General features: G+C 45.5%; 1 protein-coding gene across 1 annotated transcript; it reads left to right on the top strand.

Moving 5' to 3' along the window:
• Positions 1 to 18,455: 18,455 nt before the first annotated feature.
• Positions 18,456 to 59,274, top strand: ACER2 (alkaline ceramidase 2). Its single transcript, XM_004600175.2, has 6 exons — positions 18,456 to 18,610; positions 24,996 to 25,110; positions 26,414 to 26,555; positions 38,086 to 38,223; positions 49,474 to 49,611; positions 54,592 to 59,274. Exons 1-6 carry the CDS (start codon positions 18,503 to 18,505, stop codon positions 54,773 to 54,775), a joined length of 825 nt encoding a protein of 274 aa, XP_004600232.1. The 5' UTR covers positions 18,456 to 18,502; the 3' UTR covers positions 54,776 to 59,274.
• The last annotated feature ends 12,412 nt before the right edge of the window (positions 59,275 to 71,686 follow it).

Raw genomic sequence — 71,686 nt, 5'->3', positions numbered from 1 at the left:
ATCTCCTGCATCTGAGGGAGGGATCAAACCCAGACGCCCCACCCTACCCAAGCCAGATAAATACCTCACTGGCCAACCCTCACTACATCCACTACCCAGCCACCGCCATGCTCCAGGCCGCTCTCCGGACCACGCAGCCGTGAAGACACACCATAAGACACTTGATACCCATTATTCCCGTACCATATTTGATAGATTTAAATTTGGTGTGAACCATGGTGACAACTCTAAGGGCAATTGGAGGCCACCCTAGAAGCCTTTGTCCCTCTTGGAGAGCCCGGCAAGCAATTGAGAGTATCCTGCCCACACGGCAGAGCCTAGCAAGCTACCCGTGGTGTATCCGATATGCCAACAACAGTAACAACAATTGGCCTCATTCACCTGTCACCGAAAGAGCCTCCAATCTGGCAGCATTAAGAAAGATGAGCAAGGAGAGGCTGAAAAATTCTCGGGATGAACTAGACTGCCAAAACGAAGAAAGACTAAAATGACTGTACTTTCAACGCACGCATGCTGGCATCAGAGGCATCCATCGAGGACCTGATGGTGCAAGAGCAGAAGATCAAGTACAACATCATTGGTCTGACCGAAACAAGGAGACATCAATCACATCATGCCATTTTTGACACTGGAGAAGAATTGTTCCTCGAAACATGGGACAACAGAGGCATTGGTGGCGTTAACACAAACTTGGCCATGAGCATTGATTCATTCGAATGCCTAACAACCCGAATTGGATGATTACTTGAATAGATGTGGCTCACTGCCTGCAGTTTCTGTCTTCGTTGTCTACATGCCAACTTCCAACTATGGTGAAGAAGAAATTGAGAGGTTCTACATGGAACTGGAGACGTTCTATAAATAAGACCACACCTTCTACAAGAACGTTGTTGGTGATTTTAATGTCAAGATAGGTCTGAGAAGGTCTCCTGAAGAACTCTACATTGGGACACATGGCCTAGAATGGAACAATCAGGGTGAGAGACTGAATTCATCATGTCAACCAAGACCATCCATGGTAACTCACAGTATGTATGTATAACAAGCAATACAAAATAGATTATTTAGGACCTGTTTTGGGGGCAGGCTTGGTGGTGGTGGAAAAATTTGAAATAATGGTGGTATGATTGGTATTGGAATATCGAATGTAATAAATTCCGTGAACAACAACAAATAAAACATTGCAAAAAAAAGAAGAAGGAAGATAGGAACCAGAGGGACAGTACAGAGGGTAGGGCATTTGCCTTGCACATGGCTGACCCAGGTTCTATCCCTGGCATCTCAGATTGTCCCCTAAGCACAGCTAGAAGTAATTTCTGAGTGCAGAGCCAAGAGTAACCCTTGAGCATTGCTGAGTATGCACAAAAGGCAAAAAAAAAAAAGGGATGGAGGAAGAAAGAAATCTCAGCATACTTCAGTGTTCAAGAGTACATAGAAACTGAGACTTAAACCTGAAAGCTTTGTAACTTTCCACATGGTGAATCAATAAAAGAATTAAAAAAGAAAAAAAAGAGTACATAGAATCATTCTTTTCTTCATTTGCTTTGTCTACCCTAGTGATTTAATTCATTACACCCCCTGACATGAGATCATCTAATGTTTGACTTTCTCCTTCTGATTTGTTTCCCTTATTATGAACTCCTTTAGTTCATCATGTTACTTTCCACAGATGACAAGACTTCAACTTTTCTTATACCTGACTAGTATATTTCACTGTGTGAGTGTCTAAGTGTGTGTGTGTGTGTGTGTGTGTGTGTGTGTTTGTGTGTATACACACATTTTTGGACCTTCCAATTTTTATTAGTTTGTTGGGGTGGTACAGTTCTCAGCTAGCTGGACCTGTGGTTCAGTGAGAGGGCCCAAGGAGGCTGTGGTTCAGTGACCAGGGAGACACTGCTCGGCCATGTGGTGCCAGAGATTACAGCGTTGCCTGGGGGCTTCTGCGAAAAGCTTATCCTAAAATGCACTAGAGAGTTTTTCATGTGAAGAGAAATTTGAGTTCCTGTGATGGGAGTGTCTGTTCTTTTGGAGAACCATCAAATATTTGCAGAATTAAATCTCATCACATCTTCACACTTCAGAGGAGGAAGAAATGTACTGGAGTTCCTGTATTATTTGTTCCTCAGGCTGCACAGCTGATGGGAAAGATTAAAGATTTGTGGTTCCTCTTGGTGCCCACAGCCTGCTTGGTGATGACCATCTCCACTAATTTCAGGTTCTTTCCTCCAGCTGATGTGATTAGGAAATTTAGTAAAAACACAAAAACAACCTAATGATTTTCTTATAGATCTCTATCTTTTTTCATTTTTTTTCAAGGCCCTTGACTTCAGAACTGGATCTTTTTGTTTTCAGCTGATAATTTTGCCTTCTTCCAGAAGTATAAACTGTTTGAATTCTTCTTAATCCTGAAAATTCATCCAGGTATTCAAATATTCTCTTCAAATTCTCATAATATAGAGTTCTTACTGTAGAGTTCTTTCTTATTATAGAGTTCTGTTAGGACAGCTGGGGTTTGTTTGCTTGTTTTGGGCCCACATCCAGTGGTGCTCAGGGTTTATTGGTGCTAAAGGGTTACTTCTGGCTCTGCTCTCAGGAATTACTCCTGTCTCTGCTCGAGAGACCACATGGAGTGCCAAAGATCAAGCCTGGGTCAGCTGCATGCAAGACAAGATACTACCCTCTGTACTATCTCTTTGGCAGAGGACGTTTGGTTTTGAGGACAAAACCTTAATTCAGTCTAGCTGAAGCAAAAAAATATTTTACTAAAAGAACAGGGACTATGGTATCTCTTTAGCCCTCAGCCATTTAGACTTCCTTATCAATTTATCTTTCTTTGGACACTTTGTAATTCTCTTTCACTGTTGACAAGTTAATGTGCCTCTCCATCCTGGTAGAACACATCGCCAGCAATGCTATGTTTATATCTCTTCTCGCTCTGGCAGTCAGATGGAGTGATAGAGTTACAAGAGAAAAATTATATTTTTTTGTTTGTTTGGGATCCACACCTGGCTCACAGCTGATCCTAGCTGCACTTGCTGACCATATGCAGTGCTGGGATTGAACCTGGGTCAGCTGCTTGCAAGATACTTGCCTTACCCATTATACAATCTCTCTGGCCCAAGCTCAGTTCAGATTCCAAATTCCCAATGATATATTCAGATGGCCCCTCTCTAGTCATGACCCACTCCTCTACCATTGAACTCTAGCCATAGAGTTGAGTCACAGTGTAGTACTGTGGCTGTTGCTATGGTAATCATCTAACTGGAGTTAGGGGAAGGGCAAGATGGTATGTGGACAAGTCCCCATCATGGACACAGCAAAGGATTTCAGAAAAGAAAGGAATTCCAAGGCAGACAAAGTAATTGGTGTCTACTTCCTCCTATCCCTTCTCTCCAAGTAGATGGCTAGAGTTTTGGAGGGTTGTGGGTTGTTGTTTTTTTTTTAAGTCTTTTTGGGTCATCACCCAGTGATGCTCAGGAATTACTCCTGGTTCTGCACTCAGGAATTACTCCTGGTGGAGCTCAGGCATCATATGGGATGCCAGGGATCAAACACAGGTTGGCTGCTTGCAAGGCAAATGCCCTACCTGCTATACTATCACTCCGGCCCCAACATCTGTAGTTTTTTTTTTTTTCTGGTTGTTTATTTATTTATTTTTTATGTGGCTTTTTATTTATTTTTTTTTAAATATTTTTACTGAGTCACCATGTGGAAAGTTACAAAGTTTTCAGGTTTAAATCTCAGTTATACAATGTTCGAATACCCATCCCTTCACCAGTGCACATATTCCACCACCAAGAATCCCAGTATAGCTCCACCCTGCACCCCCACACCCCTAAACCCCCCACGGCCCAACATCTGTAGTTTTTAATCTCACATCTTTCCCTCCCCTTCAGCACCTTATTTCCTGTGTCCTATTTCTTTAACATTTAAGTCTGCCCTTCTCCATGCACCCCCTACTCGCTAGTCTCATCTTTGCTCCAGGCTCTTTTATATAAACTAAAGGAACATCCTGTATGTAAAACCATCTTTAAGCTCTTTCCTTGATTACCTTTTTTCTTCTTCTTTGCGTGGGTTGGGATGGACTTATACTTGGCTCTGCGCTCGGTTACTACTCCTGGTGGTTGGGGGACCATATGGGGAGCTGGGGGTTGAACCCAAGTCAGCTACATGCAAGACAAGCACCCTATCCACTGTACTGTCGCTCTGGCCCCTGAAACTTTTTTTCTCAAAAAAGAAAAAAGTCATTTGCATATTCAGAGTTTACCCCAAACTGCTCTCCTTCCTCCCAACTCTCACTCTTTCCATTTCCTTAGAGCATGGCTTGGTCTTTGAGAGGCTAAGAGAGGGCAGAGTGAAGGCAGCTTATGTGTCACTGTGATGCAGCCCTTCTGGTGGGTGTGACATCTCCACAGTGCCAGGAATGATTCCCTCAGACCACAGCTCTGCCCCACAGAGCCTTGGATTGCAGGCATGGCACTGACCAGTCTCTGCCCTTTCTAGCTTCCTGATTCCAGAGCGTCTGTGACCACCTGGACCCCACCCAGGTTGCTGAGAGTCAGCATGTTAATCAGTCACACTCTCTAGGCAAAAGGGCCTCACACCTGAACTGTGCTCTCTCGAATGAAAAACACAGGTCAAATACATGCAAGGCAAGCGCCATACCCACTATACTCTCTCTCAGGCTGGACCAGAACTTCTTTAAGTGCAAACACTGAGAAAAGTCAAGTTCTCCAGATTCATTCACCAGCTGTCTTTCTGGTGCTCTAAGCTATGCGGTTGTTTTTTGGGAATCAACTTATTTTATGATACTTTATAATTTTATTTTAGTAGATAAAACATTCACTAAAGTACAGAATATTTCATTTTATTTTTGGGATTTAGGCAACACACGGTGATGCTCAGAGGTTGCTGCTGGTTCTACCATCAGGAATTATTCCTGGTGGGGCCCGAGGTACCATATGGAATGCCCAGGATCAAACTGGGGTCAAAGACAGTATAGCAGGTAAGGCAAGGCAAGTCCCCAAATTATGGAATATTTAAGCATATGCAAATTAGAGAGGCGTATTGACTGTACCTGTCACCCAGTCCCAACAATGAGTCACTTTGGGCCAATGTTGTTCCAACTGTATTGAAACACAGTTGGAACTTATAAACCACAGTTATAAACTTATAAACCACCTCCAAGGCAAATTTCAGATTTTTTGGGGGGTGGGAGGTATGGGAGGAAGACACACCTGGCAGTACTCAGGGGTCACTCCTGGCTCTGCACTCAGGAATTATTCCTGAGTGTAAAGCCAGGCTTGGTGACCCATATGGGATACGGGTTATTGAATCTGGGTTGATCACATGCAAAACAAACAATCTTTATATTAAAAAGAAAAAATGGCATGAGACTAATATCCAAGGCCAAGGAAAATTGGGGCCAGGTGGATGGGTCAGTGGTTGGAATATACCTGGTGTGGGGGAGGGCAGAGGATAGGTAAGATAGAGAAGGGACCAGTATGACAATCACTTGTGTCACTTGTTATCCCGTTGATCTGATCTTCTATTTGCTCGAGCGGGTGCCAGTAAAGTCTCCATTTGTCCCTGTCACGTGCTAGTATAGCTCCATGGTAACTCCAGGAACATGAAGAGCCTCAAACCATTCCTTCAGGGTTTTGATGAAGAAGTCTGACCATCTCATAGGTGGGCGGCCATGCGGTCTTTTGACATTCCGTGGAATCTAGTCAGTAACAGCTCTAGGCCAGCGGTCGTCTCTAAATCGCATTACGTGTCCACCCATCTGATTTTTGACGCCTTGGCAAATGAGACAGTGTCCCTGATTCTTGATCGTTGACAGAGATCGGAACTCCAGATTCCTTCTCTCACTTGAGTAAAATGTGATATTCCAAGCATAGCTCTTTCGATTCCTCTTTGGGATACTCGAATAACGCTCTCGTCCTGTTTTTATAAGGCCCAGGTCTCTGAGGTGTATGTTAGTGCAGGAAGAACAGTGGAATCGAAAAGATGTGCCTGGAGTCGGAGGTTCTTCATTCTCTAGCCACTTCTTTGATGCTCTTGAAGGCATTCCACGCTGCTCTCTTCTTTCTGCACAGTTCTGGCGCCAAGTTGTTCCTCATGTTGAGTTCTCAACTCAGGGACACATAGCTGCTGCATTCAGAGATGTTCCTTCTGTTGAGAGCAAATGGAACATCAGGGACTAGTTTGTTTTTCATGAACATTGTCTTGGTGAGATTCAGCTGCAGTCCTACCTTTCCACACTCTCAGTCAAAGTCAGCCAGCATTCGTGCCACTTGGCTAATGTTTAATATTATTAGAACAATGTCATCAGTGAAGCAGAGGTAGTGTAGTTGCCAACCATCTATCTTCACTCCCATTCCCTCCCATTCCAGTTGTCACATTACGTTCTCGAGGGTGGCACTGAAGAGTTTTGGTGAAATGGTATCACCCTGCTGAACCCCTCTCTTTACGTCGATAATCACTTCCTTGTAGAATGGTGAGGTCCTGGTGATGAATCCATAATACAGCTCACAGAGGATCCTGATGTATTGCATTTGAACTCCCTGTTTGGTTAGGGCTTTGATGACAGCTTCAATTTCAACAGAATCAAAGGCCTTCTTTAAATCAATGAACATTAGACAGAGCGGCATCTTGAACTCTCGAGAAACTTCAATGAGCTTGGTCACCATGTAGATTATGGTCAGTAGTGCAGAATCCTTTTCGGAACCTGGCTTGCTCCCATGGTTGTCTTTCATCTAGTGTTCTGCCTCTTCTATTCAGGATGACTTGAGTGAACAACTTGTAGAAAACAGACAACAGGCAGATTGGGCAATAGTTGCCGATGTCGTGGATGTCTCCCTTCTTGTACAACAGAACGGTCCTGCTGGTTTTCCATTGGGATGGAACTTTGCATTCGGACAGGTAGAGTGTGAAGAGCCAAGCCAGTGTATTGACGAGTACTGGCGGCAGATTCTTCAGGTGTTCGGGTCTGACCTTGTCTGGACTGGGTGCTGTATGCATCTTTACCAAGGAAATGGTGTGTCGGATTTCTTGAGGGAGAATGTTGGGAATGACGTATCCATCCTGTGGAATTTGGTATGTGAGCAGGTGTTAACTTATGATTGCTTGAGGCTCGTGCAAGACCACATTGTTGAATGAGTTCAAGAGTTACCGAAGACACGCATCTGTTTGTGGCTTTCCCACTCTCGGCATTTCTCGCACAATCATGGAGATGCTGAACCAGTTGATCAAATTCCTCGTTCGATGTTGTCAATGACAGCATCTTCCCATGTTGCTGCAATAGTGCCAAAGAGCTCCCAGTTGGTGGTCATTCTGGGAGTTCTCTTCTTAAACTTAAACATTGCAGTCCTTTCTCCCTGATCTGTGAGGTAGAATTTTGCACAAAGGAGATGGTGGTCTGATCCTGTTTGGAATTTTGGGACGACAGTGATATCGATCAGGCAAAACCATCGATTGAATATGAAGTACTAAAATGACTATCTGTACTTTCAACACACGTATGCTGGCATTGGAAGTATCCATCGAGGACCTGATGATGCAAGCGCAGAAGATCAAGTACGTGACAATAGAGGCATCAGTGGTGTCAGTGTCCTTGTCAACAACACGAACTTGGCCATGAGCATTGATTCATTCGAATGCCTAACAACTCGAATTGGATGATTACGCTTGAATAGATGTGGCTCACTGCTGGCAGTTTCTATCTTTGTCGTCTACGCACTGACATCCAACTACGATGAAGAAGAAATTGAGAGGTTCTACATGAAGCTGGAGAAGTTCTATAAAGAAGACCACACCTTCTACAAGATCATTGTCAGTGATTTTAATGCCAAGATAGGACCGAGAAGGTCGCCTGAAGAACTCCACATCGGAACCCATGGCCTAGAATGGAACGAACAAGGTAAGAGACTGTCTGAGTTCAACATGTCAACCAAGACCATCCATGGTAACTCACAGTTCCAGAAGGCCGAATCTAAACATTGGACATGGGAGTCTCCCGGTGTACAGTTCCACAACAACATTGACCAGTGTGGCAATAATAGCTGGAAATAGTCATGCTGGATAAAAACTGAGTGTTGAGAAGAAAAGTGACTGGGGAGGGGATGGGAGGGAAACTGGGGACACTAGTGGTGGGAAATGTACACTGGTGGAGGGATGGGTGTTGGAATTGTATGACTGAAACCCAATCATGAGCAGCTTTGTAATGCTCTATCTCATGGTGATTCAATTAAAAATTTAAAATTTAAAAAAAAAGAAGAAGCACCCTACCTGTTGTATTAGCTCTCCAGCCCCAAATCGCAGATATTTCAAAGAAAATCTCTGCTATTCTTTCCTGTAAATATTTTAGACTCTCTTTAAACAAAAGTGCTCTCTTTTGTGGTTTTTTAAAAATTTATTCTTTTTATTGAATCACCATGTTGAAAGTTACAAAGCTTTCAGGCTTAAGTCTCAGTTACATAATGCTCGAACACCCATCCCTTCATCAGTGCATATATTCCACCACCAAGAACCACAGTAAACCTCCCACTCATCCACCCCCCGCCCCCCAGCCCCCCACCCCGCCTGTGTATTTGGTAAATTTCACTTTACTTTCTCTTTACTTTGATTACATACAGACAAAAAAACTCATTATTATTGTTTGGAGTTTCCCCCCCAGAGTTGGACCTGCTGGAAAAGAAGCATTTGATAATTTGTTTTCCATTGCTGCGAATGAGGAGATATGAGGTCGTGTGGCCACAGTAGTGGCTGTGAGGTTCTAGATATCTGTATTTTAGTATTATAGTGAATAAGTCCAGAGGGCTTTCTGCCAGAGGTTGCATTATTGCTAGCTCATACCTCTCTGCTACTTTATATATCACATATGAGTGCAGTCTTTCTGTGTCTGTCTCTTTCTTTCTGACTCATTTCACTCAACATGATACTTTCCATGTTGATCCACTTATATGCAAATTTCATGACTTCATCCTTTCTAACAGCTGCATAGTATTCCATTGTGTAGATGTACCAAAGTTTTTTTAGCCAGTCATCTGTTCTCGGGCATTCGGGTTTTTTCCAAATTCTGGCTATTGTAAACTGTGCTGTGATAAACATACAGGTGCAGATTTCATTTTGACTATATTTTTTTGCTTCTTCGGGGTATATTCCCAGGAGTGGTATTGCTGGGTCAAATGGAAGCTCAATTTCTAATTTTTTGAGAATCAACCATATTGTTTTTTACTTTCATTAGGTAACTTAAGGAATACTTACCTATAGTAGATTGGCACTTTTATTTTATTTTATTTTATTTATTTTTGCTTTTTAGGTCAGACCTGGCAATGCACAGGGGTCACTCCTGGCTCTACACTCAGGAATTATCCCTGGTGGTGCTCAGGGGACCATATGGGATGCTGGGAATCGAACCCGGGTTGGCTGCATGCAAGGCAAACGCCCTACCCACTGTGCTATCACTCCAGCCCCTATTTTATTTATTTTTAATTGAATCACCATGAGAAAAGTTACAAAGCTTTCAGGTTTAAGTCTCACTCATACAATGATTAAACACCCATCCCTTCACCAGTGCACATGTTCCACCACCAAGAACCCCAGAATACCTCCCATCCTACCTCCCACCCACCTGTGTGGCTGATGATTTTCACTTTACTTTCTCTTTACTTTGATTACATTCAATATTTCAACAGAAAACTCACTATTATTATTTGGAATTTATACCCAACAATCAGACCTGCCAAAAAGGCATCATTTGATAATTTGTTTTCCATTGCTGAGAATGAAGAGCATATGAAGTTACAGCCACTCGGTTTTGGATTTCTGGTATATTAGTAATTAAGTCCAGAGAAATTTCTGCCAGAAGTCACATCACTGCAAGCTTGTACCTCTGGTTGGTGGGCTCTATAAGATGGCGGTCGCCACACAGCCGGGGAAAGGAAAGGCCAAGAGAGAAAAACCTTTCCGCTCCCGGGGCAGCATGGGGCCATAGCTTAGTTCACAGTCTAGAGGCATTTCTGCAAGAAGTTACTGGGTGTTGAAAGTACTTAGTGGGCCTCCGGGATCATGGTCTTTTAGGAACGGAGGAGCCATTCATGTGCGGCCACTCGGGGTCTCAACTGGGTGGAGAGTGCATCGGAAACGCCCCCCTATCCCGAGATCTCCTACACGCCCTGTCACTGCAAGCTCGTACCTCCAGTTAGTGAGCTCCATAAGAGTTCCATAAGACCACCAGGCCACCGATATTGGCACTTTTAGAGTATGCAGTAATGAGGTTTCATAAGCTCATTCAGTCACATAATTATTGCAATCAGAATATAGAACAGCTTTTTTTTTCCTTTTGGGTCATACCTGGCAATGAACAGGGGTTACTCCTGGCTCTGCACTCAGGAATTACTCCTGGCAGTGCTTATGGGACCATATGGGATACTGGGAATCAAACCCAGGTCAGGTGCATGCAAGGCAAACACACTACCCGCTGTGCTATCATTCCAGCCCCTACAACAGCTTTTTAAGAAAAATTTATTTATTTTTTTTGAATAACCACGTGGAAAGTTACAAAGCTTTCAGGCTTATGTCTCAGTTATACAATGCTCGAACACCTATCCCTTCACCAGTGCACATATTCCACTACCAAAACCCCCAGTATACCTCCCACATCCCCACCCCCTCAACCCCCCACCTCCGCCTGCGTAGCTGATAAATTTCACTTTCTCTTTACCTTGATTACATTCCATATTTCAACACAAAACTCACTACTATTGTTGGAGTTTCCCCTGCTGACAAGGAAGCATTTGATAATTAGTTTTCCATTGCCGAGAATGAAGAGATATGAAGTTGTGCAGCCGTGATTGTGGCTGCGCAGTTTGGGAGATCTGTATTTTAGTAACTAAGTCCAGGGAGATCTATGTTAGAAATTGCATCATTTCCCTTCCTGGGGCAGCATGGAGCTATGGCTTAGTTCACAGTCTAGAGACATTTCTGCAAGCAGCTGCTGGTACCAAAAGTAGTCTAGCTGGTCTTCGGATCGTGGTTGATCAGCAGCAGAGCAGCCACACAACGTGTGGCCACCCGGGTCGCATCTCAGCAAACAGCGCGTGGGAATCGCCCCCGTCCCTAGATTGCCCATGACTTCCGCTGTTGCAAGTTCATACCTCTTTTTTTTTTTTCTTCCCGCGCCAGCAAGTTTGTACCTCCTTAATAGTCCTTATTAAACGGCGGACGCCACTCCATCTTTCCCTGAAAAGGGAAAAAAAGCCGAGAAAGAAAGACCTTTCCCCTCTTCAACCAGCGTGGGGCTATAGCTTAGTTCACAGTCTAGAGATATTTTTTGCAAGCGGCTGCTGTAGAACAGCTTCTTATTTACCATTTTTACTGAAGCATTGGGATTTATAATACCATTAATTTGTACTTTTTTGGGGGGGGTCACACCTGACGATGCACAAGGGTTACTCCTGCCGCATGCACTCAGGAATTACTCCTGGCAGTGCTAAGGGGATCATATGGGATGCTGGGAATCAAACCCGCGTCGACCACGTGCAAGGCAAATGCCCTACCCACTGTGCTATCGCTCCAGCCCCATAATTTATACTTTTATTTTTGGTAGTGGTGGGGAGGCACACTGAGGGATGTCAAGGCTTACTCCTGGCTCTGCATTCAGTAATCATTTCTGGCTGGGCTTCGGGGACCATATGAAATGTAGGGGACTGAACCTGTGTTGGCTGCATGCAAGGCAAGCACCCTACCTGCTGTGCTATTGTTTGGGCACTCCTGTTAGTCCCATTTTTGATGCAGACATCATTTACCACCACACCCACCAGCAGAGTGCCTGCTTCCTACCACCAATGTGCCAAGGACCCCTCCCAGCCACCTCTTCCACCCAGGTAAGCAGTTTTGTCTTTATTACCCCACCCTTAATACAGAACCTCACACAAAGCTGGTGTTGAAATCTCTGCTGGTTCTTTGCCAGCTAGTTATCAAACAAAGCCAAGCCTTCAGTATCCAGAAGCAGCACTCAGAACACATGTTAACAAGTTCCCAAGTTCCATGCACTTCAAGCCTCTACAAAGTGTCTGAGAACTTGCAGTCAAAATCCACTTCCTTCTATTGATCTCCTAGTCCTAATCCAGCCTGTTGTTTCCCTGTGTGGATGAGAGAAAGGAGAGGACACTCAAGTTGCCTGAGGACACTGCAGGCCTGCCTGTCTGTCAAGGAGAGAGACTCTCAATTGTGCAATTGGCAGTGCTCTTTTATTTTTTTTTTTATTTTTTTTTTCTTTTTGGGTCACACCTGGCGATGCACAGGGGTTACTCCTGGCTCTGCACTCAGGAATTACCCCTGGCCATGCTCAGGGGACCATATGGGATGCTGGGATTTGAACCCGGGTCGGCTGCATGCAAGGCAAACGCTCTACCCGCTGTGCTATCGCTCCAGCCCCGGCAGTGCTCTTTTAGTAGAGTTCCTCTGACTAGGCTGTGCCTCCTACTGTCATCTCCCACCCTTCTAAGCCTGGGGATTTTATTTTATGTACTTAAAAGTTTTATTTTATTTTTTATTTAATTCCCTTGAATTGCAAAGTTATTCATGATTGGGTTTCAGGTGTACAATGTTCCAACACCAGTACCTCTACTAATGTCCCCGGTTTCCCTCCTTCCCCTCAGCCTGCCTCTATGGCAAGCACTTTTTCCTTTTCCTTTTTTCCTTTTGTACATCTGGAGATTTTAATCACAGGTTTGAAGAGAAATTTTTTTTTTAAAGAAATATTTTATTGAACCACCGTGAAAACAAGAAAAAAATACAAAGCTTTCAGGTTTAAGTCACAGTCAAATACTGATTAAACCACCATCCCTTCACCAGTGCACCCGTTCCACCACCAAGAACCCCAATACACCCCCCTCCCACCCCACCCCCCATCTAAGTAGCTAATGATATTCCCATTATTCTCTATATATATTGAGTACATTTCATATTTCCATACAGAACTCACTATTATTGATTGGAAATTTTCCCCAACAATCAGGCCTGCCGAATAGGCATCATCTATGAAGAGAAATTTTTTTTGCTCACTTTTTTTGCTTGCCTCTCTGCTGCAGAGGGAGCCAAACCCCAGGCCCCAGGTTTCCTACAGGGAAAGGAGATCCTCTCTCAACTCTCCTCTTCCTCTTTTCCTTGATGGAAGCTGCATTCTTTGCTTGGATTTGGCTTTTCAGAGAAGAAAAGCATACAGCAATGTGTACAGAGCATCTGGACACATCTTCCACATTCAGGCTACAACAAAGGCTCTGGCTGCCTGGGCTGGACCCCCTCCTCAGGCTTCTAATTCCACAGTCTGAGGGATGGATGGAGAAGGTGTATTTCTAACACATTCCTAGGTGATGATGCTGCTACTGCCTCTCTGGGGACCTCCACTTTGAGAATCACCAGCTTACATAAGAAGTTTTAAACAAGTCTGCATGGAAAAATGCGACTGATTGAAAAATACGGAAAGTTTTTATTGTTGATCATGCACTTTATGCTTCATTTACACAGGTGCATGCCACCCCCTCCTCCCTTCTTTCCTCCATCTCCCACTCCCAATATTTTGTAACTTGATTTTCACTCGTGGAACCAGTTGAACTGGATATTGGTTATCAGATATTTACTTAGGTCAAACAAATATAGCCGTGAATTATGGAAAAAAAATATAGACATCCTGATTTCCCATGAGAATGGTCCCTCTAAACTTGCTCTTTCTTGGATCTGTAGGACTATTTAGACCAGAACAGCACGTGTCAACTCATCACTAGAATTCGACAGTGCGCTGCTGTCTGCTCTCACCATGTTCACTCATCCACTGGCCTCTTAGCTCTGTTCATACCAGATAACAAGGTTTTTGAGCCATCATGCTTCTGATATAGACCACTTTGGGGGTCAGAGAAATAGCCTAGTAGTTAAGACCCTTGCCTTGTATATGGCCAATCATAATTTGATTCCTAGCTCCACAGATGGTCCCTTAAGCATGGTCAGAGCCACTCCTGAGCACAGAGCCAGAAAGAGGCCCTGAGCACTGCTGGGTGAGGCCCCCAAACAAAAACAAACTAAAAGAAACCAGTTCTGCAATTAATTGCCTATGATAGATCCCAATGTTAAATAATTATATTAATTTAATATTGTTAACAATGGGGAGAATGGATGGAATATCAGAAATGACAAACACGTATAAGATTTCACTTACCTGTGTTAAGTAGAGAAACAAACAGATGGACCAAATGAAGCACACACACAGACACAGACACACACTAAAAAAACATTTGGCCCGTTAGAGCAATTAGTGGCTATCAGAAGGAAAGGAGAAAGGGTACACTGTGTGGTGAAGGTTGAAATTGGATTTCTAGCATCAATATAGTATACACATGTTGATGTTCAACGATGCATACCTGAAACAATGTTATAACACTGTAAATTAAATTAATATAAAGTTTAATGTAAATTAAACAAAATATAAAGGTTTAGTATTTTTAAAAACCAGGGATATTTGAACACAGTTATGCTTGTATTTTTTCAAATATAAGTTATATTCGAACACAAGAATACTACTACTATGTCTTTAGAGGGCTGGAGTTTGTGCTTTTTAAGCTACTCACCCAAGGCCTCAGCTTAAGCAGTGCCCCACCATTCCCTTCGTAGATAAGAAGAATGAATTAGATGCAGTGAGTTCCGTCTTTTACTGATGCTAAGACTCAACACTGTTTTGTTGCATTATAATATCTCTTAAGTCCAGTTTCATCTTACAATGGGTGATATTTTATCATTGCTATTGGTCTCATGCTGGAGAGTTGTTTTGTCATGCTCTGAACATGCACAAACTTGGTGGTTATTTCTGGAAGAATGACTTGGCAACTGTAATCTCCATTGGCTTCTGTCAACAAATCATATCCAAGACCAACTGGAAAAGAAAGGCGGGCTGCTTGTCTAAAAACCTTCCATTGACACTTTCAGATAACATCCGGAAAATACTTGCAATGGAACTGTGTGCAAGAGGAAGGAGACAGTGCCTTGGAAGCAAAAAGCAAATGGTAGTGGGATACTCTTAGGAAATGCTGCGTCACCAGTGTGTTGGGATCAGGGATAGGAGGATACCAATGACTAGGTGCCTGAAACATGATTCAGAAGAAGAGAAAAATCTGAGTGTGAAGAGATGATAGGCATTTCTTATGCATTTTTTATATTTTCCTTTTGAGATAGGGGTGAGGGGGTTGGGCCACACTCAGAAGTGTTCAGGCTTACTCCTGGTGGTGCTCTGGGGATCAGTGTCTGGATCAACCAAAGTTAGCCATTTGCAAAGCAGCACTTTAACCCCTATACTATCTCCCCATTTTCCCCTTTTCATTTGCAAGGATGATATAACAACGTGTTTTTATTTATTACATTTTATAAATTTAATTTAAAATTTTATATTTTGGCCTCCCAAACAGTGCTCAGAGGGTTCCAAGGACACTTTGATAATGATACTCAGTGAACTGGCTAAACAGTTTGGTGCTGGGGCCTTCCAATCTTACAACTGTCGATGATTGGGGCATCTGGCGGGGTTTGAACTCAGGTCTCTGCACATGCACAACATGTGTGCTCCTGATTGCTGACCTCTTGTGTCTAAGTCTAAAAGCACTCATTTGATAAGCTTGTAAAATTCTCAGTGGTTAAAAACAGAAAAGTTCAACTAGTTTTATTGAGAGCATTTTTCTTGTTTTTGGGCCACACCCAGTGGTGCTCAGGGCTTACTCCTGACTTTGTGCTGTGGGATCACTCCTGGCAGGATTCTAGGAACCATATGGAATGCTGGGGATCAAAACAGACAAAGGCAAGTGCTTTACCCACTGTACTATCACTCTGGACCCAAGACCATCTTTTCTGTTTTTTTGGTTTTTCTTTTTTTTTGGGGGGGGGCATACCCAGAAATGCTTAGAGCTTATTCCTGACTTATTCCTGCTCGGATCACTCCTGGTGGTGCTTGGGGGACCATATGTGGTGCTAGGGATTGAACCTGGGGGTGGGGGCATACCCAGAAATGCTTAGAGCTTATTCCTGACTTATTCCTGCTCGGGATCACTCCTGGTGGTGCTTGGGGGACCATATGTGGTGCTAGGGATTGAACCTGGGCCAGCCATGTGTTAAGCAAATACTCTTCACCCTGGCCCAACTGAGACTATTTTTTTAATAGCTATCAACTTTTCTAGTCTGATGATTCCTTCTATCCACTTAAACATCATTGAGGACCCTAAGTAATTTTTGTTTGTGTGGTAATATAAATTATTGGTCATATAAAAGATTTAAGTAGGGGCTGGAGTGATAGCACAATGGGTAGGGCATTTGCCTTGCACACGGTCAACCTGGGTTCGATTACTAGCATCCCATATGGTCTCCTGAGCACCGCCAGGAGTAATTCTTGAGTGCATGAGCCAGAAATAACCTTTGTGCATCACTGGGTGTGACCCAAGAAAGAAAAAAAAAGATTTAAGTAGAGAGTTTTTGCTTTTTTGGGACCACTCCTTGAGTACTCTGGGGGATTATGGGATGCTGGGGATTGTATCTGCATGCAAAACACGAGCTCTAACCCTTTGAGTCAGTTCTCTGGCCCTGAAGCAGAGACCTTCGATGCCAAAGAATGTAGAAACACAGGGGGGCAGTTCAAGTGGTAGAGCACATTTTGAGCTTGTACAAAGGCCTGAGTTCAATCCCCACTTTTTTTTATTTTCTGGAAAAAAATCCCCAGAGATCACATAACCTAAAGAATCCACTATACACTGGTGAAAGTATGAGAACAATGAGCAGTTAATATCATCCTTTTAAGAGACTTGTGGATTCCTTGGAAAGGGGTGATCACATATTAGGGTTGATGAATATGACTGTATTTCTGCTGAAAATACTGAAAGGAATAAAATTCTGACAATGTGGACAACCTTGTTGGACAGTTAGTGTAGTACTAGGATACCGTGACTGAGAAATACTGTTCCTCTTCCACTCATGCTAGGCACACTGCACTTCTGAGTAATTCTGCCCCTGACTACCAGGCAGAAGTAGACCTGGCTTTCCAAAATGTGGAGGACGGTTCCAAGTTGGGACAAAGTTGAAAGACAGAACAGGGTGTGGCCCCAGCTGAGCGGACTGGATTCCTGGGGTTTGTAGCTTCAGCTGATGGAGACCTGAGGAGACCTGGCAAGGAAACTCTTCAGATGGTACCCGGTACATAATGTTATGATCCTGAACTGTACGCCTTGACCTGTAGGACCCATCATAGGTGAATTTTCTTATAAACTGAACATTTTCTTATAAACTTTACAGTACAGTTCTGTAAGGGCATTTTATTAATATTTTTTTAACTTTAATGTAAATAAAGAATAAAATACATATGCAATTATGTGTTCACCTGTTTTGTTATCAGGAAGGCTGAAAAGTGCAGCGGTCAGTCAGCTGTGTGTCATTCTTTTTTACTCATTCAATGTCCTGGAGGCTGCCAGCCACATTCTCTGCCGGTTGGGATGTCTTAGGCTCGATCTTGTGTCTTTTTTGTTTTGCTTTGTGTTGGGGCCACACCCAGGTCGTTCTCAGGACTTGCCTGCGCTCAGCTATCATTCCTGGTGGGGGCTCAGCGGACCATACTCGGTGCTGGGTATTTAACACGGGTCAATTGCGAATAAACGAAGCACCTTTACCTTTTTACCTCTATGCTATCTCCCCTGCCCATAGAATCAAGTTCTTAAACATTAGATTTTAAAGCCTAACTCTGGAACCCAGGGGTGTCGGGAAACGTCTTCCAAATCGCAGTGCTTATCTCTGGATTATCTCTGGCGAGTGAGAGGTGGGGGCCGCGCGCGAGTCAGGTGTGCTGACCCACAAGTTCTTTGCAGTCCTACAACGGACAAAAATTGGGGAGAACAGAGTTTTTTTTTCCCTCTTTTTTTCTTTTTCCCTTCTGGGCGCACCTTATGTGGCCAAGGACATTCATGCACGTTCTCCACGATGCCTTAATAACGTGAGATCGGCGTTATTTGTAGTTTTCATCTTTGCGGCTGGGCTCGGGCATCTTTTTGCACCGGCGAGAGTGGGTGGTGGTGGTGGTGGTGATGGTGGTGAGCAGCCGAGGCTACTCGGGACTCTGGGCCAGGATTCGGGGTGGGGGGCACGCGCAGAGAGGATCCGAAAGGCTCGTGCCACCTGCAGGAAACCCAGGTGAGCGGAGCCGGCGGGAGCGAGGAGAGGCTCTGGGGATACCAGGGCTGGGCGTGGCCGGCTCGCGGCGGGGGCGGGGGCGAGGGGGCGGGCCCGGGCCCGGGGCGGAGCCGAGGGCGGGGTCCGCGGGCGAGTGGCGGCGTGCCACTGGCCGAGCGCAGCGCCGCGGGGCGGGCGGCGGGGGGGGAGGCGCCACATCCGGGAGGCTGCGGGGGGGCCTCCCAAGTTTAAAGCCGCCGCTCGGGCTTCTCCCCGGGCTTCGGAGCTGCAGCTCCAATGCCCCCGAGCGGCCATGAGCGCCCCGCACTGGTGGGACCAACTGCGCGCCGGCAGCTCGGAGGTGGACTGGTGCGAGGACAACTACACCATCGTGCCTGCCATCGCCGAGTTCTACAACACGGTGCGGGGAGGGGCGCGGGGCTGTCCCCGAGCCTGGAAGCCGGACAGCGTGGGGGGTGGGGGGTGTCGAGTTCCGCTCGGGTCCGGGAGCGGGGCGCGTTCTTTCCCGGGGTGGGGACGCACCCGGCGTGGATCTCCGCCGCCACCCCCTGTGCGCGGCGACCGGCCCTTCCATCTGTCTGTCCCTTGTGCCTACCTGTCCCTGACAGCTGGGCTCCTTCTCCCCCGCTTGGCATTGCCTTCGGATGACCCCTTTGTCTTGTTTGGTCCCCACCGGAACATGTGACCCCCGTCAGCCTGTTCTCTCCGGGTAGGGTTCGTCGAGGGTCAGTCGGGCTGGACAGCTTTCCTCCTTCGGCGTGACGCACTTGGGTCGCATTGTGCAGTTTGTTTGTCGTTTTTGTTGTTGTTTGTTTTGTTTTGTTCTTGTCCTGAATCACCTGCTCCTGGATTATTGGTAAATAGAGAGACGACCCTCACACCCACACCCACCTTACCAGGAACTGAACTCACTTGCCCCAAACGGATCTGGCCCACTTCCATGAATTAGTAAAATCTTTGGTGCAATTACTTATGCCAGAATCAAGTTAATAGACACCAATTATTCTCTTCCCCCCCACCCCTTTTAAGCAACCAATGTAATGCCCGCTGCAAATCCAGTCCCGCCAGAGGGGTGCTCCCTCTGGCTCCTGTCAGCGCGTACAGGAGGTGAAAAGGGAGCTGGGGAGTGATTATGAGAATGTTTTCTGCACTTGCCCGGATCCCAAGATTAGGGCCAGTGGAAACTTCCCGGCTTGCAGAATCCTGTAAGCCTTTGTAGAGGGAAAGTGGCTTCTGGGAAGGAAATGCTCCACGTTTTCTCCGTGCCCACGGTTGGGGATTCTGGTCCCGATTGTAAGACTTTTCGTGGTTATTTCTTTGACTTTTCACTGCCCTTAGGAAACCAGAAATCCCGGTTTAAGTGCCAGTGTGAATATGTGATTGTTATGTAGAATCTCTCTCTCTCTCTCTCTCTTTCTCTCCCCTTCCCCCCGCCCCCCCCCCCCCCAGATTTGCTAAGATAGTACCCTGGCCCTTGGCATGAATTGGGTGCTTGTCACTTTGAGGGATGTCCCTTGAGCTCATTCATCCTGGACCTTTTATTTCTGTAATGCCTCTGAGCTCTTGAGAGATGTGAGGCCCACGTTTCTGGCTCGGTTGAGGCCACAGTTCAGTCTGGACTGTCCCCTTGGTGCTGAACTCTGGCTGCACTCCACACACACTCGTGGTACATTTTTTTTTTTTAATGACCAAGATAGTTCTTGAGAGAAAACCCAGATCTCTGCTCACCACAGATGCACATAAAGGAGGTGTCATACCTCAGCTGTTGAACAAGATGTTGAGAACAGGCCCGCAGGTGTAGACAGTCATTTGAGGGTGAAGGGCCCTAGCAGATGTGTGGACCAGAAGCTGGGGGTGTGCTTCGTAGCGCTCTGCAGGGGTGAACATACTAACTAAAGTTTCAGCTTCACTTGCTGCCGGTGGTTAAGTTTATTTTCCGTTCCCCAGTAGGAGTGGGCTGGGGCAGGGTGGGGAGAATTTGCAAGAAGTCTTTTGAGGACGGTGACCAGCTCATCTTGGTTTGCCCAGAACATTCGTGATTTCAAAACAGAAAAATCCCTCAGTACCAGACAAGCCAAATCTCTGGTAGTCCCAGAGGCAGAGGGAAGCAATGGGTTGGATCACCAGGAATCCGCAGTGTAGAATTAGGGACACAATCTGCTTAGCAAGGGCAAATCCAGGAAAGGATAGCCCCCATTGCTGGGTCAGTGTTTACCCTGAGCCTGGGAAAGTGCATGTTCACATGCATCAGGATGAGATTGCATTGTGTTCGTGAGATGATTTTGGCACTGATGTACCCAAGAATTCATAGAATGAGGAACTTTCTAAGTAATTAATCAATATATTTACAATTGTGGTTTCCTTTTAATTAACAAAGAAGCTTGGCAAGCATTAAACAAACCAGTTCTCCGAAGGACAATCTAACAATAGACTTTATTTATTTATTCCCTCCACTCTCTCCAACAATGGATTAAAAAAAAAAGTCTGAACTATTTTTCAACTTTAGTGGCCTATACAATTTTGAAGGGAAGCTTCTTTATTTATATTTTTCTTCTTTTTTCTTCTTTTAGTAGAGATGAAGCCATTGGCTCTATCTTTAAATCACAACTCATTTGCTCTTCTTTGTTTCTTTGGAGTTCCTTCCTCTTTTTGTCTTGGAAATGTCTCCCTCTATTTTGATATTTTCTTTTCTAAGAATGATGTCTTTAAAAGACATGGTGGAGGTCAGCAGGCAGAGGAGGCAGATGGGCTGTGAGGACAATATTATGATTTTAGTGTTATTTGGGAGCTAAAGTTCTAATGGTGCTTCTAAATTGAATTCCCTGTTTTGTGCATTTGAAATGTTTGAAGTGTAGCTGGAGAGATAGTGCAGCCGGCAGGGCACTTGCCTTCCATGTGGCAAACCCATGTTCAGTCTAGAGCACTGAATGTGGTCCCCTGATCACTGCTAAGAGTCATCCCTGAGTACAGAGCTGAAATAAACCACCAAGGAGGTCCCCCGAAAAATACCCCAAAATGTTTAAAGCATCATAATTTTACTGAACGTATAATAAGCAGCTTCTTACCTTTGTGAGTAGTGTTTAAGTACAGTTATACGTGACTAAAATGTGTGTTGCTAGTTGTAACACACATCTGTAGAGCCATTTGGGGTCAAACTTGGCAATAGAGATTTAGGTGCACTTCACTGAGCAAGGAGATCAAGGGGACTTGAAGTGAGTACAAACCAGGGTAGCACTGTCATCCCATTGTTCATGGATTTGCTCGAGCAGGCACCAGTAATGTCTCCACAAACCAGGGTAAAAAATTGAATTTGTTATATTTCTCAGAACTACAGTGAGGGCTGTTAATTGGTGTTTTTTCCCCTGGAGAATGACTACATTGTTAACCACGAGGGTAGTTCTTGAGCAAATGAGATAAATAAACTACACTGAACATTGAAAAGACTTGCAGGAGTGTTGAGTGAGAAAAGGAAGTTGTAGAATGAGAATGTTACAATATATAAATATACATTCACATAAATGTGAAGTCTTTTCTTCTGACTCATTCTGCTGAGGGTTCAGAGGAGACTTGAGCTTTATAATGTATCTTTTCTAAAGGGAAGAAGCACTCATATGTATGAGACAAGAAAGATCAGGTGTCTTTTCCTTTTTTTTTTTTTTTAACTTTCCGGTTCCCCGTAGGGGATAGAACAAAAGGGTCTCACTCATGGTAGGCTGAATTTTTATCCCTTGTCCTGAAAGATCAGGTTTTAAAAGTTACCTTTAATCTAACCATTCAAACGTTCACCTTCCTTGTCACCTCCTTTTCTTTCTTCTGCTAATACATTTAGCAGACTGTGGAGCAACACTTAAATCGCATGTGATGCAATTCAGAATCTTTGGATACTTAATTGATCTCATTTGAGCCAAAGAAATTGGAATGTGGTTGGAACCAGGGAGGTGAAAATCAGCATGGGGCAGCGGAAGCGACGTAAGGCAGTTGGTTGGAGGCTACTGGTCAGACTCTAGGGCTGATTACCTTTCTGACCTTGGCCAGCGTGGTAGCCTTTCTGGGCTCTCAACTCTATCCCTGTGCTAGCTAAGCAGTGGATGACCCATCTTAAATTCTCTCATTTGAGCTCTTAAAGATTCCCGTCTCTTTTCTAAGAGATTTCTGTTTCTCTGCATGATCCTATGGAGAGTTAAAGGCTGTGATCAATACTCATTTGCTAATACTGTGACTAGCCCTTGTTCTGATTCCTCCTCACTGGCTTCTAGTAAGTGAGAGTTGGTCATGTAGGTCCAACATCAGAGATGATTCAGTTATAGACTGAAGAGTGGATGTAGAAAATCTTTCTGGGGTGATGACAGAGTGTTAAAGCTAGATAAAGATAGTGATTGCACACTATGAATGCATTAACTGCTACTGAAGGGTATGTTTTATTATTATCGTTGATATTTGCAGTATTGGAGCCTCACCTATGCAAGGCACGTGTTATATTGCTGAGTCACATTCCTGGAACTGAATTGTACACTTTAAAGAGGTTCATTTTATGTAGTACAGGTTTTACATCAATTACAAAATATTCGGGGGGGGGGGGAGGTGTGGAAAGCTGGCTGGCTTTGACATTCTTAAAAACCAAGATAGAAACCAGGTGATAGTCCAGTGGTTAGGATGCATGTCTGGTACATACCCAATCGGGCTTTATCTCTGACACCACACCTGGCACATCACTGGGTGCAACCCTGGGACCCCTGAGCAACCCTGTGTCCTCACACCTTCACATTGTACCACTGGCCTGTTTGGCCATGAATAGCTGGGGGTGGCCACAGGGACCTCTGAGCAATCCTTGGCAGGCCTCAAAAACCAAAAATAAGAGCAAAAGCAAATTTTAAAATTACAGGTGAGAATCTATAGTTATACTATCCAGTGTGGTAGCCACATGGCCATTGAGGTTGTGAAATCTGGAGGCCCATATGGAAACAAGCCGTGAGTGTGACATTCACACTAGCCTTCAAAGTATGAAAAAAGAATGTAAATATCTCTTTTGTGATATTTAAAGTGGTGCTTACATATTTAAATGGTTGTATATATAAATACATATAAATAAATATATATTAATTTTGTTGTTGTTGTTTTGGAGGCATACCCAGTGATGCTCAGGGGTTTCTTCTGGCTCTGCTCTCAGGAATCACTCCTGGTAGTGCTTGGGGACCATATAGGGTGCAAGGATGATCGAACCTGGGTTGCCTGCATGCAAGGCAAGAACCTTATCTGCTGTACTATTTAGCTTTTCCAGAAATGGCAGTATTTTGAATGTATTATATTATATAAGATATATGTCTTTTAAAGGCAAAAGTCCGGGGCCGGAGCGATAGCACAGCGGGTAGGGCGTTTGCCTTGCATGCGGCCGACCCAGGTTCGATCCCCGGCATCCCATATGGTCCCCCAAGCACCGCCAGGAATAATTCCTGAGTGCAAAGCCAGGAGTAACCCCTGAGCATCGCTGGGTGTGACCCAAAAAGCAAAAAAAAAAAAAAAAAAAAAAAAAAAATTAAAAAAAAATAAATAAAGGCAAAAGTCCCTGGAGAAATAATGAAATAATGAACAGGGTTAATCTACACTAAATTGGAAATATTGAAAAAAAAAAGATAAAAAAATATATATATAAAAAAAGAATAATACAAATTAAGATCTGACAGATAAAATGCTTTTTTCTTTTTTTGGCTTTTGGGTCATACCCGGTGGTGCTCAGGGGTTACTCCTTGTTCTGCACTCAGGAATTTCTCCTGGCGTTGCCCGGGGAACCATATAGGGTGCTGGGGATCAAATCTGGGTGGGCTGCATGCAAAGCAAATGCTCTACTTGCTGTACTATTGCTCTGTTCCCTAAAATACCATTTTGTGTTTATTTTTATGTCAAATCCAGTGGTGCTTAGAGTGTACCCTCGGCTCAGTACTCAGGGGACCGGGTGTGGGGGTGTGTGCCAGTGATTGAGCCTGAGCCTTCTGCGTGTATATCACACACTTCAGCCCTTTGGGATGTCTCCTTTCCCCAAATGATATCATTTTAAAGCTGATAAGAAGCTTGTAAATTTAACCTTTACCAAAAAGTAGGTTTTATTAGGGTGAGAAAGCTGAGAAAGGGTGACTGGGGATAACTAAGCTCCCCTTTAGTGGACCCAAAAGTAAAAACTCTCTTTGCTGGTTAAAAGGTTTTAGATGTTGAAATGACCATTGTTCAGTGGAGATCTAATCTTGAAAAATATTCATGCAAGGGGCTGGAGCAATAGCACAGCGGGAAGGGTGTTTTTGCCTTGCATGTGGCCGACCAGGTTTCAATTCCCAGCATCCCATATGGTCCCCTGAGCACCGCCAGGGGTAATTTCTGAGTGCAAAGCTAGGAATGACCCATGTCCATCGCTGTGTGTGACCCAAAAGGCAAAATATATATGCTATATATATATATATATATTTATGCAAGTAACTGACAATACTTCATAATTTGTGCAGAGATAGTGTAAAAGCCGTGGGTTCTTTGAATCAAGAGAAGTACCTGGATAACTTAAATAGAATGTAGTGGTTTTTATCATCAAAGAGGTGGGAAGGGACCCTTTAAATGATTCCTTAGGGAGGTTTAAATTTCCTTGGCTGTGTAGCTTCAGTGTAAGGAAGTATAAGCACTTCCTGACAGTCTATGGCCCTATTTATTCCTTTGTGCAAAGGGCAGAACTCAGAATAAGCTGCTTTATTTTTTTTTCCCTTTTCTTTAATACTCATCTTTTTGTTTTGCATTTCTTCCCCCAGATCAGCAACGTCTTGTTTTTCATTTTACCGCCCATCTGCATGTGTTTGTTTCGTCAGTACGCAACGTGCTTCAACAGTGGAATCTACCTAATATGGGCCCTTTTAGTTGTAGTGGGTAAGTGGATTTGTTTGTGAGCACGCTTTGAAAGGGAGGAAATGGAATTCTGCACTCTTCCTGTTCCCTTTGAACAGTATGTTTTGTAAACCAAAGTCATTCTGATGTCTGAGCAAACTCTTATTTTGCGTGTGAGATGTCACAGGAAGAGTTCTTGTGCGTCTAGGCTTGTTCCTAAGATTGGCTGTGCCGATCATGAACTGCCCGTGAGAGTCCATTTATGTAATAGCTATTGAGGTCCTGCCAATGCGATTTTCTCAGAACTTCTGAAGAAAATCTTGTGAGCTATTGAACTCTGATGAGACTGTGATTTATTTATATTTTGTTTGTTCCTGGGCCACACCCAGTGGTGCTCAGGGCTTACTCCTGGCTCCGTGCTCCAGGATCACTCCTGGCAAGGCTCCAGGGGTCAGTAGGGGTGCTGGGGACCAAACCTGGGCTGGCTGAGTGCAAGGCAAGTTCCCTACTTGCTGTCTTATTGCTGCAGCCTGAAGCTGTGATTTCTAATGGAATAAGAAATAAAAAAAAAACAAACAAACTATGTTTGAGGCCAGAGAGATAGCACAGTGGAAAGAGGGCTTATAGCCAACCTGGGTTTGATCCTCACCATCTCATACGGTCCCCTGAGCCTACCAGGAGGGATTCCTGAGTGTAGAGCCAGAAGTAACCCTTGAATATTCCCAGTGTAGCCCATCCCCCCCAAAAAAACCCTTCATATTTGGGGCTGGAGGGATGGTGCAGCAGGTAAGGCCTTTTGTGCTGCCTCTCTGGATTTAAATGTATGGTCCCCCAAGTACCTCAAGGATGATCTCTGAGCACAGGCCCGGGAGTAAATCTGGAACACTGCCAGGTGTGGCCCCCAATCCCAAAAGGTTAAAAAAAAATAAATTAATTTAAAAAATTCCAGATGTTTAAACCTATACTGTTCTGGGAAATACTTGTATAATTTACATTTCCTTCTATAACTAGGCTGGGAATTCTCAACCGTGAGAGAATGGTGACTTTTATTTACTACCTTTTCCCCTGAGGGTGCAGTGGAAGAAGACAGAGTATGTTTGTATGTTTTACTGAATTTAATAACATCACTGGCCTAATATTTGGGCCCTACTTGAATCCTCTTTATCAACTTGAAGTTAACATGCAGAGGTGGTATAAATTTCTTCCTTCAGGTTTGTTTTTCAGAGAGAAAAGGCTATCTGGTAATTGAGACAGTTATTGGCAAAGGACTATTCTTTCACAGTATGTTAAATTTGTGAGTCTCTTCTGTGATGACCTTTTTTTTGTTGATTGTCATTGGTTCTAGGAATTGGATCCGTCTACTTCCATGCAACCCTTAGTTTCCTGGGTCAGATGCTTGATGAACTTGCTATCCTCTGGGTTTTGATGTGCGCCTTGGCCATGTGGTTTCCTAGAAGGTATCTTCCAAAGATTTTTCGGAATGACAGGTAAGCTTGGATTACACATTTTTGCATGTGCCATGAGGTTTAACATGTTTAATAGTGAGGATTACATTAAGAAAAATAATATACAATAGAGCTCAGCCTAGTGATGAGCTTATAATGTAATTGTTTAAAATAGCTGCTGATTATTTGTGGCATGATAGTATAAATAAGATGATAACATAAATGATAACAAAATGATAACATAAATGATAGTATAAATAAAAGAGATAACACAGGGATTAAAGGCACTTGCTTTGCACATGGCTTAACCCAGTTCAATCCTCAGCACTGCATATGGTTCCCTGAGCACTTCCAGGAGTGATCGCTGAATTCAGAGTCACAGTAAGCCCTAGCACCACAAGTGGATAGAGATGACTTGAGTGCTGATTTAGAGTTTGATCAGGGAAAGCCTTTATTGAGGGGTTTTCTGAAGTTTGTTCACATGAAACAAAACAAAACAAAAATAGGACCCAAGTGATAGTATAGTTGGTACGGCACTTGCCTTGTACGTGGCCAACCTGGGTTTGATCTCCAGCACCCCATGTGGTCCCCTGAGCACTGTCAGGAGTAATTCTTGAGTGCAGAGCCAGGAGTAGCTCCTGAGCATCTCCAGGTGTGGCCCCCAAAACAAACAATCAAACAAAGGAGTATCCTCAGCTTCATAAAGATAAGGAATGTTCTCTAAACATACTACCCACATATTTCTTTTTTTGTTTGTTTGTTTGTTTTTGGGTCACACCCGGCAATGCACAGGGGTTACTCCTGGCTCTGCACTCAGTAGTTACCCCTGGTGGTGCTCAGGGGACCATATGGGATGCTGGGAATCGAACCCAGGTCAGCTGTGTGCAAGGCAAATGCCCTACCCGCTGTGCTATTGCTCCAGTCCCACTACCCACATATTTCATACAACATCTTCATATAGGATACCAAGTTTTATCTCTGGATCAGTAGTTTAGAATTGCAGGTTATATCAAGCAGTGTGTGTTTAGGGAAGAGTTCTATCAGAAAAGTGAGAAGAGTTTACACAGAGTGTCCCTGTGCTCTGAACAGCCACTGGAGTCAAGAGGCTACTAAAGATAGATACTATCTATTCACGGAAGTACTCATGAAAGTATTCATCTATTCATGAAAAATACTGGTTTCAAAAGTCAACTTGTAGATTTGGAGAGACAGCAAAGGTGTCCAGTGCTTGCCTAGCATGTGGCCCACAATCCCCAAAACCACATAGGGTAGCTCTAGGTATGGCCCAAAACACCCTCCACTAAGAAAAAGGCACTTTGTAGAACTGAGTGTATCTTCTACTACAGTTTTATTTTTGTTTTCTTTTTATAGTTGTAGGGGCTGCACACACGTTGCTGGTGGTGATTATAAGGCATGTTCTACCACATGAGCCACATCCCTACCCTAATTTTAGAACAAATGAACTAACCTTTTTTTGGTTTGTTTGGTTTGTTCAGTGCTCAGGGTTTACTCCCAGCTCTGTGCTCAGGGATCACTCCTGGCTTTGTGCTCAGGAATTACTCTGGGCAGGGCTGTGGAGTGGAGGGTCGTATGTGGTGCTGGGACTTGAACCCAGATGAAAGGCAAGTACTCTACCCATTATACTATCTCTCTGACTCCCTAACCTCTTTATGAAAATAGATTTTTGTTCACAAAAAGGTTTAGTAGAAAAAGAACAAGTACCATTCACTTCAATATGTGTGATTTGTGCTATCTGTGTCAATTTTTAATTGACTTAAAAATATAATTTTTTACATAGTTTTGGAATCACACTGGCAGTGCTGGACACTGCTTCAAGCTTGGTACTGAGAGGTTGGCCCGGTGGTGTTCAGGGGACTACTTGTGCCAGTTATCAAACCTAGAGCTCAAACCCAGGACTCCAGTGCATGCAAAGCATGTCCTCTGACCCCTAAAAATGTGTTTTTAAATGAGGCAGGGAGAAACCACACTTTAAACAGATAACTACACAGACTTCATCCTGCATAACAGGATTTGAATGAAATGGCATTATCTCTGAGTATCATCCCGTGGATACAAGTACTCTTAAGAAGGTTATTTATGACAAAGAAAGTGTGAATTAGCTGTTCACAGTAGAAGTGAAAAGGAAGTTACTGTTGGTCCATCATCAACTTGCTGATGCTTTCTCCTCGACTGTATCCTCGTATGTCCATGTTAAGTATCCATATAGTAATAACCACGTGGCAGGTTGCTTGAGACTGCCTTCCACTTCCACTTCCTGTCTGCTAGTCTTGCTTCCTTGTTCAGCTGGAGGAGAATGAGTGGGTTTTTCTGGGATGGGGTTGGGGGCAGAAGTGAAGGGCACTTGGCAGTGCCTGGAGGTCACTGGTGGGCAGGGGTGTTTTGAAGCTGTTAGTGAAACAAACCATTGACACTTTGGCTTTTCTGTTGTCTCAGAAGGTGCTCACCAATTCGCTCCATCCTTTTCCTAAGTCTGGCGTGTGTTAGGAGTCACTCTGCCCCTTAGTTGTGATCTTTCAAATCCTGGGATTGGAGAAAGAATCTGAGGAAATGGGAATGAAAGTTTGGTTTGTTTGTGGTACTCCGGGGTTCTGGGTTGAAATTCCCAGTGGCAGTTTTTGTTTGCAGGGGATTTTTGGATCACACCATTAGTATTCAGGGGCTACTCATGGCTCTGTGCTGTGAAACCAGTGACAGTTTTTGACATGCTTATGAGAGAAAAATATTTTCTCATTTCTTTGTTTTTTTAAAATGCGATAACAGGAGCGGAGTGATAGCACAGCGGGTAGGGCGTTTGCCTTGCACGCGGCCGACCCGGGTTCGAATCCCAGCATCCCATATGGTCCCCTGAGCACCACCAGGGATAATTTCTGAGTGCATGAGCCAGGAGTGACTCCTGTGCATTGCCGGGTGTGACCCAAAAAGCAAAAAAAAAAAAAAAAACAAACCAAAAACCAAATAAAATGCGATAACATTTTATTTAAGACACATAAGCAGAGAGAGTCTCACAAGGTAAAGGAAGAGAAAGTTTGCATCCCAAGTTGGGGTGGAGGTGATTCCAGAACGGAGTACACCGTTTTTCCTCTTTTCTGAAGGTGAGAATGAGGGGCTGTTGTCATGAGTGGCAGAGAAGAAGGTGGAGACAATGGCTGTAGTCACAAATCATGCCAAGTTTACTCATAGTAACACTGTAGCACTGTCTTCTCGTTGTTCATAGATTTGCTCGAGCAGGCACCAGTAACGTCTCCATTGTGAGACTTCTTGTTACTGTTTTTGGCATATTGAATACGCCACGGGTAGCTAGCCAGGTTCTGCCATGTGGGTGGACAGGATACTCTCAGTAGCTTGCCGGGCTTTCCAAGAGGGACGGAGGAATCAAACCCGGGTTAGCCAGGCAAACGCCCTACCCACTGTGCTATCATTCTGCCCAAGTTTACTCATAGACACACTAAAAGCAGTGAAGGAGGCTGCGACCACTTAGAAATTTCCCATCCATTGCCAGCTATGGTAGGGTTTCTCTGGGACAATGCAGGGACCCTGACCCCCACTGTCTCCGGTTATGGGCTGAGCTTCACAGGCATGCCCCTGGCTTGGGAGACCACCTGAGTTGGAATTCTACCTTTCCAATAATATAAACTTGTCTTGACTCCTTTTTTGGTTTGTTTTGTTTTGGTGCCACAGCTCAGGGCTTATTCCTGGCAGTGCTCAGGGCAGCTGTATGGTATGAGGGATGCACCTGGCATCAGCCCTCTACAAGGCAAGAGCCGCAATCCCTGTACTGTCTCCTGCCTGGGACACTTTTTCTATTTTTTTCGGCTGTAAAACTCAGTCAATAACGATATCTCCTCAGGGTTCTTGTGAGATGACCCTATCATGCACTTAATCTAAGTCCCAAGAATGTGGCAAAAGCCCAGGTTTGCTCTCCAGACTACCAGGGCCTGCAGAGATTTTTGTCCTTTGTCAGAGACGGTCATGAAGATTAAAGGAGGAGATAGGCACTGCAGATCTAGGTAAATAGCGGAAAAGGGAAAATAAAGTACATGTCGTAGGAGAAGGAGCTCACTGTTACAGGATTTTAGCTCGACTTGTCTGTCGTCATTTTTCGGGTGATGTGGAGAGCAAGAAGACCAACCCCATTGTTTATGGGCTTTATGGCCTGAACGTGGATGCAATTGGCAGCTCTCCTGGGGAAGTGGCAGGCTAGCCCAAAGATTTTAGACCAAAATCAGGATTTCTGAAGACTGGGGATTGTCTCCTTTAGCTTCCTGAACTTGCCAGCCAGTTAGCATGGCTCTTTCGCAACTTTGCTGAATATTCTGGAAGCATATTCAGAGGACCGGGGAGATCCCTCAAAGGGCTGCAGCACAGGCCTCGGTCAGAGTTGGCAATGCTCAGAGCAGCACCGAACTCTCTGGCTTGCTAGTAGTGCTAGTGTGAGATCTCTGGAGAAGTCACAGAAAAACGGCCTTCTTGCTCTCTGCATCACCTGAATATCCCAGGATCCATTAAGCTGTTGAGTGGCTATTGGTAATAGCTAAGCAAATTGAAACAGATAAGACTTTGGATAGAAATCTGCTTTTTGTATTTGAAATGATTATTTATTATTATTGGCAGTAATACTTGGTTTGGGGGCCACACTTGGTGATGCTCAGGGATTACTTCTGACTCCATGCTGTGTGATCTCTCCAGCCCAGAAATACACTGCTTTTAATAAAAGGCTTCGATACGTATTTTTCATAGTAAGTAGAGAATGTAAAAGAATCTTGGCACATGGGTTTAAAATATATGGGAGAATCATATAAAATCATATGAAATCTAAAGCACAGGCTCTAATGAAGAGAAGGACTCTATAACCGGTAGCAGTTAATATAAATGACTAATATAGATATCTTGATAGATATCTTGAAGATAAGAATGTCTAGAACAAGGAAATTTTTTTTAATTTAATAGTTTATTTTTAATTAGTGAGTCAACGTGAGGGTACAGTTACAGATTTATACATTTTTGTGCTCATGTTTCTCCTTACAAAGTTTGATAACCCATCCCTTCACCAGTGCCCATTCTCCACCACCAGTAAACCCAACATCCCTCCCCCGCCTCCCCAGTCCTGTCTCCCCCCACCCCACACTGCCACTATGGCAGGGTATTCCCTTTTGTTCTCTCTTTCTGATTAGGTGTTGTGGTATGCAATAAAGGTGTTGAGTGGCCATTGTATTCAGTCTCTAGTCTATATTGGGCCCGCATCCCCCACATGACCTCCAATCACATTTTACTTGGTGTTCCCTTCTCTGAGTTGCCCAGAATGAGAGACCAGCCTCCAAGCCATGGAGACAACCTCCTGGTACTTATTTATACTATTCTTGGGCTTTATACTATTCTTGGGCGTTAGTCTTATAGTCTATTATTCTATAGTTAGAACAAGGAAATTTTAAAGTTAGTAGCACTATAGCACTGTCATCCTGTTGTTCATCGATTTGCTCAAGCGGGCACCAGTAATGTCTTCATTGTGAGACTTGTTACTGTTTTTGGCATGTTGAATATGCCACAGGTAGCTTGTCAGGCTCTGCTGTGTGAGCAGGATACTCTCAGTAGCTTGCCGGGCGGGCTCTCCAAGAGGGACGGAGGAATCGAACCTGGGTCGGCCATGTGCAAGGCAAACACCCTACCCGCTGTACTTAGAAATAATGTTGTTTTGAGAAAAAAAGCTCTCTTTTCTCCACTAGAATATCCCAGGGTTCATTCAGCTATTGAGTGGCTATTGGTAATTTTCAAATATTTTTTGTTTTGAGGAAAAGCCAAGAATTAGGACATCCTAGGCTAGTGGTATTCATTTATTAATGGAGTCGTAGGAAATCACAGGCTAATTGCATCCATCTCTTATATAATTTATTACTTCATGATTTTTATGATTTTTGCCTCCACAAACTCGAAGGACACTTCACTTTATATAGTTTATGTTGTTTTTAAAAATCCTGATCAGCAAAAGCTATGGGCCAGAGTCTGTCTGTCCTGTTCTCCCACTTGGAGGATGACTTTGGGGCAGCATCCTGAACTCTCTGGGCCTTGTTACTTACAAAATACTAGGGTTGAGGCCGGAGCAATAGTACAGCGGGTAGGGTGTTTGCTTTGCATGCAGCCGACCCAGGTTCAATCTTTGGTATCCCATATGGTCTGCTGAGCACCCCCAGAAGCAATTCATGAGTGCAGATCCAGGGGTAACCCCTGAGCATCACTGGTGTGACCCCAAAAAATAAAAAAATCAAAATAAAATATTGGGGTGGGGGCCCCTGTGCTAGATCAAATGCTGTAGCTCAAAAGTTCCTCAACCTTTTAAATCCTGTAGACCAGGATCTCAGGCTGGCAGTTACAGGCAAGATGATCGACCTGTGGCTTCCAGCCTTTCTGTACCTGCAGACCCACACTGTTCCATGGACCAGTGGTTGAAGACCTTTGCTAGATCTCCAACTCTCAGGGCAATGGTTTTATGAACATTGTGTTTTAGTGTTTTTTTTTTTTTTGTTTGGGGGCCACACATTCTCCTGGTCCTGTGCTCAGTGACTTGGGGGAGACCACTGTAATACTGGGTATCAAGTCAGAGTCTGCTGCACGTAAGGCGAGCACCCTAACCCCTGGGCTATTTCTGCTGCTCAGAGTTCTATTTTGGTCTTACTGAATATTTTAAGGCAGTTAATTATTTTTAAGTTGATTTTTAAAAATTGACGATAACTTTGGCATTTTGTTGGGTTCGGTTTGGGTTTTTTTTTTTTTTTTTTTTTTTGCTTTTTAGGTCACACCCAGCGATGCACAGGGGTCACTCCTGGCTCTGCACTCAGGAATTACCCCTGGCAGTGCTCAGGGGACCATATGGGATGCTGGGAATCGAATCCGGGTCGGCTACGTGCAAGGCAAATGCCCTACCCGCTGTGCTATCACTCCAGCACCCAAGTTGGGTTTGGTTTGGGGTCACTGCTAGCTCAGGAGTTACTACGTGCTTTGTTCTAGGAGGTTGCTTCTGGCTGTGTTTGGTAGGCCATGCAGTGCCAGGACTTGAACCTAGACCTCCTCCTGCGTGCAAAGCCATCTCCACCCCTCTCTCTTTGGCTCTGTTGGGGGAACACCGGTTTACGAGAGTGTTACTGCTTATTTGTTTCAGGGGTACAATGTTCACTCACCAGCAGCCACCACCAGTGTGCTCCGTGACAGTCCCATCTCTTTCGACCCGGTAGCTACCTCAGATCTGGGGTTGGAGTCTGAGTTTCTTTTTCTGGACAGTGTCTTCCCTTGTAAAGCAGTGACTCATAGCCAGGGATGATGTTTCTACCCTCTAAGGAATGGCTGGAAGTTTGTGGACATGTTTTTATCTCATTTATTTCTCTTTTAGCTTCAGCGCCACACCTCACTGTGCTCAGGAGCTGTTCCCACTCTGCCAGGGCTCATTCCCAGTAGTGCCCCAGGGACCATGTGGTGCCTGGGATCAACCCCAGGGCTCCTGAAGGCAAATCATAGGTTCATCCCTTTGACCTCTCACCCTGCCCTTGTTTTTTGATGGTCACACAAAGGAAGTTTTAGAATCCATAAAGTTCATTTTACTTCAGAAGAATAAAATGGGCTTTACCAAATACTTGATATAAAAATATTGGAGAGGGTGGAGAGACAGTACAGTAGTGCCTTGCAAGCAGCTGACCCAGGTTCAGTCTTTGGCGCCCCATATGGTTGTCTAAGCACAACCAGCAATGACCCCTGAGTGCAGAGCCAGCCTAAGCCTGGAATATTGTCAGGTGTGGCCCCATTTCCCCCAGCCCGCCCCCAAAAGCAAGACACAGAGTGAAAACCATGACTTTAGAAAGTGCTTAAAAGAAGGAAAGTGCCTCCCATAGAGGGAGGCTGGGGGTGGGGGTGGGGCGTTGGGGGATGGTGGTAGGACAACAGGGGACATTGGTGGTGGGAAATGTACACTGGGGGAGGGATGGGTGCTGGATCATTGTATGACTGAAACCCATTTATGAACAGCTTTGTAATAGTCTATCTCATGAATATTCAGTTAAAATTTTTTTAAAAAATATTTTTAAAAAAGTAATGTGGAGTTCATGCCCAATTCAATCAGCTGAATGGCTGAATAAATAGCAGTACTCTTACATTTAAAAAAAATAAAATAAAAAGTGTTTAAGACATGGTAGCAGCATTATTATAATCCCATTATGTGGCTGGTATTGTGTAGCCAGAATGTGGTTTGGGAGATGTGGGCAGTTGGGACACTTCGTGACTCCTGACTTTATATTCCAGCATCAGACCATGATGCGCTGGAAAGTTGAAAGCAGAACCAGACACGCAGGTCGTGGTGCTCGTCGTCAGTTTTAGAGCAGATGCTTTCCACTGCCAGCCCGCCAAACTGTAGACCACCGCTGGTTTGAAGCAGTGAATCCCAGCCCACCTGGTGTGCAGCCCGGGGCGGCCACTGAACCTGTGTGTGAAAGTTGAACAGCAGAGGGTTAGAAAACACTGGGGGCTGGGGGAGGGCTGGCTGTGGGATATTCTGTAGTCCCTTGTAGCTGAGGCCAGTGGGGCCTCCGGGGCCAGCTGGCTTTCTGCCAGGCATGTGACCCCTGTTTACTTTTGCCAGTGGCGGATCCCTGCACTGACAGGATGTCCTGGTTGGTGAAGCTCCTTCCCAAAGCACATTCCTCCACACCCTCTGGCCGTGATGTGGGGTGGTGTCCCTCAGTGTTCTTCAAGAAAGCAAGTTGCGTCAGGTTTTTTGCCTTTGAACTCTTTGGCAGGACTCTGCAGAGCCTTTGGGAGAAGGCAGCCAGATTTCCCCTGAGGACGTGCTGTTATCAGGAGGTGGCTGTTCTTTAAAGTGACGTTTATTCTCTGGAAGAGAGATAGGGCAGGAGTGTTTGCCTCATAAGTGACTGAGCCCAGTTTGATTCCTGGCACCCTATGGAGACCCCCTGAGCACAGCCATGTATGGCCCTCCCAAACCCCCAATCTAAAATAGAATAGCATTCATTCTCAAATGGCAGGTACACAATTAGTGGTTCTGGCATTAAGCAATGTGTTGGACATTTTCATGGTGACAAGAACACCAGGAATGCAGGGGGTCTTCATTTCCATGGACATCCCTCAGAGCTGGAGCATTCAGTGTCTTCCCCAAGATGCCACAGCTTTTGAGGGATGGAGACATGCAGATCTCAGGCTGGGGTCACCAGCATCTGTAGCCCCCCCGCATTACTGTAAACCATTGGCTTCGAAGGGTGGTGCAGTTCAAAAGTTGTCGCTTATGTATTAATTCAATGCAGAAAGACCCGAAGAGGCCTTTGGTATGTGTCAGAGAACCTTGAACCATGTCAGAGAGGTTCTGTGGGAGGGGTGCCGGACAGAGTCAGTGTACGGAGTAGGTGACCAGCTGAAAAAGGCCAGCCAAAGCCAGGGGAAAACAGCACTTTCCTGAACATTTGCTGCCAGGATCCTCTCCTATGTATGCACATACTTAACAAATTCATTTCTTGATTTTTTTCCCCTGTGTGAAGTTCAGGGCTGTGATGCCGATTCATTCCAGTCAGAGTTAGCAGCTTGATGAATAACTTCCCATGCCTTGATGATAAACAGGTTTCCTCCTGAAGAGATAACGTTTGTAACGTGAAGGTTTCAATGCGCTTTGATTTCTTTATCATGGAATTTCATCCCAATTAATTTGCTAGCTTAGTTGGCTAACTGTGACCTGGTTCCGGGCTCCTGGCCAAAATAAATCGTGCTAATGAAGAATAACAAACTTCAGGAAAAGCTTGAGCTCCTGTGTTTCAGAACTTAGAGATCATCTATTCCTGACTTCTTGCTCCACAGATAAGGAAGTGGAATCTCTGGGAGAAGAGAGGGAGCGTGTCCCGAAGCACGTCACCACTTGTGGCCCTTTCTCCCAAAAGTACCGCTCCGAAAGCGGGTGAAGACAGGGCAATAATTATGCTAAGACCCCAATCTATCAAAAACTTAACACAAAATTGCAGTGGAGGGGCTGAAGTGTTAGTACAGGGGGTGGGCTGCTTGCCCTGCACATGGCCCACCCAAGTTCAATTCCAGCACCCTGTATAGTCTCCAGGAGTGATTAGGCGATTCCTGACCTCAGAGAGAGGGAATAAGCCTTGAGCACTGCTGGATGAGAACCTCAAAACAAAAACAAAAAGTTGCAGTGGGTTGTCAGTACATATAAACATTAGAATTTTAAAAACCTTTCACTTTTTAAACATTTATTTTTTAATTTGGGAGATTTGGGGACTATACCTACCTTCGTGTTCAGGGCTATTCCTGGTGGTGCCTGGGGGCCCACAGGTACTAAACCTGGGTCGGCCACATGCAAGGCAAGCATCTTAACCTCTGTACTTTTTCTCTGACCTTTCATTTTGTGTTAGATACATTTTTGCTTATGTGTGCATGCGCTCATGTCACATTGGGCAGTACTCAGGGGGCTACTCCTGGGTGGGTCCTCAGGAGTAACTTCTTGGGGGGGGCATTATCACACCCAGCAATGCTCAGGGGTTATTCCTGTCTCAGGGGACTGTATGAGATGCAGGGGATTGAACCTGGGTTGGCCGCATGCAAGGCAAGTGCCTTACCCACTGTTCTATTGCTCTGGCGCCTAGCCCTAGTTTTCTTTTTAAACTAGGACAAGATTTTTTTTTTTTTTTTTTTTTGGTAAATAGTCTCTGTTTTTTGTTTGGGAGCCACATCTGGAAGTTCTCTGGGGTTATTGCCAGCTCAGGGATTGCTCTCAGCCTTGCTGGGGGGACCATGTGTTCCCAAGACTTGAACCTAAGGCTCCATTGTGTAAGGCGTGTGCTCCAGCCCTTTGGCCATCTTCCTGGCCCAGTGGTTCTTGCTTTTCATTGCAAAGTTCATACATGTTAACATTGTAGAACAGGGGTTGAAAAACTATAATCTGCAAATGACATAGGTCCATGTCTGTGTTTTGCAAATCAGGTTTTATTGGGGGCACTGCCATGCCTGTTCACATATTTATTGTCTTCGGTGACTGGTAGTCATTGCAGAGAATCTAACTAGTCATTGCAGAGAATCTAACTAATCAATCCTAAAATACTTAATCCTTTCCCCTTTACAGAACAAGTTTGCCAAACCGTGCTATAGATTATATGGAAGGAAAAAACAGAAACAAACAGACATAGAAAAGTAGCCTGGGTTTTATCTCTGGTACTACATCAAGCCATTTTGGGGGTCAGAGCAATAGTATAGCAGGTAGGGTGCTTGTTTGCTCATGGTCAACCCAGGTTCAATCCTCAGCACCCTCGTATGGTCCCTGGAGCCATGCCAGGAGTAATCCTTGAATGCAAAGCCAGGAGTAAGCCCTGGGTGTGGCCCCAAACAACAAAAAACACTTTTAAGTGGAAATTCCGTTGAGCATGAATGGTTTTGAGACTATTGGCACGTGGGGAACCAGTTGTTTTCCATCTGTGCTCCCACCAGCAGTGCCTAGACTTTGCCATTCCACAAGCGCTCCACACCTCCTTTTGCTAATGATTTTGGTTTGCTTTCACCCACTCAGGGGCAGGTTCAAGGTGGTGGTCTGTGTCCTGTCTGCGGTCACAACAGGCCTCGCGTTTGTCAAGCCTGCCATCAACAGCATCTCACTGATGTCCCTGGGGCTGCCTTGCACCGCGCTGCTCATTGCAGAACTCAAGAGGTGGGTGCCTTTTGTCTCCCTCCCCTTTTTGCTATTTCTGTGCAAGAAACATGCCAGCTCTTGGTTCTTTGTCTGCTCCTGAGTGTGGCAGAGAAGTTTGACTCTACGCAAAGAGTTAGTTTCTCACTGTTGAGCTGGAAGCAAGCTGATGGGTTTTGTTCAAAATGTTAATCTCATTTCTGAAGAGGGGACCAGCTGTTGAGTGATTGTAATGCATCCCAGTGATCAACAAGCTGGCTCAGCAGGGGCATCTCAAGAACCTGGCACTCACCTAGGCCGAGGGGGCCAGATTCATTAATGTACTAGGGAGTGGGTTTATTTATAAGACAAGAATAAGGAGGAAAAGGTTATCCTACAAAGGTTATTGCAAAAAAAGCAAAAAAAGGGGGGGGGGTGGCTGGAGCAATAGCACAGCAGGTAGGGCGTTTGCTTTGCATGCGGCCAACCCAGGTTCGATTCCCAGTATCCCATATGGTTCCCTGAGCACCGCCAGGAGTAATTCCTAAGTGCAGAGAGCCATGAGTAAGCCCTGTGCATCACCAGGTGTGACCCAAAAAGCAAAAAAATAGGTTATTGCATTTACACACAAAAGGAAAAAGAGAAAGGGGAAAGAGGAAGTAAATTTTTATGTCCAAGGAAATCTGACCTCTTGGACGTTGCTGATGGCAATATTTCTCTGTGGCTTATTTACAGTTTATTAGGTCTAGCTTCTACTGTTTGCATAACTGTGTTCCTTTTGGGAAGCTCTATACTTAACTCAGGTCAGACCCAGAAGGATTTCCATTTAGATTTTTGGTCCATGACTATCTTCTGCCCCTATTCTAATACATTTGGCCACTGTCCTTATTTGACAATCCTTCTTTTTCTTTTCTCCCACTGTAGAAGTTCATGTTCATCAATTGGCTTATTGTTATGGACATGGAGTATCTTAATTGAAATTGGCATCTGTGTCCCTTTGTGCTCAATGTAATAGGTTAAGCCACATTCTCTCTCAGGCTTTTGTTTGTTTGTTTGTTTGTTTATGCCATACTTAGGGCTTACTCCTGCCTTTGCTCTTAGGGATCACTCCTGGTTCTGGGGTCCAGCTGAGTCAGCTGTGTACAAAGCAAACACCCTACGCACTAGACTATCACTCTGGCCTTCAGTCTTTGTTTTTAGTGAAAATGCACCCACCCTCCCCATTGCTTTGTTATTATCAGCTCTACTAGGCAGAATCAAAGGTGGTGGCAGGGGCTGCGACAGCGGGTAGAGCTCTGGCTCTGCAAGTAGCCAACCCCCGTTTGATCCCTAGCACCCTCTCTGGTCCCTGGAGCCCAGCAGGAGTCCTTGTTATTATCAATATTTTTGTTATTATTAATATTATTAATGTTTGGGGCCACACCTGTAGCCCAGCAGCAGAACCAGGAGTAATCCCTGAGTACTGCCAGGCGTGGCCCAAGACAAAAACAAACCAACAAAATACAAAAGGTGGTGAAAGAGGTACTTAAACTTGCTGGCTGGCAGCAGGACATTGTTAGGTCTTGTCTTGTTGGCTTCTTTGAGGACTGTGGAAATGAGAAACCCATCTCAGAGCCAGGCTAAAGTTCCTCCAAGAGTATAGCAGTGTCTCCTTATGAGTAGAAAAATAGATATTTGAATAAAAAGCAAAGTTCTCGAATACCCTGAATTTTATTTGCCTTGTGCACGGTCAACCCATGTCCATCCCTGGCACCTGTCAGGAGTAACCACTAAGCCCTACCTGTGTGCCCAGTACCCCCACGGCCCCCACCACACACACACACACATACACACCAAAATGCTGGTGTTATTAGCCTGACATATTAAAATTGTCTTGCTACATCATCATATTACTTGAAAAAGTTGGAAAGCTTCTTAGTAACCCTGAATGTGCCTGCTCATTCGCTTACTCACTCGACCAGTGTTGATTGAGCTCTTGCCCAATGCCAGTTACCATGGCTCTTACTCAGAGGACTCATCAGAATCCCTCAGGCAGCTCACTGCAAGCATAGGTGCTTAACTGTGCCCATGCAAAGGTTTTGATTCTGAAGGTCTAGGGTGGGGGCCTGAGGATTTGATACTTTTGGAGTGGGACCATGGCCATTTGAGTTCAGGGTGTATTCTTAGCTCTGCATTCAGGCATCACTTCTGGTGGTGCTCAGGGGAAGGGGAGCATATGGGGTGCCATGGATTGACCTCTGGTTATCTGTATCCAAGGGAATCACCTTATCTGTGTACAGTTTCTCTGGCCTGCTTTTCTGTTTTTTTTTTTTTTTTATGATCACTTATCTTAAGAGAGTTGTCTCTCCCATGACCCTTTCTTGCCCTATTTGTTCTCAAGTTTCTTTCAATCTGGCTTCCTTCCTCATCTGTATTGTGAACTGTTTTCTCCAGAATCATTACCACTCTTTAGAAATTATTATTGTCATTGTTATTATTCATATTAGGTGTTTTGGGCCCCAGCCAGCTGTATTTAGGGCTTATTCCTGGCTCTGTGCTCATGGATAAGTTTTGATGCTGTTCGGGGGGGTGATATATGGTCCCAGGGATCAAACCTGGGTTAGCTGTGTGCAAGGCAAGTGCCTTATCTGATATACTCTCTCTAGTCTTCACATTTGATTAGCATATTTGTTGTAGAAAAGTTAAAGTGTAGGGCCTGGAGCAATAGTAGAGAGGGTAGGGCATTTGCCTTCCATATGGTTGAACAGGATTCAATCCCCATCATCCCATAGGTTCCCCCAAGCACCACCAAGAAGTAATTCCTAGTGCAGAGCAAGGAGTAACACCTGAGTACTGAAGGGTGTGGCCCCCAACCAAAAAACAAAACAAAACCCCAAAAGGGAAAAGTACAAGTGTAAATATAGTCAAAGTGGAAAATAAACTAGTCACTTATTAAATGAAATTAATATAAAATTACTTAAAATTTGCTACTTACAAAATGACACATATGATATACTACAAATTTAACTACCTCAGGCCTGGATGTGGCTCAGTGGTAGAGCACAAATACTAAATGTGTGACCTTATATTAATGCATTTAAATAATATTCTTATGTTTTAGCTTTTGTTTTTTGGGCCATACCTTGTGGCAATTTCTGACTTTTTGCTCAGGAATCTTACTGGCAGAGCTCAGGGGACCATATAGGGTTCTGGTGATCAAACCTGGGTCCACAGTGTGCCAGGCAAATGCCCTACTCGTTTATAGGGGTCAGAGATATAGACAGTAGGTAGGCACTTGGGTTTCATGCATAGAACATTCCAGCACCACATCCTCCACCAGTGTTGCCACTTCTCTTCAACGTTTTCTCAGGGCCCTCCCAAACACCCTCTTTCTTGCCCCATAGACTTTTTAGTCGTGTGTCGAGGATTAACCCTGTCTGGTACCTGGGTAGATAATTCAGCCATATTTGTCATCTTTTTTTCCTTACCTCTACCTTTCATCAAGGATAGTTTAATCAACCTAAATGAGTGGTATCTACCTCTTCTACTCTGTTCTCTCTTTTGGGGATCTTAGGATTATTATTTAGAAATTCCCCCTAATATATCCTGGGTGGAGATGCTAGTTGTACTGACATGTCAGAGTTTCTGGGCCTTGAGGGACTGGCTGCCGTGGCGTGGAGCCTGCTTATCTATTGCCAAAGCCAACTCTGATTTTGAAGCTCTTTGGAAAACACACAATCTAAAAACTGATAAAGACATCTGAAATGAATTTTTGTAATAGTCTAGGGTTGCTGGTTTTTATGAGGCCTGAAGTGAATAGACTGTTCTGGATTTGGCCCTGTTTCTTGAAATTTCACTGCAATCTAGTTTATTTTAACTCAAGTCTAATAATATGTTTTAGCCTATAATTTTGTTAAAAATAGCTTAGGGAAAAGGAAAATATTTTTAATTCATAATACTCAAACAAGAGCAAATATGGAATACAATGGCTAGTGAAGAATATTTTAAATAAATTCTGCTCCAGATTGGGGTCTTTAAATAGAGAAACATATTTCCCTTTAGTATTCTAATCTTTCTAAGTAGTTACAGAGTAATATATGTCTATTCTATATGCAAAACCTTGCTCTTAAAAGCAAGCCATTGTCACAGCTGAGTGGTCTTATTATCAGTTTTACCAATTGCAGCCGCATACAGAGTATTTCTCTCTTCATTTAGGTTGGTCCTTTACATATGTGTTATTCCTATTTTGTTCCTATAGCTTCTTTGCTTCTGGAAATTGTCTAGGTGTTACCTGGCTCAACTTCTAGGTGAAATTTGTCTGTCTGTTTTTGGGCCATAACCCAAAAGCTACTCCTGGTTCTGTGCTCAGGAATTACTTCTAACAGTGCTCAGGGGATGATATGGGATGTTGGGGATCAAACTTGGGTCTGCTGCATTCAAAACAAATACCTTGAAACTGGAGCAATAGTACAGCCGGTAGGGCATTTGCCTTGCACATGGCTGACCTGGGTTCGATTCCCAGTATCCCATATGGTCTCCCCTGAGCACCGCCAGGAGTAATTCCTGAGTGCAGAGCCAGGAGTAACCCCTGTGCATCGCTGGGTGTGACCCAAAAAGCCAAGCAAAGAAATAAAAACAAATACCTTACCCACTGTACTATTACCCTGGCCTCCAAATAATCTTTTTGGCTTTATATTGAGCTGTACCCGCCAGTGTTCAGGGCTTACTTCTGGTCCTACGCTCAGTGATCATTCCTGTTGGGGTTCAAGGGAAGATATAGGGTGCCGGGGATCGAATTCTGATCCAGGTCAGCCACATGCAAAGCAAGGACCCCGCCCACTGTACTGTTGCTCAGGCCTCTACAGGGTGATTTCTGTTAGCCTACAAAACAGCTGAGTCTTGGGTTGGAGAGAGAGTACAGTGAGTGGGCAAGGCAATTGCCTTGTTTGTGGCATAAACTGCCAGGGGTTACTGTTCAATACAGTCAGGAATAGCCTCTGAGCACCTCCTTGTGTGGCCCACAATGGGAGGGGAGGGAAGGGAAGGGAGAAGGAAGGAAGGAGTTGGTTCTCAGTTCATTGGTTGAGTCTAGGAGGCGAAAACATACTTTTTATGGAGGAGACCCAAGTTTGCTCCTTGATACTACGTGGTTCCTCGAGCACCACTGGAAGCAGCTCCTGAACACTGCTGGGGTAGCCCAAGAAATAAAAACAAAATAAAACAAGAAATAAAAAATTTAACTCAGTCACATTTTTCCCAGCCAGATACATCTATTGCTACGTCTCCTGTACATTGCAGTTAAACTTCCTGAAAAGTGGTTTCCACCTCTGGCTTCACCTTTGCTCTTAAACCTGCTCCAGTCTGGATCCTTCCTGCACTTCTGTACTCAAACCCTGCCTGATTGTACATCCAGTGGTCATTTGCCAGCCTTCCTCTCGCTCCATGTTGCTCCCTGAGCTAGTTGCACAGCTCAGCTAAATCATTCTTTCCTGTGCTCCTGTGATCCCCCTTTCCTGGGCTTCTGCTGGTCGGGCTGGCTCCTTCTTAGTCTCTCACGACAGCGTCTGTCTATGCATGGTCATCTGTGTGAGGCCCTTAAAGTACAGTTCTCTCTGCTTCTCTCTCCTTGGACTTCCCCTTATTAGGGACCTCCTTTGCTTCCGTGCCTTCCACTCCTGTCCGTATGTGAGTGATCTCTAAATGTAGGTCTCACACCCGGTCCTCCCTTTTGCCTCCACCATTACGGACCTGCCTGATCTTGCCAACCGCATGTGTCACAGTGATCCCAAGCCACACTCCTGACCTGCCTTTTCCACATTTTTTTTTTTTTTTTTTGCTTTTTGGGTCACACTCGGCATTGCACAGGGGTACTCCTGACTATGCACTCAGGAATTACTCTTGGCAGTGCTGGGGGACCATATGGGATGCTGGGAATTGAACCCAGGTCAGCCTCGTGCAAGGCAAATGCCCTACCCGATGTGCTGTCACTCCAGCCCCGCCTTTTCCACTTCTAATTCTCTTCCTGTTGTTCCAGAAATTCGACCAAGAAACAGGTGCAGAGGCTTGAAAGATTAGAGGGAGAGCCAACTTTCCTTACACATGCAGACTTCACCTGGCTAATGCCAGAATGGGTTGAGCCATGAACACAGTCGACACAGAGCTTATATTGGTCAGATACAGGGTATCCTGATACGATGGGAACAATTTTCTCATCTAACATACATAACTGGTACCGCATACATAATGCTTGGCATAGTCAGCGATTGTCTTCAGTCAACTCTGCTTTTAGTTCCATAGAAATGTTTACTAATTGTTCCTGTGACCCTGTTCCATTCCTGCGCAAGCACCCAGATCGGTCTTGTTCTGCTCTGTTCTGGTCATGACTTTATGATCTGTGACCTATTCATCTTTGTTCAGCTCTTAGAACGGACCGCTCAGACGTCCTGCCTCTGGTTTCCCACTTCCCTGTCTGCGGTGGCAGTGAATGGGATCACTGCTCGCTCCGTGGCTCAAGCCAGAAACCTGACTGCCTCTCCTTTCCTGAACCTCCCGACTCATCAGGGTTGTCTTTTCCTGTCACTGCTGTTGCAGTTAATATAACATTCCAAGCCCTCACCATGACGTCTGCCTGCAGAAGCTCCCCTGCCAGGCATTCTGTCATTCTGTGTCCCCAACGGGCCTCATCCCTTCTTCCTGTCCCTCCTGCTTCGTGCCTCTTGGTGCTCAGCCTTCAGATTCTGTCCCAGATGACCTCACAGCACCCCAGACCTCTCCACTAAGGGCACTATCTAGTGTGTGGTGCAGGGTCTGTCTCCTTTGCTAATCCTAGATTCCAGGTGCTCAGGGCTACCTCCAGGCTGAACTCCTACCTGAACCGAGCAAGAAGAGACAAGTTGTTCGACAGCTTGGTTTCCCCTCACCTGTTATTTCTGGCGTGGGGGGGGGCACACCAGCAGTGCTCAGGAGTTACTTCCTGGGTCTGCACTCAAGAATTTCTCCTGGCTATACTCGGTGGATCGATGTTGGAGAGAGAACCCAGGTCAGGCGCGTTAAAGGAAGCGCCCTAGCTGCAGTGCCATCTCTCTGGCCCCTCATTGGCCTGTTTTGATTGAGTTCCCAGACAAGAGGATGCACAGTTGCTCTCTGTATTTCTTCCCGGGGTCTGCCTGCTGGTGGGCAGCTGTGAGCTGTGATGTTTCAGCCACTGCTTCTTGCTGTGTCTCCTGTTGGTCCGAGGAAACAGGAGGGGAGCTGCCCCTTAGCTTCCTTCTTTCTCAATGGCCTTCATTCCAAGAGCTTCTTTCGAGTGTTGTCATGCTTTTATGGTCCTTTTGTTTGTTTGTTTTTTTCTTTTTGGGTCACACCTGGCGATGCACAGGGGTTACTCCTGGCTCTGCACTCAGGAATTACTCCTGGCGGTGCTCAGGGGACCCTATGGGATGCTGGGATTCGAACCCGGGTCGGCCTCATGCAAGGCAAACGCCCTACCCACTGTGCTATCACTCCAGCCCCCTTACGGTCCTTTTGGAACCTCCTCTCAGATGACAAGGAAACAATTTATTTTTCTGTTTGTTTTGGGGCCACACCCGGCAATGCTCAGGGATAACTCGTGGTCCAGCAGTAAGGAATTACTCCTGGTGTGCTCAGGGAAGCCATGGGATTCTGGGGACCGAACCCTGGCTGGCTGCATGCAAGGCGAAGGCCTTACCCACTGTACTATCTGTCCAGCCCCAGGAGACAGATTTTTCATTGTGATTTGGGGTTATGACCTGACATTTACTGACATTTACAGTATTGTCACATTATCAAGTGACTCAGCTGACTTTACTTTTAAATCTTAAAAATGAAAACTATTTAAAAGTAGACTTTTTTTTTTTTTTGGATTAGAGGAGGAAATGTATTGTAAAAGAAAACTTTGCAAATAAAACAAAGACTTAGAAAGAGAAGAAATGAGAGATGGCCTCTTCGCCCCTTGGATGGTTTTCCCATCTTCAAATAGAGTCCTGCTGTAAATAGGACTTTTGTGCTGCTCCTTTCATGGAAGGGCGTGCTGACATTTGGATCTAAACTCTGTGAAACAGGAGAAAATCTAATGGGGCTCAGGTTTGGAAAAGAAGCCCCGCCCCTCCCTGCCCAGCAGCCACCTCCCCTCCCCCCGCCCCGCCCCTCAGTAGGTTGCAGCAGGACATGGCTCCCTGGCCTGAGGAGGGACAGGCAGTGTGTGCCCCAGACCTTGCTTCAAGATGCCAGCCCAGCCCCGCCCTCTTCGCCGCCTCCCAGCCCCCCTTCCCACAATGGCTAATCCCTTGACATTTTGCTTCTCTTGCTTCTTGACGACACAACAGAATAGCAGCACAAACACAAACACGTCCCACTTCTCCAGCCGGTCCCTGTCCGTGCCGGTATGAGCTCTAGCCAGGCTCTCTAGGCCTAATGAAATCGAACCTCCGTTCAGTTCAGCCGAGTAGACACGGATCCTCTTGTGCCAGACTGTCTCTGTTTATGTGCGTCAGTTTTTGTGTTAACTATTAAAATGGCTAGGCATGAGCCTGTTTGTTTCGCCTTTACAGCATCTCGCATGGACTCTTAAGAAGTGGGCGCCCAGTTAATGTGGTTACTGTTTTATTTGTAATGAAAAGGAAAAAAAAAGTTATACCAGTTTCCTGGAATCCACATGCAATTGTCCTTTGATTCTTAGTTTTAGCAATCCAGTCAGCACACGGTGGTTGATTTGTGCTTCATGCTTCATGACCCCCGATCTTTCTTGGCCAGCCCTACTGCTTGCACTGGGAATCCAATGGTTAGTTCCTGCTCTTTTAAAATCTAGACAGATATTAGACAAACAATTACCAAAGGTATGTCATTCTAGCTCATGACAGTGTGGTTCAGGAACATGTCGGAGTGCCATGGGGGACCTTGGTTCAATGGCAGCGGGGAATGGCAAGGAAGATGGGCTTGTGGGGAGGGGGGTGCTGTGTGAGGGGGCAGGTGGGTGAGGCCAAGCCTTTCACAGTAGCCTGCAGAGAAAGGGCAGAGCGGAAAGAATCATTACTACTTTCAGAAATTTGATGTGTTTAGCCCAGCTAGACATCGAATGTTGTCTTTAGTGCACTGTCACTGTCATTCCGTCGCTTATTGATTTGCTCTAGTGGGCACCAGTGACGTCTCCATTGTGAGATTTGTTACTGTTTTTGGCATATCAATACATCACTGGTAGCTTGCCAGGCTCTGCCGTGCTTGTGGGATCCTCTCAGTAGCTTGCCGGGCTCTCTGAAAAGGACGGAGGAATCAAACCTGGGTCGGCCATGTGCAAAGCAAACGCCCTACGCGCTGTGCTATCACTCCAGCCCAGAGCTGATTGAGAAGGACTGCAGTCTTTAGTGCAGCTAGGTTTTTTTTTTGTTTGTTTTTGTTTTGGGGCCACATGTGGCAGTGCTCAGGAATTACTCCTGGCTCTGTTCTCAGGGATCACTCCTGGTGGGGCTCAGGGGACCATACATGGTGCTGGACCATACATGGGTCAGGTGGGAGCAAGGCAAACATCCTACCCACTGTCCTATTTCTCTGGTCCTCTGTTCATTTTTTTATTCTTATTTTTTGTTTTGGGCCACACCTGGCTCTGTGCTCAGGGATTATACCTCGTGGGGCTTGAGGACAATATTCAGTGCTGAGGATTGAACCCCAGAGTCAGCTGCATGGGATAAAAATGCTCTACCTGATGTACTATTTCTCTAGTCCCTATTTTTATTTTTATAGAAATATTATGGGGTGGGGCTGTAGTGATAGCACAGCGGGTGGGGCTTTGCCTTGCATGCGGCCGACCGGGTTCGATTTCCAGCATCCCAAATGGTCCCCCAGCACCGCCAGGAGTAACTCCTAAGTGCATGAGCCAGGAGTAACCCCTGTGCATCACTGGGTGTGCCCCAAAAAGAAAAAAATAAAGAAATATGGGGGCCAGATAGTATAGTGACTAGATCTCTTGCCATGTGGCCAATCCGGGTTCAACCCTCAGCACTGTCAGGAGTAATTCCTGAATACAGAGCCAGGAATAGCCCCTGAGCAGCACCCGGTATGGCCTGAAAGCCAAAAAATGGAATATCTTTATTGTGCTAAAATTTACATACAGGTTATATTAATTTCAGCTATTCAACAAAATGATTTGATAGTTGCATGATTTTGAAAAGATCAGAGTAAGTCTAGTCAGCATAGTTACTGCATAGTTACAATATAGTTACAATACAAGTAGTTTAAATGTTTTTCCCTTGAGGCCAGAGCAGTAAGTAAGGTAAGGTACTTGCCATGTATACATCCCACGTAGGTTCAGTTCCCAGCACCACATATGGTCCTCTGAGCATCACCAGGAGTGATCCTGGAGCACTGCCAGATGTGGCCCCAAAACAACAAAAGATTTTTTTCTTGTAATGAGAACTTTGATTTTTTTGGGGCCACACCCAGCTGCGCTCAGGGCTTATTCCTGAGTGTGTGCTTAGGGATCACTTCTGGAGGGCTGGGGGGGAGGGCAGGGCATATATGGGGTGCCAGAGATTGAACCTGGGTGGGCTGTGTGCGAGGCAAATGCCCTGCCCACTGTACTGTCTGGCTCCAAGAATGAGAGAACTTTCAGGGTACTCTTTTTTGTTTATAAGGCTCCCAAACATTTGCTCAGGGATTCCAGGGCTGCTATCAGCAGTTAAAACTTTTTCTTTTTTTTTTTGCTTTTTGGGTCACACCTCGCAGTGCACAGGGGTCACTCCTGGCTCTATACTCAGGAATTACTCCTGGCAGTGCTCAGGGAACCTTATGGGATGCTGGGAATTGAACTCGGGTAGGCCACGTGCAAGGCAAATGCCCTACCCACTGTGCTATCGCTCCAGCCCCTAAAACACTCTTTAAGCAACTTTTTAAATATACATTTGAGCCAGTCTTTGGAACTGGATGCCCACCTCAATTTTTAAGCTACCTTTGCTGATGTTGCTGCAGGTAGCTGACGAAGACACAGAAGTCACAGAAGCCAGACACGAAGTCTGGCTCTGACACAGCTTGTTTGTTCACAAAGGGGAGCAAGTAAATGTGACTCCTTCCAGGGCTCAGGTGTCGGGTGGGAGTCAGAGTCCTGAGAGACCTGGACGGGTCGCGGGCAGTCAGCTGGGGGAATGGACTGCGCGGGGCAGTTGGAAGCAAAAGGAAAGAAAAGGGCAATAGCAGTTCCCTTTGGGCTTCTGAGATTTGTTTCAGGAGAAGAACCAGGAGGTGGCCAGTGCCGTGGGCGGAAACCCCCACTGACTGCCTGTGCCTCTCTGGCCCCCCATGCAGGTGTGACAACGTGCGTGTGTTTAAGCTGGGCCTCTTCTCTGGCCTCTGGTGGACCCTCGCACTCTTCTGCTGGATCAGTGACCGGGCCTTCTGCGAGCTGCTGTCGGCCTTCCACTTTCCCTACCTGCACTGCGTGTGGTAAGCCCTGCCCGAGGCAGGGTGGGTGGGTGGGGGTATGGGTCTATCTGCCCTGGGGTCAGACCCTGGTTCCCCTACCAGGTGCAGACACGGCACAGGGCAGAGCCTGAGCCCTTGTCAAGGAGTCTGTTGAATGGTTCAGAAGCACAGTCAAAAGTGGGGTGAGCGCCAGGGAGCAGGCTGAGCCTGGGCAAAAAGACCTCATTGTTTGCGCTTCAAGGCTTCTGCCTCTCACCTCTCACTCCATTATTCAAGCCTGAAGGAGCTTGAAAACCAAGTCAGTCACCTGAGCCTGCTGGATCTCTCGGCTGGGGGAAGGTGGCGAGAGCCGAGGCAGATATGTGGCCTTGCGGATGGGCCCACGTTGGCAAGGGTGCTGCAATTTTTTTTTTTTTTTTTTTTTTTGTATGGGCCTCTGGAGCTGTGCTCAGGCTGGTCCCAGTGATTCTCACCCAACCAGGATAGTAGTTCAATGCAAGGGCTTGAGAATGCTTTGGTGCCTGCGGCCCGTGGCTCTGGGGCCCTGAGGATTACCCAGGTGGTGTATACAGGGGCCTTCAGGGCCACACCCAATGGCCCTTGGTAACCACGTAGGGCCAGGGATGGAACCAGGCTCGGTTGCATGCAAGGCGTGTGCCTGCCTCAACCCCGGCACTGTCTCTGGTTCTGAGTGGGTGAGTGTGACCAGTTGAAAGTGTGGGCACCTCGGGACAGTCTCACCCACTCGCTTCACAGCTGGAGCCTGAGGTCTCGAGAATTGCTGTGAATCCTTCAGGATGGTCACCTGCTGTGTGGAACCACCTGGGGAGTGCAGGATACACAAGTTAAAAAAGAAACAAACAAAAGCAGGTTGCACCATAGCGGGCAGATCCTCCAGGCAGAAAGCGAGGAGGGAAGTGAGTGACTTTCTTCCTAGAATTGCTTCAGCTTCAGCTTCAAACTGGGAATCCTCTTTCCCTCGCTCTCTTCCAGGACTCTGATTGCAGGAGATAGCAAGGAGAGATCAGCTCTAGAATGGCCAGTGTAAATGAACGAACATCCCGGGAGGCATTCTAGTGGAAAGACTGGGAAAACCCTTAGGTACAGGAGCTTGACTTCTGTCAGGAGGCCCTGTAGATGTGCAGTTTGAAAGAATTACCTCTGGACATACTCCCTGGAATCTACTGTGAAACTCTCTCTCTCTCTCTCTCTCTCTCTCTCTCTCTCTCTCTCTCTCTCTCTCTCTCTCTCCTGTTTTTGCAGGGGTAGAGGGGCATTCAGGGGTCACTCCTGGCTCTGCACTGAGGAATCCCTCCTGGCCTCCTGGCAGTGCTGGGGAAACCATATGGGATGCCAGAAATTGAACCCAAGTTGGGTGCATGCAGGGCAAGCACTTTACCTGCTGTGCTGTGCTATTTCTCTGACCCCCATAGTTATAACTCACAAAGTATAAAATGCACAGATTTTAAGTGCATCCTTTGATGAGCTTGGCAAATGGACACCTGTTATCCTACATATATGTAGGATGACAGACACCCTTGTAAATAGGGTGTCATTCAAGGTTCCTATATTTTAATATTTGTTTATTAAATTTTTTGGCCCACACTTGGCAGTCCTCAGGAGTTACTTTTGGCTCTGCACTCGGGAATTACTCCAAACAGTGCTCAGAAGACCATATGGGATGCTGAGTTTCAAACCTGGGTTGGCTGCATGCCAGGCAAATGCCCAAGCTGCTGTATTATCACTCTGTCCTAAGTTACAACATTTTTATCAATCCAGGTTCTTCAGTCACATTAACAATTTAATTAAGATTTAAAAATTAGACTGTGATAACCTTGGCTCATACTAAATTTATTTCTAAATTTGGAGTGCTTTTTGTTTGAAACATGTACAATGTTGAAACACCTTTTTGTTCTAGTTATAAAATACATGATTAGTTTTTTTAAATAACAAATTTAAACAACATGAAAGTATTAAAAGAGAAATACTTTCATAATTCCACCCACCAGAAGATAAGTTAATAGTCTGAGTTATATTCTCCCTAATTATATTTATAAATATATGTATTTACCTAATTCTACTTTTAATAAACAAAAATAGCATCATTCTGTTGCTACAAACTGGTCCTTTTACAATGTTTGTTTTTGTGCAGTACTCAGGGGCTATTCCTGGCTCTATTCAGGAGTGACCCCTGGCAGTTCTGGGGGCTATATGTGCTGCCAGAAATTTGAACTGGAGTTGGCAGTATGAACGAAAAAGACGTTCTGGAATATGTCTCTGGCCTGAAACCTGGTCTTTTAAAAACTGTATTTATTTATATACATGCAAACACACGTATAAATATTTATTTATTTGTTTATTATTGTTTTGTTTTGGGGCCATAACATTGCTCAGACAGTTCTAGACTGTCGTTTGAAGGTGCTCAAGGGACCGTGGGTTAGTGCCAAAGATTCAAACTAGGGTCGACGGGGTGCAAGATAAGCCCCTTAACCATGCTGTGCTCTCCTCTGCCCCTCTCCCCTTTTAAAATTTAAGCCAAATACTATACCATGGATTCCTTCATTACCAGTGCACTTCCTTTGTTTTTAGTATACCACGAGTCCTTCACAGCAGGATGAAATAAAAATGTGCCTGTGGCCAAACTGTTCCCCCACGTTGCCTGAGGGTTGCTGTAGTGGTCCTTGGATACCAGGGGGTGTCAAGGACCAAGCCGTGGCCTCATGCTTGCAAACCAAGCACTCCAGCCCTGAGAGCGTCTCTCCAAGCCCTGTGGTTGGTTTAACCAACCTTTCTGTTAATGGATATTTCAGCTGTTTCTAATGTCTGATTTTTGCAATATCTGAGTAATATACCCCTATATTTGTTCATATGCCTGAATATTTTGTTAGGTTAAATCACAATATGTAACACCAAATCCAGAGATACCAGATCAATGAAAGCCTTGAAAGTCAGTAAGGTAGCACCTTTGACCTAAATTTTCAAATATACGGAGTATTATCAATGCTTTAAGATATTTGTCAGCCTGAAGGGAAAAATTATCTTTTGTTATTTTCACGTCTTTGAAAATTCTAGTGTGGTTGGGTATTAAATATAATTTTTTATGTGTTTCCTTTAAATTTATTTGTTTTAGGTCACACCCGGTGGTACCCAGGGCTGGCTTGCTGTGTGTCTCTTGCTATAGTGGGAGACCGGGTGATGCTAGGGTCAGGCCCCAGGTTTCCACATGTGCGTCAGCCCCAGAGCCAACTCTGAGCCTTCGTGCCTCCTTTCAAATGTGCCTTCTCTATTTCTTTGCCTTCCCTATGGGGAGTTTCTTTTTCTTTCTTTCTCTCTCTCTCTCTTTCTTTCTTTCTTTCTTTCTTTCTTTCTTTCTTTCTTTCTTTCTTTCTTTCTTTCTTTCTTTCTTTCTTTCTTTCTTTCTTTCTTTCTTTCTTTCTTTCTTTCTCTCTCTCTCTCTTCTCTTTCTTTCTTTCTTTCTTTCTTTCTTTCTTTCTTTCTTTCTTTCTTTCTTTCTTTCTTTCTCTCTCTCTCTCTCTCTCTCTCTTTCTTTCTTTCTTTCTTTCTTTCTTTCTTTCTTTCTTTCTTTCTTTCTTTCTTTCTTTCTTTCTTTCTTTCTTTCTTTTTCTTTCTTTCCTGGAGGCACTTGGGGGACCATATGGGACGCCAGGGATTGAACCTGGATCAGCCACATCCTAGTCAAGCGCCCTACCTGCTGTGCTATCGCTCCAGCCACACACAGAGAATTTTTTAAATCTTTAGTTATTCTGGAATTAAGTTTCTGTCTTGCCCTTAAATGGTTTCCCGCTTGACAAAGATTAATGTTAAAACATAGCACAGTAGGTAGGGTGCTTGCCTTGCACACGGCTGACTCAAGTTCCATTCCCCACACCCCATCTGGTCCCTCAAGCCCTTCAGGAGTGATTTCTGAGCACAGGGCCAGGAGTAAGCTCTAAGCACTGTGGGGTGTGGCCCCTAAACAAACAAATTGATATCATGGATTAAGGATATGGCTCAAAAATCGAGCACCTGCCTTGTAGGTGTGAGGTCTGGAGTTCGATTCCTGGCATGCTCACCCCCCAATTGTTTTTTAATTATTAGATGAGAACTTTTGGCTCCAGTGTGATTCACATGCCTTGCATGGGAGCACTCCTGTGTAGCCCCAGCGCCACTGGCTGCATCCCACCGCCACCCTGCCAAAAAAGAGATTAAAAAAAAAAAAACACTTAGAAAATTTTGTGTTGAATCACTGTGAGATAGACCCTTACAAAGCTGTTCATGATTGAGTTTCAATCATACAGTATTCCAACAGCCATCGCTCCACCAGTGTACATTTCCCAGCACCAGTGTCCCCAGGTTCCCTCCCATCACACCCCCACTCCCCACCCTGTGCCTGCCTCTATGGCGAATGCTCTCTCTCTCTCTCTCTCTCTCTCTCTCTCTCTCTCTCTCTCTCTCTCTCTCTCTCTCTCTCTCTCTCTCTCTCCCTCTCTCTCTCTCTCTCCCCCTCCTCTCTTCCTCTCCCTTCTTCTCTCTCCCCCTCTCTCCTTTTGGACATTGTGGTTTGCAATATAGATACTGAAAAAGTTATTAGGAATAAAACACAATTTACTGGTATAGTAGGGGTAAATTAACCTCCTCCTCCCCCTTCCCCCTGATTAGCTGATTAGCTGCAGTATGAACGATGCTACCCTCTAAACAGAGGCCGTAATTTCACTCCTTTTAGATTCTTGCTCTCAGCCCTTGGGTTTCTCTCTCTCTCCTCGCGGTAAGCCCAGAGGCCTGTGTTTTAGCGTATCCCACCTGAAACAGGCCCACCTGCCCCAGATGTGGCCTTCACCTGCTGTTCTGGGGACGGTGGGGTCACCCTCGCCCGGTCTAAACCAGAAGTGGCCCAGGACGGTCATCAGCCCTGGGGGAGGTGGGTGGGCCACATGCGAGGGCCCTGGGTGGTCCGGACATGCGTGTGCGTTCGCGGGGTCTCACCTGTCTGCTCCCCCACAGGCACATCCTAATCTGCCTGGCTGCTTACCTGGGCTGTGTGTGCTTTGCCTACTTCGATGCCGCCTCCGAGATTCCCGAGCAAGGCCCCGTCATCAAGTTCTGGCCCAGCGAGAAATGGGCCTTCATCGGTGTCCCCTACGTGTCCCTCCTGTGCGCCAAGAAGTCGCCGGTGAAGATCACGTGATGGCCAGCCGGCTTGGCCACTGACCCTCCCCGGCGCGGGGCTTCGCTGGCCGGCCGAGGCGGGGCGCTGTCTTTCCCACATTCTGTTCCCTTGGGCCCTCCGTGGTGGGTGTGTGGGGGGAGGGTCGGGGGGGCTGCCGGGGACCGTGGAGTAATAACCCCCTTTCCCAAAGATGCAGAGTAGAGGGGCCACGGGGTGTGTCCGGCAGTGTCCCTCCTTCCCGCATGCGGTGGCTTGATGAGCCAATGCCTCACCTCCTGCAGGGATTTCACTGACCCCGGCCCGCCGCTGGGGGGGCTGCTTCTGTCCGTCCACAGCTGCCGCGGGAGACGCGACCCTCTCACTGTCAGACGGAAGGGGCCAGCGTCCATCAGCTGGAAGAAACTGCCCCGAAAGCCAAACCCAGACCTCCGCGCCGCATCCTGGGCTGTGGCCGAGGAGGCTCAGCTGCCACTCGAGGGTCTCCCCCGGCCGGGCAGCCCGCGCCTTTTTTTGTACAACTACCTCTGCTCAGCGGACAGTGGGCTTAGGAGGAGGGAGAAGCTGCCGAGAAAGCCCCTCCGTGCCAAAAACCCACCGTTCTGGAAGAGCAGCACGTTTGCAATGCTGGCATCGGCTGCCCGGGTCCCCTCGTTTCCGCTCCCCCCAGTGGTCTCAGGCACACAGAGCAGAATAGCTTTGGCGTCCGAGCCCCACAAACAGCCCCCGTCCTTGCCTCTCTGAGTTTGCTAATGGGCTTATTACCTGGTGGTGAGGGTCCTGGTGCAAAATTGGGGGGGGGGCAAGCATGAAGCCTGGGGAATGTTTTCTCATTGAAGCCTTCTATCTGCTCCTCAGGAAATCTCCCCCCCACCCCCCCAGTATTTACTAGAGAACATCCTCCCTTTCACTGTGGGGAAAGCTCATTTTAAGTCTTTTTCTCACCTAAATGACTGGCTTCAGCGGGTTCCCCCTTGTTGGGCTGAGTGGAAGAGCTATGAAGCTGTCTGCAGGGTGGGGACCGCTAACCTCAGGGACTTGATCTCAGGCATCTCCTGCTCGGCCAACATTCCATCCAGGGACAACATAGATGTGTCCTTGTGTGGACGTCAGTCTTGTCTGGAGTCTGAGTAAGAGATGGATGGTGGCAGTGTGAAGATGACCAGGGACTCTTACTCTGCTCACAATTTTCTCAGGATCTTAAGTGAAACATCTGATATGCCATTGAATTTAGATTCAAAAACCACTATCCTGCTGTGGATTTCAAATTAGCAGTGGAACCCTGTTTTTGCAGCAAGATGTCTTTATGCAATCTTAATGTTTGAAATATGTTGTTTTATCAGCTTAAATTTATTTCAAGGTTATATTTAAAGTATATCTTTTATAAGGATAGCAGATAGAGTACATATTAAAAAATTGATGGTTTCCAAAGTAGATACACTTAATATTGAGGGAGTATACCTGTTGCTTTAATTCTTGCTTAAACTTAGATTTTAAGAAATATTTGAATGCTGTATCTGGAACCTCTAGTAGACGTTTTGAGTTGTAGGTGACCTATGAAACAGAATTTGCATACTGCTGTTAACTGCTCTCCGTTTGCTAGTTTAGCACTGTAGGTTGACGTAGGCATCGGTTCTGGTCTCTTTCATTCTGCTGTATAAAGTGCTTCAGATTAGGGCTTTTAGTATAGCTCAAGTCTAGATGCCTACGTGGAGAAGTAAAAGTGAGAAGTAGAGGCTATAGAAGTGGGGATGGTGGTGGTGGTGGTTTAATTTCTGACTGGAGGGTCCTCAGAGATGACACTTCGTCCCAACAAAAGGACTATTTCTCTGTCAAGTGAAGGGTTTGATCCCTGGTGAATGGTCCCTCCAGAGTACAAGACTTTGTCTTTGCCTTTCTGGAAGATTCTGTTACAAAGGTAAGGAAGTAAATGTCCTCACTCACAGGGCTGTTTGCATCCTTCTTCTAGAAGGCAGAAGACTAAGCTAAGCTGTCAGAAATCTGGCTTTTGAGACGAAAAATAAAGACCATCTAGAGGTCAGTTTTAAAGAATTAAGGACTGTAAAAAGGAGTGGTGGAACCAGAGCGATAGTGCAGCAGATAGGGCGTTTGCCTTGCCTGCAGTTGATCTGATTACAATCCCCGGCATCCTCTGTTATTCCCTGAGCACTGCCAGGAGTGATTCCTGAGTGCAGAGCCTGCAGTAACTAATCCCTGAGCACTGCTGCATGTGACCCAAACAAACAAACAAACAAACAGATGTGGAATAGGTTTATTTGAGGAGGAAAAAACAGTATTTTTGTACAGAAACACTGTTACAGCTTGTCACTGGGATGGTTGGTCAAGAGTAGGATTATACCAACTTTATTTTCAGTTTTGTTTAGAGCATTACTCCTATTTGTATTTAAAGTACTTTTGTTAGCACTCCATGCTCTTTAAAGAAAATTTGGAAACTACAGGAAAAAAAAAGTTGCAGAAGGAAAAAGAGTAGTATGTATTTCTATTGTCCAAGGATGATCACTGTTAATATTTTGGTCAACTTTCTTTTTATCTCTTCTCCCACTTAATATAGTTATAAGTAGATGTTTTCTAGAGTTGACACTTTATTGACTGAATGAAATATAAATGTCAGCTGTGTGTTTTTCCGTTAGAATAACAGGTAAGGGAATACATGTTTTATTAGCTATATATATGTATATATATATACACTTGAGTACCTATCACTGGACTTGGAGACTTCCTAGAGTCTTCCATTTTAACGGAGCTGAGCATGAATGGACCCTAAGAAGTAATGAATCGACTTCTTTTTTTTTAAATGAATAGTTCCTGCACTTAGGTTGATGAGGCTTGGGAAAGGGCTATTAAATGAATCATGTCCTATAGGTTTTGATGTTTTAAGATTTTTTTAAAAATGTAGCTTGTTTTTGTTATTGATTGATGCTTAATCAAAAGTGTTTCTTCATCCCCTGATCATGCAGAGAAGTCGGGATATGATATTTAGGAATTAGATTATGGTGATCAGTCAGCATGACTACTTTATTTATTCTGCTTCAAGTTTTCCCAAGATCCATATACAGCAAGAACTAGGTTGAGGGTATTAAAAAGCATTGTTACCAAGTGATGATTTAGGTCAGACTCTATCTAATTTATAGTATTTGAAGTGAAGCAAGCACTTCAGTGAACATGTTTAATCTCTTGAGCAGTGGAACAGACATACACACACACACACACACACTACTAGGGGTGGGGAACACTCAGTGCTAGGGACAGCCATGCCAGGCATGTGCTCTGCCACTTGAACCATGTCTGACCTGGACTGTATTTTGAGGCATCTTTGTGCCTACACCTTTGCGGAGTGTCTAAAAATCCCAAAATGGAGGAGCTGGAGCGATAGCACAGCGGGTAGGACGTTTGCCTTGCACGCGGCCAACCCAGGTTCGATTCCCAGCACCCCATATGGTCCCCTGAGCACCGCCAGGACTGATTCCTGAATGCAGAGCCAGGAGTAACACCTGTGCAACGCTGGGTGTGACCCAAAAAGCAAAAATAAATAAACAAACAATAAATAAATATCCCAAGATCCAACTTGCAGTTCATCAGATACAAACTAACGCTGCCCCCTGTTCTGTTTCCTGGATTTCCCGCCTGGGTAGAATTGTCTCTCCCAGTGCCTCATGCTCACATGAGCCAGTGCCTTGTTGGAGGTTTCAGGACCAGGATATGTACCTGCCTAGGCTCTCGTCCCTCTGGGACTGACAGGGAATCATCTCTGGGGACAAAAGAGGGCTGACACCCCACCAGCACCCCCCTCCGGGGGACCTTTCCCCCAAGTGAACTTGGAATGAGCCCTTCCTGGCCCCTCTCCCTGGCGGCTGCCATCCCAACTGGCCAGAGACACTTTCTCGGGTCAGTTTGCAACGCTCGCTCACTGTCATCCCGTTGCTCATCGATTTGTTTGAGCGGGCACCAGTAATGTCTCTCATTGAGAGACTTATTGTTACTGTTTTTGGTATATCCAATATGCACGGGTAGCTTGCCAGGCTCTGCCGCGCGGGCTCGATACTCTCAGTAGCTTGCCGGGCTCTCCGAGAGGGGCCGAGGAATCGAACTCAGGTCGACCGCGTGAAAGACGAAAGCCCAACTGCTGTGCTATTGCTCCAGCCAATGCTCGCTCAGATTAAAAAAAAAAAATCTTTTTTTAATGCCTCCTGCTTTAAGGATCTGATTGAATTGTGTCATTTTCTATATGTTAAACCAGATTTGAAATGATGTAACCAGAGCAGATGTTTTCAAACATATCCCATGTTTACCCTTGCTTCCTTGCCTGGGGTGTATATAGATGAGTGACGCCCTCACTGCCCCAGGGAGCTTTTTGTCTCCTTTGCTTTGCAACAATGTTCGGCCTCTCAAAAATGGAGCTTCTGCACTTTCTTCCTACTCTTTGTGAACTGACTCTGGCAGTTATGTTTGGTATTAAAATGGCCACTTTCTGTGAATAAAAACGCATTTGTTTGTGTTTATGTCCAGAATCATTTCTCAAATCCTTGCAGTGAAAACTGCATTCTGTGGATTACAGCATGTGTTTTCCCAAATTTGTGAGTGAATTTAGGTATCAGTCTTATGGGATATACTTAAAATGAATGTGATTAATTGTTGGTGTCTTCTCAAAGCTGTGAAATTAACACTGAAATATTCCAGCATAAAATGTAGGTAAAAGCAGGTTTTTTTTTTTTCCTTCTGCCACAATGTTTAAGGTAACTCCTGTCTCTGGGCTCAGGAACTGTTCCTGGAGGTACTCTGGGGACCATATGGGGTGTCAGGGTTTTAACCCCATCGGTTGCATGCAAGGCAAGTGCTTTACCCCTGTACTGTCTCTGGCCTGCCCTTAAGGTTTTTTTGCTTTTTTTTTTTGGCAGGAGGAGGGGGAGTGGAGTGGTGATTAGTTTTATTATATGTTTCTCTTAAAGCATTCAATTTCAGTTTTACACTTGAAAGCAGACCTTACAGGGAAATAAAATGTGACTAGTGGAAAATAAAGAAACAGGAATTAGACATTTCTCAAAGGAACCGAGCCCTGAGGCACTGGGATCTAGGATACTAAGAGGGTTTGGGGAAGGGGGAAGGGACCTTGGGACAATGGTGGAGGGACTGGTGTCACAGCTCTGCAAATATAAATCAATGATTTCAGGACTACTGAAAACTATCATACCTCAGTAAAAAAAAGCAGATTTGAAAGATCAAACAGCAATGGACTGCATAGCTTATTTTCATATTTGGCTTGGTGAGGGGAGAATCTGAAGGTAAGGCTAGGTGCAGGGACTGACAAAATACTTGATGACTGGTCAAAGTGAGATTTTACCTAACAACTGTAAACAAAGAAAGGAGCACAGAGTGCATGCGCTGGAGAAACTCATGGAACAATAGCTCCATCTTGTGGTATTTTGGGGTATAGTCTCAGTGGTACAAAGACCACCCTTCCTGGTTGAGATTTATTTCTGGTTCTGAGACATAACACAGGGGTTAATTTTTTAATATATATATATATATTTAATTTTTATAAAATTGTTAACAATAGTTCATTACAAATAATACTCAAACACTAATCCCACCACCGTGCACCTTCCCACCACCATAAGAGAAAAGTGTGTGAAGATTGTTGTATTTCATCCTGGAGTCATTTAAGCCCTTATATAAGAGATTACAATTTTATTAAAATTTTTTAATTTTTAATTTTTTTTAATTTTTATTATATCACCATGTGGAAAGATACACAGTTTTCAGGTTTATGTCTCAGTTATACAATATTCAAACACCATCCCTTCACCAGTGCCCATATTCCACCACCAGAATCCCCAGTATACCCCCCGCCCCCACCCCCCACTGTATAACTGATGAATTTCACTTCATTTTCTCTTTACCTTGATTACGTTCCATATTGCAAAACAAAACTCACTATTGTTGGAGTTTCCCCCCAAGAAAGACAGCCTTACTAAGGAAGCATTTGATAATTGGTTTTCCATTAAAAGATTGTATGTTTTCAGTTTTTAGAAAAGGTCCGGATGCGGTTCGGATGTGTTCCAGTCCCGCAACCCGGAGCCATGTTAGTTGCTGCTCAGTGTCGCCAGGGCTCCATTTGGAGAAGGCGAAGAGATTACAATTTAACATAATTATATGATAAACCCAAAAAATGTTTGCTACTTTTGGTACATTAGTGGGCCAGAGTATAAGAGGTCGCATGCTCCAGAACATTCTGTGTTTCTCTCTTCTGGGAGCTTTATTTCAGAGTCTCTGGATCTTGGCCTTAATGAGATTATATGGCACTGGAGGCAGTTTATGGGTATGACTGCCAAGCTACTAGAAAACTGGGGAGCTGGGGAGAGAAGGCTCAGTCTTGTTCTGAGCAAGCTTGGAGATCTTAGTCACGGGTCCTGCATACCTGGGTTTTTCTGCAGGTTCCCTCATAGGTGAGGTTCATCCAAGCCTGTGGAAAGCAGCTTTGAGCATGGCTGTAGTTGGGTTCTGGGGGTTTTCGGCTGCTGGGGTGCTGCTTGGGTCAGGGAGGGAAACTCAACCCGGCCCCCTCCAAGTTGCCCCCGATGAAGACAGTCTGGTGAGGGGTCAGGACATTCTGTTAGAGGTTAATTCTTGCTTTGCACATGGCTGACCTTATGGTTGCACAAACACCACCATGAATAAACCCTGAGCACAGCTGGGGACTCACCAGAAATGTGTAAAAGTCCTCGCAAAGCATGCAAAGAAAGACTCTCTCTCAGAGTGTCCTTTTGGGAAATAATCATGCCATCTTGCCCACCCCATGTTGGTGTTGACTTTGCATGCAAAAAAAAAAAAAGCCTATCAACCCATTGATCCCATTGATTATACAGGTTTGGTAAGGTGCCTTGGTCTTCCTGGCCTGGAAGACATTGTCCAAAGTGAGACAGGGGCTTGGTTAAAGGACAGTGCTGCTGCCAGGATGGTGCCTAGTAATTGCAGTTTGTGGGCCAGGGGTAGGAGTAGGGGTTATTGTGTTCAAGGTAATCAGAGAGGGGACCCGATCCTCAGCATCCCATAGGGTCCTTCGGTCCTGCCAGGAGTGATCCCTGAACTCAGAGAGTAAGCCCTGAGCAGCGCGGACTGTGGGCAGCCCCCAGCCTCTGTTGGCAATAAAAGAAAACATCAGGGACGGGGGACATAGCTCACAGGGAGTCAGCGCTTGCTTTGTGTGTGGATGGCTTGGGGTAGATCCTTGACATCACATGGTCCAGAGTCATAACGCCAGAGCACAATACCGAGAGCAATCCCCGCCCCAAAATTAGATATTTATATATAAACATCTATATAAATTTAAAATTGCTTTATATCAATATAAAATATATATATTATAAATATTTATATAGATATATAGCAGAAAGGGCATGTTTGAAAGATTATCTTGTCGTGGTCACTTGGCGGTGGAGCTGTGGGGGATGCTAATTCCCGTGGTGACTAGACTAAGGGGGCGGAGACAGAGGGATGTACTTGAGCAGGAGGTCCCAGCTTGGGAGCGAATTGAGTTGAGCAATGAGCCTGGGACTGCCCAGGGTGCCCACCAGGGGGCAGTGTGGCCTGCCAGCGCGCGGCGCTGCCTAGTACTCCAGGACAGGCAGCTGCTCAAATGCGTCCTAGGGGCTCAGCTTAGCCTGAGGCTCCAGCAAACCGAGCTTCTGCATTTACCACACAATGATGGACTCAGACTTCGGCCCCCAGAGCTGCAGAAGTCCAGTTCTCCAAGTTCCAGTTTCTAAGTTACATTTCTAATTATTTAATAAGCTTGTCTTTTTTTTAATTTTATTTTTATTCTAATAAAGTTGTCCACAATAGCTTATTACATTCCATATTCCAACACCAATCCCAGCACCATTATTACACCTTCCCACCACGATTATTTTGAATTTTCCCAAACGCCATCCAAACCTGCCCCAATAGTAGGCCCTAAATTATTTATTTTGTATTGCTTGTTTTCTTGCTTGTGCTTTTGGTGTCATGTAAAAAATTATCTGCCAGGGGGCCACCCCCCAGCCAGAGCGGCCCGGGCCATGGGGCAGATGGAGGAGGAACCGAGGGTCAAGCTGGTTGAGCGATCAGTTGCCGTTTATTTCATTCTCTCCTGTCTCTCTCTCTCTCTCTCTCTCTCTCTCTCTCTCTCTCTCTCTGCTTCTCTCCCGCTCTTGGATCTCCCCCAACCCACTCTTAAAGCCTAGTTAAATTCCCCCAGCATGAGGGGGTTGGGGCTTACACATAGGTGTGGTCACAATCAATAGGGTTAAAGTTCTTTCCCTCAGAGTATGCTGCTTCTAGGACAGATTCTCTTTCAGCAGGACACCCGCCCAAGGGTGAATCCCATGACTGTGTTTCTCCTCTCCTCATCTAGCAAACATATAAGCATTAATAATATTAATTAATCATTTTGTATGGACACAACAAGAGATGCATTAAGCTTATAGAATTGCTCTCCTGGGGCCATCTCGATCTCAGACTACAGTGCTCAGGCCAGATTAGTCTTTCCTATCCCTAGCAGGGTCCTAGTCTCGTTGTTGCTTTTGGATCATGACAGCATTTGTCCATGACCAAGCTCTTAACTTATAGTTAAGCATTAGGCACTTTGGCCAGGCCCATCTCGATGGCAGGGTAGCACATAACTCACCGCTTGCCCTGGGTTCGTCTTGTCCCTCGTCGGGACCCTGCTTTTGGGGTGCTAGGAACTGAGGGCAATTGAGGCTTAAGTTGAGAAAGCAGATGCCCGGGAATGAATAATATTTGAAACCAATTAAATCCCAAGTTACAAAAGCATAATATTGTCTTCTTGTGTCTATACAAAAGGGACATTGCTTTAAAGCAAATTATTCAAAAGACACAAGCAGAGGAGAAAGGCAATATTAACTTACAATATAAGTTCAGTGTCCTCAAAAGATCTGACCTTACTAATTAACAGAGTCTGGTTAGAAGGGAAAGCTGATTAACTGTTTGGGGAAGAGAGCATAGAGAAGTGGTTACAGCTAAACAAAGGAATGGGAGTGACTCAGGATAAACCTAAGCTCCTTGTGGCAAGGGGGAAGGGACACAGCAATGTCATCCTACATCTTCCCCTTTTCTGTTCACAAAATTACAAAAAGTTGAAATAGAAAGAGGAACAATTCCAAATACAATACAATCTTATTAGTTGTACTAAGATTTCAGTCCAACCCTGGACCCACACAGTGCTTGTACTAAAGCATCCAATTGTCCTGCACTGTCCATGGGTGATGAGAGTCACCAATGAAAAGAGTCATTTAGTCCTGTTCTGAAGAAATGAAGTGTCTGGATCAAAATTGAAGAGTTGTTCCTGTAATAGCATCAGTAATGGAGTCCCAGGGGAGCAGCTAGTAGGAGTCTGATAAATTTCAGGAAGCACTGGATCAGTCGGGGAGCACTGGAACAGGAGCATCACAACTTCTGACAGGAAAACTTCAGCAGAGGAATGTAGCCATCCTGTGGTCAGGTTCCTTGGCAGTCATATGTGCAACTTAGCTTATGTTTGAGAAAAAAACACTTTTTAAAAATTATCAGAGGCTTTGACAATTGGGGTTTGGTCTCCATGCCTGTGAATAGAAAGAGTCAGAGGGAAGCTCTAATACGAATTTCTCTCTCTAATTCCTAGAGAGAAATGAAAAGGTGTTCCTGTTAAAAGTTATTCCTTTCTCCTTCAGGAACCTGTGAATTCCAAGGAAAGGGTAAAAGTATTGTTAATTAAAAATATGGAGGCCTGGCATTGTCCAATCCACAACCTGTAAAAGAAGGGTATAAGGAATGCTCTTAATGTGACCTCATGAAATGTTAAAGGAGCAAGAGGGCTTTGCTGTAGGACCTCTGAAACTGGCTCCTCTTCTTTCCTTGATTTCCAGCTTGGATCTGGAATTTGTGAGTCTCTGGCAGTCTGAGATCCAAATCAGGAGAATAAATTCTACTTCTGATAAGACATAACAGGATCGGGATCCAAAGTTTCTCAGTGGGGTTATCATCTGTTGAAACAAAAGCATAGCTTTTTCCTCGAATGAGGAGTTTCCCTGCTGCATTCAATTGAGAAAATACCTCCTTTTTTTTGTTTTTTGATTTAACATTCCATATGTCCACTGACTATGGAGAGGTGGTGGGCTTAAAGCCGCAGTATTCCCTATTAAAAAGGGGTTATAGTAACTGTATCAGGGCAGGAAATATCCAAGGCTGCACTTCCTGCGGTCACTGGCTGCAGTGATTATATTTGATTGGAGCTCTGAAACTCCACACTGGGGACAGGGGCTGCAACTGGGAACAGCCGCTGATTTTGCGGGGCCTGGGGCTGGCCCCACTGCAGGTTTCCCCGAATTGGGGTCAACAGCTTCATCAAAATTGAAGCGACAATTTCTGGCCCAGTGATTTCCCCTCTTACACCGGGGGCAGGGCCTGGGAGGTGCAGGTCAGGCTCTGCAGTCTCTGGCCCAGTGGTTTCCCTTCTCACACCTGGGACAGGGTCAAGGCCGTGCTCTCACAATAGCATGGCTTGGGGGCACATTGCAATCTTTACAAAAGTGGCCTGGTTTTCCACAATTAAAACATCTTTTCTGAGCTTGTAAGGCATAGACCTCAACAGGTTTCATCTTCACCTTGTGTCTAACAGAACCAACATTCCAGCATGCTTTCAAGTACCCCATTATGTCTTCCTTCTCCTTAATAGGGCGCAGAATGGCCTGGCAATCCTCATTAGCATTTTCAAAGGCCAATAGTTTAGTCAACAGCTCCTGAGTTTCCTTGCCTTTAACCTGCCTTTCAATGGCTTCTATCAACCTTCCGACAAAATCTGCATAAGGTTCTGAGGCTCTCTGGGCAATCTTTGTAAAACTTCCCTTAAATTCCGCATCTGCATCAATCTTCTCCCAGGCACACAGGGCTGCATTGCGAACATGAGCAGAAACAGCATGAGGCAAGGTGACTTGCCTGTCTGGGTTGCACCATTTCCCTTCACCAATTAACATCTCATAAACCAATTTAATCCCTGAAAAGTTTCGTCCAGCATGGCCTAGGCCTTGAAGCTTTGCCTGGGCCTCATCGCTGAGCCACATTCTCCACTGCCAGGCAGCAAATCAACATAAGAAAGCCCTTCCTGACTGCCAGTAGGCAAAATACCTCTTAAGGTTTTTCTCCTTCCTTAGTCCAAGAACTCATTAACATCTTAACACTAGTTATTTGTGTATGGACATAGCAAGAGATACATTGAGGCTTGCAAGGCAGCTCTCCTGGCAACATCTTGCCACAGACTCAGACTACAGCACTCAGGCTAGATTAATCATTCCTAACCCTAGCAGGGTCTGAATCTAGTTATCACTGTTTGGATCATGACCGCATTTGTCCATGACCAAGCTCTTAACTTATAGTTAAGCATTAGGCACTTTGGCCAGGCCCGTCTCGATGCCAGGGTAGCACACAACTCACCGCTTGTCCTGGGTCCATCCTGTCCCTCGTAGGGACCCTGCTTTTGGGGGTGCTAGGAAGTAAGGGCAGCTGAGGCTTAGGTTGAGGAAACAGATGCCCAGGAGGAAAATATCGCGTAGAGTCAAATGACTTCCAGGTTACAAAGCATAGCATTTGCTACAGTCTTCCTGTGCCCATACAAAAGGACTTGGCTCTGAATAAACTATGTAAAGGACTCAAGGAGAAGAGGAAAACAATATTTACAAATCAACAGAACACAAAGAAAGAAGTTACTAATAAACAGAGTAATGGGAGCACTGTGATGGGAGTAACCCAATAAGCCTAAACTACCTGAGGCTATGTTATCCTACAGTGTCATATCTAAAAAACTATACACTAATCCAACATTCTATAAACTTAAGTCTGATTTCTTCTTCTTCTTCTTCTTCTTCTTCTTCTTCTTCTTCTTCTTCTTCTTCTTCTTCTTCTTCTTCTTCTTCTTCTTCTTCTTCTTCTTCTTCTTCTTCTTCTTCTTCTTCTTTTTCTTCTTCTTCTTCTTCTTCTTCTTCTTCTTCTCTTCTTTTCTTCTTCTTCTTCTTCTTCTTCTTCTTCTTCTTCTTCTTCTTCTTCTTCTTCTTCTTCTTCTTCTTCTTCTTCTTCTTCTTCTTCTTCTTCTTCTTCTTCTTCTTCCCTCCTCCTTCTCCTCCTCCTCCTCCTCCCCTCCTCCTCCCTCTTCTTCTTCTTTTTTTTCTTCTTTCTTCTTCTTCCCTCCTCCTCCACCCCTACTACCACTACCTCTTCCTCCACCACTTCCTCCTTCACCTCTGCCTCTGCCTTCTGCCTTCTTTTTTTCCTTCATGCTTAGGGCTTTATCCTGGCTCTGCACTCAGGACTCACTCCTGACTGGCTCAGGGGACCATATGGGGTACTGGGGTTCCAACTCACGTTGGCCTTGCACAAGGCAAACGCCCTACTCTCTGTACACTCTCTCTGGCCCTTCCCATTGTTTTCATGAATGACGGCTCAACTCTTTTCCAGAGGGTCACAGTGAGGCCTGGGGGATCCTTTGCTCCCTGCTCCAGCCTCTGTGGGAAGTTTCCTTTCATTCCTTCAGGTGATGTTCTGGCCCACTCTAGGGCAATTGGGCCTCAGCTGTGAATGCAGGGTGAAACCAAGCCCCCTCTCCCTTCTTCAGGAGAAACCATTTTCCCCTAAATGTAGGACAGAGAACGGACATGTGGGACAAATGTCTGGGGTCCACTCTTTGGGATTTGGGTGAGATCCTGGATGCAATCATGGCTTGCTGGTGGCTGCTGGGAGCACTGTGGAGAGAGTAACCATGAGCTTGGCCCTAGGAACTCTGCTCTACCCTACAGCTTCCTTCCTGCAGCTGCTCCAGTTCTTTAAAAATTTTTTTTAATCTTTTAATTTTATTTTTATTGAATCACCGTGAGCTACAGTTACAAAACTTGCAGTCATACAATGATCGAACAACCATCCCTCCACCAGTGCACATTTTCCACCACTAATGTCCCCAGTATCCCTCCTATCCCCGCCCCGTCCTACCCTTCCTCTTGCCTCTATGGCAGACAATTGCTCTCTTTATCTCTATTTATGGGTATTATGATTTGCAACACAAATTACAGATAATGAGAGGCCATCATGTTTGGTCCATAGTCTACTTTCTGCACACATCTCCCATTCCGAGAGATTCCTCCAGTCATCATTGACTTAGTGATCCCTTCTCTATCCCAGCTGCCTTCTCCCCCAGCTCATGAGGCAGGCTTCCAACTGTGAAGCAATATTCCCGGCCCTTGTGTCTACTGTCCTTGGGTGTCAGTCTCATATTATGATATTTTATACTCCACAAATGAGTGCTGCTCCAATTCTGAAGCAGGATCAGATCTGAGAGGGTGGGGTGGAGGCTGGAGGGAGGAATTAGTGGGTGATGGGAGGGAACCTGGGGAAGCTGGTGCTGGGCAATGTGCACTGGTGGAGGGATGGGTGTTGGTACTGAAACCCAATCATGAACAGCTTTGTGAGGTCTATTTCATGGTGATGCAATACTTTTTTTTTTTAAATTCTGAGTGGCCACTCTGTGCCCTGTGCATCATGTCCTCTGTTTGGAGGCGGCTAAGCCAGCAATGCTGGAGGATCAAGGGGGTCACTCTCAGGATACGGCATAGTCAGCCAACAGGGTCATCTGCTTGGACCCTGCAGAGCTGGGGGCCAGAAGGCCCCGGGCCCGCCTTGCGGCTGAGTGAGCAAAGCACCACCACTGAACATGCGGACCGTGGCTCCACATAGTAACATGGACGAGGAAGTGTAGCCAGGGGGGATGGGAGACAGACATGAAGGGCCAGAAGGCTGAGCCCGGTGCCGAGGAGGGGCCCCTCTGAGCGTCCACAGTTTAGATGAGGGACAGCAGGCCAGATCCAGCCGGGGGCAGTGGTGGTGGCTGATAAAAGCCAGATAGACTCCAAGTTGCAGGTGGCATCGAAAGGGACACGTGGGGCCACCAGGCTATAGGAGCAGAGGTCAGGCACTATACTTCGGAGCCCATGGATCTGAGGTGGTTTCTCTGGAGGCGGAGGGCTCAGAAGTAATCCACAGAGCGACAGCACAGTGGGTTGGGCGTTTGCCTTGCACGCGGCTGACCGGGGTTCGATTCCCAGCATCCCATATGGTCCCCTGAGCACCGCCAGGAGTAATTCCTGAGTGTAGAGCCAGGAGTAACCCCTGTGCACTGCCAGGCGTGACCCAAAAGCTAAAAAAAAAAAAAAAAAAGTAGTTCATACTTCACACTCACCTGGCACTGAGAGCTTCTGCGCCCCCACTGGATCTGGCCTGCTGGCCACTGAGCAGAGGCTGGACCCTGGGGACAACTAACTTCAGAGTCCACTGGGTCCTGAGGGCTATGTGGGGGGGGAGGGGAGAGGGGGCGGAGTGCAAGTTTATAACCAGATAAGATCCTGCTCTAGGCCCGTTTGCTGTCTTCCAAGCTGCTCTGCTTACACCCGGCACCCTGCAAGGTCCAGCACAGGCTCCTCCCCTCTCCACGTGGCCGACACCCTGACTTCTGCTTGTCCTTCAGGATTCTGGCCCCTAGCACCTCTGCCTTGGGTGTAGGCAGGAAGATAGGGAAGGCCCCCTCCCCAGGTGATGGCAGTAAATGTCCTGGGAAGTAATAGCTCTGAAGTGGCAAAGGCCAACCTTGCAGGAAACAGGAACTAAGGCCTGATGAGACCCACACCTATCTCTGCAACAGACCCAGAGAAACTCCAGCAGAAACAAGAGGCCAGGAAAGGAATTAAAAAACTACAACAACAACAACAACAACAACAACAACAAAACACCATCACCACTTCCAATCCCCTGGTAACCTCCTTAGCAGTGGACTTTGACTTGGATCGTAGCCCCAGGTGAAGGAGAAACCCTATGAAGGCCATCTTGAGCAGAGCGAGCACCCATATGCGGCCCGAGAGCTCTTTGCTGCTTTCACCCACATGGCGGAGCACATGTGTCGGCCGCATCACCCCTCTTGAGATGTGTACTTTCATGTCTAATGCTGGGGTGTGTGTAGGGGCTCTCTCCGCCCTTGGAGAAGCCCGGGTCCTCTCATGAGCATGTTTCTCTCCACTCTCTCCTACTTTCTCTCCCTCCTTCCATTCAAAACCTCCAAATAAAAAGCAATCTCACTGCTCCTCTACTCCTGAAATTCCTTTCTGTGAGGCGAGACAAGAACCCAGTAACCCTGGGTCCCAGGTGGCAGAGGCGGATGTGGAGAAAGTGACCGTCTTTTTCCTCCGCAACTCAGATGAGCCACCCACGGGGCCCGCCCGCCGACATCACCATGCAGTTCTTCCCTGCTTGCTCTCACCCCCTGCAGGGCTGGTTTTGGGGTGTTCCCTGTGTTCGTTTTCCTACCATGGGGTATTGCGTTCTCTGTACCTAACTGGCTTCAGTCCTGGGGAAGAGTCTGTGTCAAGGATTTATTCTCTCTGTAGAACTCCTGGTACTTCCTGGCATGCTACAATACGTTGTTTTGTTTTGGGGCCATACCTGGTAGTGTTCAGGACCTACTCATTGGTTCTGTCTTCAGGGATCACTCCTGGCTGTGCTTTGGATGTGGTGCCAGGGGTCATAAGTGGTTGGCGTCATGACATGCAGGCACCTTGAGCTGGAGCGGTGGTGCAAACAGGAAGGCAGCTTGCCTTGCATGCGGCCGACCCAGGTTTGATCCCTGGCATTTCATATGGTCCCCCGAGCCCATATCTGCCCCAGGAGTCCTGTGGGCAGAGTCAGGAGTAATCCTGAGCATGACCGGGTGTGGCTCTCCCTTCCCTTGCCGAAAAGAGATACAAGCCCCTTAACCTCTGTCCTGTCTTTGTAACTCTTCTAGAATATCTGTGGTTTTTTTTTTTGAGGGGGGGTTGTTTTTGGGTCACACGTGGTGGTGCTTGGGGGTGACTCCTGGCTCTGTGCTCAAAGGCCACGGCCTGTAGGTGTTCTGGGAACCATTCGATTGAGTAAGGGGATTGAATAAAGACCTCCCACGTGCCAAGCCTGTGCTCCAGTCCATGGAGCTATCTCTCTGCCCCACATTCTCTGTGCTCAATATTTAAATTGGAAGGGGTTTGAAGCGTCCCATTGCTTTATTTCCTGAGGGAGAAATGAACCCAGAAAGCTTTCAGGATTAGCCCAAAGTCCACAAGGCTCCTGGGAAACCGAACTAGCTTGACTCAGCACTTTTTTTTTTTTACCACCGAGTTTTTTTTTAGTAGAAGCTGAAATCAGTGTACACATTTACCCAAGAACTGTCCCGTATAGCAGTTTTTGAAAAAACTTTCCGATTTTGTTTTAAGAGGTAACCAGGCCAAACAAACCCCTGCTTTTGCTGCGTTTGCTCTGCTTTTGCCATCAGTTTTTTCCTCTGCCTTACACCCATCCAAATAGGGCACTGTCCATGCTGGGCTAGAAGACTTTCTGTTTCTCTGAATGTCAGTCTCCACTTTCTTTTCAAGTTGCAACAGGGTGTTATTATTATTTTTTAAAATTTACTTTTATGGGCTGATGCCATAGCACAGCGGGTAGGGCATCTGCCTTGCACGCGGCCGGGTTCGATTCCTCCGTCCCTCTCGGAGAGCCCGGCAAGCTACTGAGAGTATTTCGCCCGCACAGCAGAGCCTGGCAAGAGATTCATGGCGTATTCGATATGCCAAAAACAGTAACAAGTCTCACAGTGGAGATGTTACTGGTGCCTGCTCGAGCAAATCGATGAACAATGGGAAGACAGTGCTACAGTGCTATTTATTATGTTATTAATTTTTTTTTTTTTTTACTGAATCACTGTGAGATAGATCCTTATAAAGCTATTCATGGTTAGGTTTCAGTCATCCAGTGTTCCAACACCCATCCCTCCACCAGGGTACATTTCCCAGCACCAGTATCACCAGTTTCCCTCCCAAC

The sequence above is a fragment of the Sorex araneus genome, chromosome 1, assembly GCF_027595985.1.
Source record: "Sorex araneus isolate mSorAra2 chromosome 1, mSorAra2.pri, whole genome shotgun sequence".
NCBI classification, from domain to species: domain Eukaryota; kingdom Metazoa; phylum Chordata; class Mammalia; order Eulipotyphla; family Soricidae; genus Sorex; species Sorex araneus.
This window is presented reverse-complemented; position numbering and strand designations above follow the sequence as displayed.

Coding starts and splice junctions, on each gene's coding strand:
- ACER2 (XM_004600175.2), top strand. CDS start 18,503: ATGAGCGCCCCGCACTGGTGGGACCAACTGCGCGCCGGCAGCTCGGAG. Junction 25,111..26,413: donor GGCCCTTTTAGTTGTAGTGG/GTAAGTGGATTT, acceptor CATTGGTTCTAG/GAATTGGATCCGTCTACTTC. Junction 49,612..54,591: donor CCCTACCTGCACTGCGTGTG/GTAAGCCCTGCC, acceptor GCTCCCCCACAG/GCACATCCTAATCTGCCTGG.